General features: G+C 36.8%; 2 long non-coding RNA genes across 3 annotated transcripts; one reads left to right on the forward strand and one right to left on the reverse strand.

Moving 5' to 3' along the window:
- The first annotated feature begins 12,328 nt into the window (after positions 1-12,328).
- Positions 12,329-34,991, forward strand: LOC146439888 (uncharacterized). Its single transcript, XR_014850948.1, has 3 exons — positions 12,329-12,555; positions 34,651-34,709; positions 34,790-34,991. It is a non-coding gene; the product is annotated as an uncharacterized LOC146439888 (long non-coding RNA).
- Positions 25,574-57,216, reverse strand: LOC146439889 (uncharacterized). 2 transcript variants are annotated; one of them, XR_014850947.1, is made up of 4 exons: positions 57,162-57,216; positions 52,238-52,437; positions 47,705-47,826; positions 25,574-27,840 (listed from the first exon to the last, which is right to left on the reverse strand). It is a non-coding gene; the product is annotated as an uncharacterized LOC146439889 (long non-coding RNA). The 2 variants fall into 2 exon arrangements; XR_014850946.1 differs by lacking the exon at positions 25,574-27,840 and adding an exon at positions 46,454-46,468.
- Positions 57,217-72,089: the final 14,873 nt, after the last annotated feature.

The following is a 72,089-nucleotide window of genomic DNA, read 5'->3' on the forward strand; positions in this document are numbered from 1 at the left end:
TGCTGGGAAATGCCAGCCTGCATCACCCATCAAGCCAATTTTCCTTCTGTGTGCTTTCTTCCATGATACAACTGATATACCAGAGCAACTGCTTCTAAGACTCTGCTTTGTCAGTGCATTAATCACTTTCAGATGTCAAGTTAAAAATCTTCTCTCCCATAAATAGGGTAAGTAACTGATAGGTTGTGACTATACTTGTGTGAAAAAAAAAATTGCCTCATATTTCCCTTATTTCCTTTGCTCTTAGGCTTATAGAATCATAGAACCATCAAGGCAGAAGAGACCTTTAAGATCATCAAGTCCAGCTGTCAACCCAGCACAACCCAGCACAGGGTTCCAGCTGTAACCCTGAAACCACTAAACCACATCACCCAGCACCAGATGCCTCTTCAACACCTTCAGGGATGGTGATTCCAGCACCTTCCTGGGGAAACCTATTCTAGTGTCTGACCTCTTGAGCAGTGAAAACATTTTTTCTAATACTTAAGCTGAATTTCCCTTGTCTCAGCTTAAGGCTATTTCATTAATCCTTTCACTACAGGCAAGGTAGAAGAGACTGGTCCCCACCTCACTACAACCTCCTTTGAGGCTTCCTTTGAGTCTCCTCTTCTTGAGACTGAACAAACCCAGATCCCTCAGCTGTTTTGCATAAGACATGTTTTTCTAGATCTCTCATGAGCCTTTTTGTTCTTCACTGAGCACAGTCCAGCACCTTAATGGCCTTTTTTAAGTGAAGGGCCCAAACCAAGTGGAGGTACAGCCTCACCAATACCAGGTAGATGGGGATGATCACCGCCTGGCTCCACTATTCTAGATATAGTCAGGAAGCCATTTGCCTTCTTGGCCACCTGGGCACACTGTTGGCTCATACTCAGTCATCTCTCAACCAGCTTCCCAGGTCCCTTCCCACTGTACAGCTCTCAAGCCGCTCCACCCCAACCTGTGGCACTGCATGGAGCTGTTGTGACCGACGTGCAGGATGCAGCTCTTTTACCTTTTTGAACCTCATGCCATTGTCCGCAGTCCACTGGTCAAGTCTGTCCAGGTCTCTCTGCAGAGCCTGCCTACCCTCCTGTAGATCAATACTCCCACCCAACTTGGTGTCATCTGCAAATTTGCTGAGGGTGCTCTCAATCCCCAGGTCCAAATCATCAATAAAAATGGTAAGCATGACCAGCCCCAGTGCTGAGCCCTGGGAAACACCACTGGTGGCCAGCTGCCACCTGGATTTAGCTCCATTTGCCACAACTCCCTGGGCCTGGCCATCCAACCGGTTTTTTTAGTACAAAACAGAGTCCCCGCATCCAAGCTGTGACATGTTTTCTAGAGGATGCTGTAGGAGACAGTGTCAAGCACTTTACAGTCTGGATAAACTGTAGAAGTCTGGATTGACAACAGCCACAGCCTTTCCCTCATCTGCTAAGCGGGTTTCTTTGTCACAGAAGGTCAGATCAGTCAAGGAGGACCTGCCTTGCTGACTGGACTTTATCCCCTCTTTTCTCTACATATGCCATGTAGTGACAGGATTGATCAGGATGATCTTTTCCATAGCCTTGCCAGGAACTCAGGTTAGGCTGACCGAACTGTAGTCCTCTGGATCATCCTTCCCACTCTTATTCCAGTCTTCCTACCCTCATCTTGCAAACTCTTGATGGCTGGGGACCTTTTAAATTAATGTCAGGAAAATGAATATATGCAAAGAATCAAATGTGTCACAAGATGTCATCACTGTCAAAAATGAACTATTAAAACAGTTCTGAGATCTTGAATATAGAAACGCTCACTTGTTTAGCTCTTTGAAAAAACTCTGCCCTATTAAACCCTATTAAAATTTATATTAAAGAAACAGAAATGCAAAGGAAGTAGTTAGAACATTATTAAAGTTATTAAAGAGTTCTCATTCTCCCATATTGTTTAGCAGTGGGATTTGTAAAGAAAAGTTCACTGTAGTTTTATGGCATATGAAGATGATAGCTGTGGGGTTTAGCAAAAATAAAAAAGAGTTGTTTTTTTTTTAAGAAGATGCTGCCATACAGCTTATGTATCTTACTAAAGGGAAATCAAAATATCCATGCCAAAAATTCTGGGAGATATAATAGACATACTAGATAATAAAATAAACACGTGTCAATAATGAAACCCTGTTACCAAGAAGAGATGGATTTGCAAGTAGAAATACAGCCTGACCTTGCAGTCAAGAGCCAATTACAGTCTGATTGGAAAGGCTTCATCATTGTGGTATAGTTTTGCTCACAAAACTCCAATAGAGCTGGAAAACAAGGTTTGGAACTGAAGAGCGACAAGGAGAAACACTTTCAAGTTGGAAAGTGTGCTAGTGAAGCTCAAAGAAACACTCTTTCTGTAAAGTGGGACAATATAACCTGCATTTTCCATCATTGCACAGACTTACTTAAAGTGATGCAAGAAAGAGTATAACCAGCACATGGATTGTCTAGGCATTGGATAACTTTTGTCATGTTTTACACCATTTAACAACTAGGCTCCATGCAACCATTCATTCATACCTACCACCTCCCACTGCCCTGGTGGAATGAAGATGAGAATCGCTAAAAACCCTAAAACCTATGTGTGGAGATAAGAACAACTCAATAATTTAAATGAAGTATAATAATAATGATAACACCAACAATAACAGCAATAGTAATAATGTAATGGTAAGGGAGACAGTGACAGGGGAGAGAGAAAAAGAAGACTGAAGAAAGACAAGTGATGCTTAGCTCAGTTACCCAGCATACACTGAGCGATGTCCAGGTCATCCCTGAGCAGTAATTGACCCCTCCTAGCCAAATCCCCCTTCTTTATGTACTGATCTCGACTTTCTCCAATATGGAATAGCAGGTCACCTGTCCTGGCTATGCTCCCCTTCAGCTTCTTGGGCACTGGGAAGGAAGCTGGAAAAGGAAACTGAAAAGTCATGGATTTGGGTAAGCACTACTGAGCATCAACTAAAACATTAGTGTTTTACCTCATTATTTTCATCCTAAATCCAAAACACAGAACTGCTCCAGCTACTAGGAAGAAAATTAACTCCATCTCAGCTGAAACTAGGACAATCCTGAAAGGACGAATGAATGACTTTGGAGAAAATAAGGAAAATGGACTTTGTATGCTAATACACACTATAGACAGAGGGGTGTCGTTGATTTTAACTACAATTTGAAATCTCTCAGACTCCCACCAAGCTCTCTGGAGAAAGTGCAGTCAGTGAAAGAGATACATTTCTGTTGGCTTGTTGGTTTTTTTGTTTTGTTTTTTTTTGTTAGCTCTTTTTTTTTATTTGATTTGTTATTTTGTTTTTTTTTTTTTTTGATACCAGACCTTATACTTTGTGAAGTCATTTACGTAATGTAGGATAGTCAGTAACATCTGGAAATATAGTTCAAATAAGAGAAGTCCAGGTTGCTGATTTATGGAGCATGGAGAACATAAATCTCAAGTTAGAGTTCAAAACAAAGCAGATTTTTTCTTCTCTAATTTTAACAGCAGAACCAAAAATTTTAATTATTTTAGTACTATCCTGTGGCTTTGAAAGTCACCACAAAGATGAAGGTCTGTTAAACAGAAGGTAGGGAGGGAATTTAATTTGAATTTGGGAGAAAAATCAGATTACTAATAATCTTGAAAAAATACGAGAGTTGAACACATGGAGAGAAAACCGAGTAAAGCTAGTATGTGGGTTTTTTTCATGTGTCTACTTACAGAACATAAAGTTTTTCTCAATATAAAGCTTTTCACTTATCAGGATTTTTACTTTTTGCATTCAAATTCTTTATTTGAGATGTGCATAGCATAACTTTCAAAAGAACACTTAGCAAAGACCCATTTAAAAGCTGTTGTAGTAGCTTTTGATAAAATAATTTTGCATATTCACCATAGAAACAGATGTAATTTTAATGGGAGAGGGTGGGACTTTCCTGTTCATCAAAGCAATACTGCTCAGTTTTAGGACTGGTTGTTTGTTGAGAACCACATTTATGTAGTAGGAGGAGAAACTGCCTGAATGCTACAAAGATAGTAGTAGTGGTTTCTGCATTTGTTTTTCCTATTTTAAATGCTAGGGTAGTACAAGTACACTGCACAGAATAAACTGTCCAAACCTGTAACTTCTTAACAAAGTTGATCAGAGATACTACATTGTTGATTTGAATAAAAGTAGTGTTTAACTGCATTTATTTTTTCTGGGCCTTATCCTAGTTAAGACAGAAACTTTTCTGTAATTAGTCTGAATATGTGCTTATGAACATTTGTCCATCTTGTCTACCCATCTCATAAATCCAAAAGATAAAGCCTTTAGCTAAGATCAATCACATTTAAAAGAAAGCACACACTTCAAAGACTGTGAAAAAAAAATAGAAATGTAAGTGTAAACAAAGTCAGGATTTTTCATGCTGATAGGGTGTTTTGCAAAGGTGACTTGTACTTGAGAACATTGTTAAACATTCTAGTTCTCACCAGAATGATCAAGAAAAATGTGTGATTTAGCAGTGTGATCTTTGGCAAAACATTAGAGCATTTAATAAGAGCATTCTTCCTTACAGAAATACTATTTTTGTGCTCAAAAAGTCTTGACCTGTTATCCTCCAAGCCCTGGGGAAGAGTTGGATTTGACACTTAACTACCCTTAGGAATTCTTCATGTAATGGAAATTGTGGAAGAAGTTAATAGGAGATGCTGTATTATTCATATAATAATGATTATTACCAATAAGGAATTGTCAGCACTAGTTAAAGGAATGGCAAAACCTGTCAAACATTCAGTTGAAGTCTCTGTTCTGGTTCCTTGTTTAGTGTATGAAATAATAATTTTACCGGTTGGGTCCAAATGTCAAAGATGTAAGGTTAAGTAAAACTAGAAAACGGAATTGTGTATCATGATTTCAATTTAAAAATGAGAAGCTTCTAATTTCCTCTCACATGTTTTTTTCTTTGAGAATTTCCATTTTATAGGAACTGATGTGTTTCTATTTCATGGCAAGTTAACCTTTCTTGTGTATTCTCTGATTTTTATTCAACACACCATAGCACGCTGCAGGGTGTCTGACACTTCTTCCCATATGTACAGATAAGCTGTAGGCAGCAGAACATCAACTTAAGGTAATTGAAATCAAAAAGTCTTATATCTTCATTTTTTTGGTTCAAATTAGTCAATGAAGTGTGCAATGTGCAGGGTGTAAATAATGGCAGAATTAGAAGCCCTTAGTCTCTAATTACATTAGGTGAAGTTGTATATGAATAAAACATAAGAGAATGTTGACATAATTTGTTGTAGACATTAATTGCTCTCTCGACTGGATGTTCGATGCTGCAATTTTTGAGGGGTTAATTAATTAAAGCAAGCTAGATCATACTGCTCAGGCACTGCTGAATTTAGATTACTCAATGTGCAATTTGATCTTATCCAATGATGCTGTTGCAGGTCCTCTGTTGGAACTGGGAAATAATCTTCAGTCAAAGTAATTAATTTCTCACAACTTGCAAAGTATAAAGCATTTGCAAACTGCATGTAATAGTCAAAGTTAAATACAAACTTTTGCCAGGGGTTCCAGGAAGACAGTCAGTCAGAACTGTAAGATTTAAAAATGTTTGATATTTTTTGGCATCTAGTTTCTTTCAAGATCTACCACGAGCATGAAGCGCTGCAAAGGCTTGAAATGGTCCTGTTTAGTTTGGTTGCATTTGGTATCTTTTTTTGTGTTATCTGGGTTTTGGTTTTGTTGGAATGGCTTGGTTTTCTTGTTTTTTTTCTTTATTTTATGACAACTAATTCCTAGTCCTGCCATTGAATTTAAACTTCATTGTAGTCTGTCTTTTTGTAGCTGTGGGGATGTCCAGCAAGAACACCTATTTCTATGTTGCAGTTTGTAGAGCATTATATTTTATACCTTATCCATTATAACTTATACTTTCCTTTGCTGTCCAGCTTCTCATTTTCTGTCACTGAGACTACCTCCTAACAACACATCCCAGCACAATTTGGGAATGCTTTGGTAGCACTTCATTGCTAAAGGCTAAGGATCTGGAATTGCAACTGGAAAATTGAAATAGAGTTAAAACCCACAGCTTTAGATTGAAATATTTTAAATCTGACTTAGCAAAGTTAAATTCTTCAAGCTATATTTAAGCACATACAAAGAAATGTCTTGGGGCTTTTTTTCAGAAATATAAGCAGCTATAAATCCTTTCAAAAATTAAGCTACACAAATCTGGAAAGAATTTTTTTTTCCTATAAGTAAGCTCCTTAGTATGTCTTTAGAGACCATACAGACTTAACATTAAAGGCAATGATTTTCCTTTTGATTAGCATTTCTTTCTAGTTCTGCTTTTTCATGCCATCAATCTATACAATAATACTCCTTCAAGTAGAGGTATTAATTTCAGCTATAGAAAAATGTGTAAAGAAATAAAAGTTGTGACCTATTTTAATGTATTTTGTATGTCTCTGAATTAATAAATAAAATATTATTAATCTGAAACAAGATTTTCAAACAGATGGTTAATTCAAACAAAATACACTCAAAGCTCAGTAATTTTTTCAGTAAATGAAGTTTTTCAAAGATTTTGAATAAAAGTTTGGCATAAATATGCCTAGTTAAAACTTTTGAAAACATCCTCAAACACTGAGTAAAGTAACATTTTTAAGAGGTAAAGTCTGAGGGAAACATAATTTTACAGGAGCTGTCTAGAACTTTATGTTTTCTCTGTCTAGAATACAGATAATTTTGCCTCTTAAAATATAAAAAAATTAAGAAGATCTAGTAACTAAGATTGCAGAAATGGTCCTATATATGGTTTTAAAAATGAAGCAAAAATTTGATGGCTTATTATTATTATTATTAATTATTATTGTATTTCATTTTATTTAGCATACTCACAGTCTGGACACATAAAGAGAAGAAAATACATCTGCTTTAATAGCCAGCAAAGCAGCTAAGCCTGTCTTAATTCTATTTGGAAGTCTCTAAGTCAGATTCATGTTTAGTCTCCTTGAAGTGACATTGATGAGCTTAAACTACTGAAGGTAAATAAAACCCTTTGGAGCTAAAGTTTTCCATAACATAAAAAATCCACTCTGCAGCACATATCCTTCACTTTACCTACCTGAGCAGTACTGAATCAAAATTAATTGTCTTTGAAATGCATATGCTTTACATCTTGAAGGCTAATCATTATCACTAGAAGAAATGTCTGCTATATAATGAATAAATTCAAGATAGAATGAAAGAGACTTTCTTTTTCATATTCTCTGATTGTAATTTGGTACACTACCATTAATCTATGAAGAGACAGAAATCTTAGCCAAATAATGGAGAATTAGCTTTGACTCGATTACTGACTTGCTATGTCACCTTGATAAAGTTGGAGAAACATTGTATACCTATTCTGCTAAAAAACACAACATAAGAAAAGTTACTTACAAACTCTGTGTTTCCTTTCAATCTTCTCTTCTAAAACCACAAAAGTGCCTTTATGATAAAAGACATCTTTAAGACAACTTTGATATCCTGGAGCTATCTTTACTCTCATCTAATGAGCTAGTTTATGTCCTTGCACTTCTTCAGCGGTGGGGATTTGCCTGAGTTTGTGTTCCAACCACCCAGCTCCTGCATAAAAAACAGGCACCTCTGCCCACATGCAGCAAGGTGAGCTGGGACTCAGAACTGAGACAAAGCCCTATTTTAGTCCCCTTGTTTTAGTGGAAGACATTGTCATCTAAGTATAATAAAAAGGCTCTCCTTTTATGAACAACATGGGATCCTACTATTAAATATCAATCTGCAAGTCTTGTAAGGCTCACTGCAAGTGCATGTTTTCGAGAGTTGTTTAAACACATTAATTTTGTTATTGTCTTTCCAAATTTTATCAGTGGCAGAATCAGTGAACAGTTTACAGAGTCATGATCCAAAATTTCCTGATTATGGTAGGAATCTGACAGCAAAACAAAAGATCTGCACTGGAGCAGAAAAAATAGCAGTGAAGCTCTGCTTCAGCGTGTCCTGGGAGCACCAAGACCTTGCTCCAGGAAAAGTCCTGCAACTTGGTCAGCCAAAGGCACATGACAACCTGTCCTTATGAATGACAGTGATAGCCTGCTGCCAGCTTCAAGGATGACATAGCTGTCCAGGAAACAAGCTTTGAGTAGTCCATTACATGTTTGCAGCATGCCTGAAGTTCTGATGTTCTCTGTTCTGCAGGGCTGCCATCCTGGTGGGAATTCTGCAATTCTGGGCTTGTGAGGAAAAGCTGCATGTAAAGCAACTCAGGTGTGAGTACACAATCCACATGGCAGGGCAGTGGCTAAGCAGAACTTGCCTTAGATTGTTATGAAAAGAAGAAGTACTAGAAAATAATACTTCTTACTAATTGAGAGTTTCTGGTGAGTGAGCAAAATAGGGAATGGCTGCAGCTCTGGTGCTTGAAGCATCAGGCTGGGGGATACTGACATGCACACTCACACACACCAGAGCCCACCACTGAAGGCATCACTGACAGCCTGCACATCAGTGTTAGAGGATCTTGGGTACAGCTGCATGGTTAGCTCTAATATCAGCACACTGCTGTTGTGACAGCACAGGGAAAAAATCTCAAGCAGACATTCACTGAGGAGCCAGAGACTGCCTTGTTTTTCATTGCTGAAGTATGATAGTGTTCAACAAAATAATAATATTCTGTATCTTCAGCCTGTGAAGTACTGCAGGAAAATCCTATTGTGAGTGCCATAGAAAAATAAAGACCGAGGTATATGGAAACTCAGGAGGAGACAGATTACGGGAAGATAATACTACACAAGTAACTAATGGGTTTTCTGCTATGATAATGCAGCAACTTCAGGAGAAGAATAATTAGAGATAGATAAGCACAAGGAAGCCTGTGGAGCAAATAAATTGAAGTTTTAAACAAATATTTCACTATGTGTGTCAGATTTTCACTCAGAAGCCAAAAAGGAAAAGAAATAAGCAGTTTCCTGAAGTGTAATATTTTAGGGCTCAGTGGATATTCACACTGTTTTACAAAATCTGTAAATAAAGCCAGCTTTGTTAAAATAGGGATTTCCCCCTCTATATTCCTTTAGGCAGTTATTTGTTTTAAACCAAATGTTTTGTTAACATATTATCTTTTAAAAAGTCCTCCATAGATGAGATATTAACTCATAGTTTTCTGTCTTTTACTGAGTTTTGGTTGGTTTATTTGTTTCAATAGTGTACTTATTTTTCCATAAATTGCTTATATGCTTATGTTATCAAAATGCTAAAAAACCCCCTTGCTTTAGCTGCAGCTTCTCTTTCTACAAGGTTTGGATATTAAATTAAAAATATAATTAAAGAAATTTATATCCCTTTTATACAGACAGTGTATGTGTATGGCAGGCCAGCAGGAATCTGGTGGTATCTTACCCAAAGAGGCTCTCCCTATGTGAGCTCTTGAAATAGAAAACTGTTTTCCAAAGGGGTCACATTCTGCTTTGTTGCTTATACTGAATAAGACTTTATTCAGTGAGTCATTCTAGTTAATTATGCTCACAGAATGATATTAATCAGCATGACTAACTGGATCATAACATGGCCTAAATTTGGCAGTCTTTACAGTGAAACTCAAAGATAACTAAATTGTTTTTTGGTTTTTTTTATAAATGCCTGATTGTTTTTACCAGTCTCACATCATGACAGCTTCAAATTGTGTTACTCTGGCAATTTATTTTGGTTAGCAGCTTGAAGAAGTAGCAATTACTATGTGTATTTGTGTGCTATTCTATCTTTTATACTAAAAGATTTTGGAGTATCTTATGATACTTAGATTTTCTGAAAGAATTATTTTCTGAAAGAATTATTTTCTGAAAGAATTATTTAAACTAAAACTGCTAGTAATCATGGCTTCATTTTTCATTCCACATTATTTCTCAGCTTTAGGAGAGTGGGGCTTTCAGAGGTGCTAGAGATTCTACTTGACCCTCCAGAATCCTTCCTTCCTTTCCAGACATGGCTTCAATTAAAAAGAAATTGTCCATTCAAGTATGTGTGTGTGTACAAGATGCAAAAACACACTTGAAAGGTGTATTAAAGGAAAGGAAATCTGCAGGAGCAGGCTATCTGCTGAAAGGTGAGCCATGGGGGATTAAAACCAACCTGAATGAACTGTGAGTTTTCATTGGAACTCAGGGAGAAAAAACATCTTTGGAAGAAGGGTCAGGCAAGTCAGGAAGAGTACAAGAATGTTATCAGGTCACATGAAGAGAAAATTAGGTGAAAGCTCAGCTAGGACTCAATCTGGCAACCCCTGCAAATGCTACTAAAAATGTTTTTAAAAATATATTAACAACAAAAGAAGGGATAAAGAAAATCTGGGGATGCCTAGTCTGGAGAAAAAGAGGCTCAGGGGTGACCTTATCACTCTCTACAGTTACCTGAAAGGATTTTGTAGAGACATAAGGATCAGTCTCATCTCCCTATATAATTAGTGGCAGGACAAGAAGAAATCACCTCCAGCTGTGCCAGAAGAGGTTTGGGGTTGGACACCAGGAAAAATTTCTTTGCTGAAAGGGTTGTCAAGCATTGGAATGGGCTGTCCAGGGAAATGGTGGAGTCACCATCCCAGGAAGTGTTCAGGAAATGACTGGATGTAGTACTTACCACAATGGTTGACTTGACGTGGTGGTATTTGATCAAAGAATGGACTCAGTGATCTTGGAAGTCTTTTTTAACCATAACAACTCTGTGTTTCTATGATTCTATTCCATATTTATGTATATCAAATGAACAGCACACCCAATTAATCTATCAGAGTTCCTCAATCATGGCCTTTTGGATTATTGCTCTCAGGGAGTGAGGCTCTGGTCAGGCAGAGCGTGCAATTGCAACTCAGGCAGTTTAAGAGGCTAACATTCCATTTCCACCTACAGGGGTTTAACATTGACTCCCTTTCAGAGGTCGCCTTCCCCTCAGCTATTCTGGAATAACTGTCTATGTAATTATGCCATAAATCCAGTCCTATCAAAATAATGCAGCTTAGGAAGCCCTATTAATATGTGGGTAAGGTATTGTGATTACTTGGACAGAACTAGGCTTGGTGCTACTTGTGCAGGGTTTTTTGCAGATCTGGGGCCTACATTGTCTTGGACATGCAGCAAGGAATTGTTTGCTCCAGCTCAAACATGACCAGTAGAATTTCTGATGACGGCTTTACTTTTCCTTTTTTTTTCTTTTTATGTCACATTTTAAAACTGCAAATACAGATATTAATTCAGAAGGTTGTTAAGCTTTAACTAGCATCCAAACAAATGATTTGAAAATTTCAAATTAAGTTATAAAAAGTTGTAGGGAAAAAAATCATGTCAAATACCTGTGAGTCAGACCAGCAAGAGCCTTCTTGTGTAGAAGCACAATAACCAACCCTAGGGCTCCAGGACAAATGTTAATATATAGTTTGAGAGAACAACATCAACGTGTAAGGGCATTTCAAAATCGAGATGGGACATGGTAGGCCAGAAATTAAAGACATTTTAACCTTCATAACTGTTAAAAAACAATCCATAAGCTCAGAAACCTTGCCATTATATGACTTCTAGCCTGGCTCTTCAGGAAAATTGGGCTCACACAATCATACCTGTGATCAATATCTATACTTATATAGATCTTTCTTTCCTCCCTTAATTTTGAGATATCATGACCAATACCAGTGAGGAGTAGAGATGTCTGAGGAAATTAAATATTTCATGAAAAGAGCTAGCCATGTAAAGGAAAAAAGTGTTATACACCTATGACTAAAATACTTCTCAGTTCACCAAACCTGAGAAATTATCACAGCCCTACCAAATTTACAGAACTAATCAGAGGAGCAGCTAATTCTCAAGGGATGAAGTCAAGACAAGATGAAAACCAGAAGTACACATGTTCTTTGGACCAGGTATTTCACACTTCAGCAATGAGTTGCAAATTTTCCAGCTGCACAAAAACATTCAGTAGGATATGCGAGAACACGTACCCCACTTCACTGTTTCTTCTTTTCATTTTGATACCAGAAATACATTGGGTGTGAAATCCAAAAGGGCCTTCCTAGTGGCACTACAGTGTAAGACTCTTTCTATACCATATTTTTGGTGTACTGTCCAGCCATGCAGTATCTCGCTCTTCTGCTCTGCTCTACAAATGTGTGATATGTCACTCTTCTGCTCTGCTTTACAAATTCACTGAAGCTTTTGATGAAGAAGAGGCACTGGGGACCTTATCTCCACTTTTGAGGAGAATGACTGATGCAGACATATTAATATGTCTGTAGCAGCGTTCTCATTCAGGCCTCTTCATTTCACCAGGCTCAAGTGACTTCTGAAGGCTGAAGCAGTAGAAATTAACTCAGAGAAACGCAACCTGTGATTGATCTGCAAGAGCTGAAGCAGTCAGTGGCACTGCTAGAAGTCAAGCCAAGGCATGGGGAGACCTGGCTGGAGAACTGGAATTTTTCCTCCAGAAAGCTGTCCTATGATTCTTTTCCTTTGTGTAAACGAAATCTCCAAAGACACAAGAAATGGCACAGCTGTTTATAGGTGAAACTGCATCTCAAAGTATTACTTTGTAGCAGATGGGAGAGGGAAATTAATATTTCTTTAAATCTTTTGCCTCATTTCACTACTTTGCAGAATTTATTCATGCAAAAATAATAACATTTGTTTTCTTCTCTGGCAAACAATTTTCTTCTCTGTGTCATCAAACTATTCTTTTTTTCAAAGCCAATTGTAATGGCTTTCTAAGCAGTTGAGACATATGCTATTAGGTAGATATCCAAATTAACCTGTAAAATTACTTGCCTCTCTTTTCCTTTCAAGCAAAATGCTGAGTCATTTTTACACACCTTGTTAGCACAAGTATTAACACAAGCTATTTTTATTAACAAGTTGTGGAAAACTGTGTGGGATTTTTTTGGCAAAAACTCTTAGTCCAAATGTGGATGCCCTGTTGGAAAGAGTAGTAACTCTGTGAAAAATTGCAGGAATACTGACAAATGAAACTTGTCACAATGCCCAAGAATTGGCACTTGTTAGCAGTGAAATAACATGATGTCTATCACTGCATTCAACAACAAGGCTTATAAATGAATAGATTAATCATTGCTCATTTTAAAGGATTATTAAGAGTTTAATGAAATTGTCAGAATAGTGGGATACTCAGACTAGCAGAGCCAATGATATTTTATGCCGTGTATTAAAGGAACTATTATAAATGGTATTTAAAAGGTGACTTTGGCTATAGACAATTATTGGCACAGTTGTTTCTGCTTTTCTAATTGATCGTCTCACACAGCTTCTTGCTTTGTATGAATTCATCTCAGGGTTATATCTAGCTAGCAGGATGCCTCATGCTTCTGCATGCTGACTTCTGCATGTTAAACACATGAGATCCTTCTCAGTCAGGAAGAAACAGCAAAAACACCAACTTGGTGTAAAACGATGTTTTTATCTGTTACGCTTGATATCTTCCTCTGTACACCTTATGGAGCAATCTGAAAGGATCACTGTGGGAAGGTCAATACATTTTAAAATGGCAAGACTACCTAAATTCAACTCAGGTCTATGCCTCAAATTGTCAGGTAAATTTTAATTTCCTTTTTTTCCCATTAAGATTCTTGTTTTGTCCAATATGTATACACAGGGAAGTGTAAGTACAACACACGTAAGGTGTACTTAGGAACTAATTGTAGAGGAGTTCCCTACTGAGCTGCATTTATCAACTATTGGGAGAACAGAGTTAAAAGGAGAAGGATGGTAATGAGGATGGTAGATTTACTCAAGCGACTTAGCAGCTGGGAATGACAAAACCTGTAGAAAAACAATGTGGGAAACCCGCTATATTATGCTGATTACTGTTTATCCTCTGTCTGTTTTGAGGAGTAGAATTTCTGTGTAGAGGTAGCCTAGGTGCTTTTAGAGACTTGGAGGCTCTCTCATGGACATGCTTGAGCTCCCTGTTTTGGGACAGAGAAGATCAAAGCTCAGAGATCATAAAAAAACACAGGGAGATCACAGCATGGTGGAAAACTGCAAAACATGCTACTTAGTATTCATATACAAATAACATTAGCACTTTCCCACATGGCATGCTATTATTTAGAGCATGCTGCAGTCAGACATAACAACTGTAGGGAAGAGACAGAGTCACTGACAGGTACATGAAGAAAAATATTTTTGGCAGACTTTATCAAGTCTGCGTTACAGCCTCACAGCAGCAGATGAGATCACAATGTGCTAATGTCTGCACAACCGATGATTTCCCATCTCACTTCCCTCCTCCCAGCACCTGACCTACTTTACATCACTTTACCCTGATGGGCTGTAGAAAGCACTTGAAAGCCTTCAAACCGTGGAGATCTCATAATGCTCCAGATACAAATCCTCAGTTATTACTGTCCATCACTTATGTGCTAGAAACATCCCAGTGGCCATTCACAGGCATAAATTATCAATCTGTGTCAGGCAACAGTTTTAGTACCAGAAGCACTGTACTGCTAAGGGAGCTCCAGCTGTCCTGTGCTATTAGTTGCAGATAAGAGTTTCAACAAACACTTTAAGAAACTCTCTCCTCCTCTCTGGCTAGTATTCTCTGGGCTACTACTGCCCTCTAATAGAACATAAGAGGGATGTTTGTTGTACAGAGAAAAGCTATAGAATTCCTTACGTATCCTATCAGTATAAAAGACTTCTAAAAAAGAAATGCAGAAATAAACCACTCTGTTCTTAAACAACTAATTTTAAAATATCAAAGAGTTAATATGGCCAAAGGAATATGTACATAACCTTTATCTCTTATCGGCATAGAATAAGTGCCTCAAAATAGAAAATGTAAATCAATAGGAAAGAAATGAAGATTGGAAAAAGCTTTGGAAAACTGTGTGTGCCTTTTAGGAAGCTGAGCGTGGCAGATAATATAAATGTGTAATTATAAACAACTATCTTCACCAAAATGTTGTGAAATAGTTAAAATATTGCACACAGGATACATTCAGAAAGAAAAAAAACAAATTAAAAACCCATCAAATGAATAGTTATTAGCTGCATTATGTTCTCTCCACTGCTTTACCCACAGGCATAGTACCATTATTGCAGTTATTGTATATCACAAATTACAGACCATCTCCAATATTTGCTACCATAGAATTACAGCCTCAGGGACTGCCAAGTTTTCTGCCATCAGCATTCAGGACACTACCTTTGTGAAGATAACAAGAGAAATCAAAGCAGGCAATCAAAAATGTGAAGAAACTGCAGAGAATTATAGCATATAATATTCTACTTCCAAGCTATTATAAAATCCAAGCCTATACTTACCTGCTGTGCAGTCCTTGTTCCTGAGAGCACAGAGCCTGCAGCACTGCAGCACACCTGAGGCTGCACACACAGGTACACGTGGTGGGTGTGCCTGCCTTTGCACTCCAAAGCTACATGGCCAAGGAGGACAATCATTGATCTGGAGCTGGAAATCTTTACTTCAGATACCAACCCAGTCACACTCTCTTTGTCAGGGTGGGTGAAATGTGGCCAGTAACTTTTGAGAGTGTTTAAGAGACTGAAGTGAGACAAGGACTTAGTCTTTTGACTAAGGGGCCTTGGAAACTCAGGACAGCAGTTGTCCCTGAGCAAGACTGGCTTTTCAGTGCTGCTCTTATGGAAAATACCTCCTGCATTTCTTTTCATATACTGAATTTTGTGGAAGAGAGTGAAGATTTCCTAAAAATGTGCAGCTTCAGGCCAATGGTTGTGTAGAAGAAAAAGTCCACAATCCTTCGTATGAATTTCTGAACACAAATGAGTCACAGTAGTACATAAGGGAAGGGAAACTTTGGATATTAAACAGAAAACTGTTTTGGCTTGCCAGTAAAAAACACGGGGAAGGCTGGAGAAAAATTGCTATTTTGCCTAATGCCTTTATGCATCAAAATTTATTATTTCATCCCACAGAGGTCATTTGAGAGTGTATATAGAGAGTGAAGCAGATTACTACTCTGATGCAGTGTGTTTCCTTTGAACCAAAGGTCCAGATGTCCAGGAAGTAGGAGAGCATGAAGAGTAAGATTCCATGCAGAGATAGGTACATAGTACTAGAAACCTGTTCCAGAGTTAGAATTAATCTTTGGTTTTGTCCTTTACTACTTTGAGTGTGACAGATTTCATTAGAAAAGTATATAGTATATTTCTATGCTTCAAATCAGTAAACAACTCTATTTTCATGGTGTGTTCAGTCTAAAAATTGTTGCGAGAGACAGAGTGGATTTTTGCTTCCCCCAGAAATGATGAGAATAATTTATTTCTAATTTTTGCTGCTACTATCACAAGCTACACTGTTAAGAAATAGCTATTCTGGATAGTGGAATGAAAACAAGAAATATTCCCTCTCTGAAGGTAATGGTTGCTATTAAACCTAAAACCCCAGAGCAACGTTAAGGTCTAGGATGATAATGTAATATGATCACTCCATCTCTCCGAATGACTAAGGACTGACTTTCATGTTTTCAAACAAGCCCAGGCTTTTTCTTTGAACATTTGTCATATTACTCTAATTTGGACAACTCCATACCCTACTGTCCAAGCCCCTACCTTGTAATTTTTGTCTTCTTACTGCCCGTGAGTGGGATTCAAGTGCCTTAAGTTAGGTACAGCTGTCTATTCATGACTGACTAAGTGTTACACAGATTTATCTTGCCAGTCCACTCCTCCCTTTATTCCCAAAGCTCACTTAATGTTTAAAAGTGTCTGTAAAGTCACAGTGCAAGGTTTTATATACTGCTTATGGTGAGAACTTGGCTTCTGAAGTGTAGCATGTTGGATATATGGGAGTACTGATCACCTAGCTATCAATTAAGACTCTTCAAAAGGAATGTAGTGATTTGAATTTCTGACGCTGAGGCTCACACTCAGCAAAGAGGGTTTTAACACTAACAGACAACTGCATCTTTATGAAATTTCTGATGTACAACAATTATTTGATTAATTTGTCAGGCTTCATAAGGGTTGATTCTTTTGCTGGAGTTTTGCCTCTCTTTCCTAAAATTTCATAAAAAGGATCAATTCCTGTCTGATGAAAGTCAGAAGTTAACCAGCCATTTTATTTCCTACATTGCTACTAATTTGGAATCAGTGGGCTCAGATACATATTTCAGATGACACACAATTAACATTCATTAACAAAACCCTAGAAACACAGGATGCAGTTTGGCTTCTGAAGCCAGTGGCAATTTTTCCATAAATTTCTAGGAAGCCCAGTTTTTACTGCTATCCTAGTGATTACGGAATGCCTCCCTCTCTGCATTGACACAATTTCACACCAGGTTATAATGTGGGTTTTTGGGCAAAAGTCCTCCTGTATGGCCCACTTGTTCTGAATCACTTGACAGGAGGAAAGACTGAACTCTTTCGATTTTCAAATTAATATGCTGGCCTCCAGGATATGGCACCCCTGATTCAGATTACCTGGAATGGTGACAATTCTAATTCATGTTATGAGTTGAACTTTTCTGATTTCAGTCTGTGATTAGCAATCTCTGTGCTGTCTTCTGGAGGTAATTTTGGTGAATTCTGACATCTTCTTGTTGTAAATCAAATTTGGTGAGAATTTTATTACTGGGAAGGAAAAGCTGAAGTTGCCAGGTGCCAAAATTGCCTCCCATCAAAGGGGTAAGGCAGTAAGCACAGACATAAGCAAGGAGGAAAACTCTTCTAAAGCAGAGAAACAGAGGGTTTTCTAAAATTCTTGATTTAAGTTCATGTTTATGGAATTTCATAACCTTATGGACAGTAAAAATCCAAACATCATCAGCTATTTACTCTCATACTGAATTTTCTATGGGGATGTAGGCCTGGCCTCAAGGAAGCATTAAACACTGCATTTTCAATGTTTGCATAGGAATGCTTTGAACTTTTGTTCTGCAATCCCAACAGTTAGATAGCAGGTTATTGTACTTGATCAGTGGAGTCGTGCAACAGGCAGCCATCATGACTTTCTACTCTGGAATTGGTAATAAGAGTAAGAATCAAGAAAGAAGGTCTTCTGCCTCTGCTGCCCATGCAGATAATAATGCTGATTGCAATCCAAAACAGACAACTTATTGTATAGTACTTCTAACAGCCTAATGTTAAAAAACATATTGGTCCACAAGAGTTTCTTCTCTTTTTACTGAAAAGAAAGGGAAAAGAAAAAAAAACAACAACAAAACCAAAAAAACCAAAATCACCTTAGTCTCTGAGGTTTTTTTTTTTTTTTTTTTTTTTTTTGTAAAGCTTTTGTGTTTGGCTTTTATCCTAATCTTTCACTATTTGAAACTTGGCAGGGAGCCAAACAGAGCTACTATAAATGCAAAATGAATTTCTTATGTATACGTTAAAAAATTGTGGTGTGTCTGAAATGGGCTGGTATGCAAGTGGAAATTATTTTGATATTCTGTTGCAGCTGGGCAACAATTTAGCAATAAAAAACCACAGTAACCAAAGTTACTTAAGTCATTCATTTTATTGACCATCTTTTAGAAAAAAAAAAAAAGAAACTGACAAACCAAAACCTTTAATAAGAGCAATAGTTTATTAGAACCAGAAAACATTTATTGTCACAAATAGGGTATCTAAAAGAAAATTAGGTACTGCCTTCTATAACATTGCGGCACTCAGGTATAATAAAATTGATGAGCCCATATAATAAAATTTATGGAACTAAGGTGAATTCAATTTATTTGAATATGCTCAGTTATGTTTTTGTTTATTCCCATAGCAGATGTTTAATTTACAAGACAGGCAATTACTACAGCTCTTCCAAACAAATAAGAACAGATTAGTCAAACGTTCACATCAGTTTTTATGTTTATCATTAGTTTTATGCTGCATCATGAATATTCAATGTTAAGAAAAAACTCTTATTATGATACCTAGAATACCTTAAAATTACGTTTTCCATCTCCAAATGGTGTCTCACCCTATTTGAAAACACTGCTAATGTGTGTTACTATAAGCTGAGCTTAAATGCTAATAGGGATTGCTCAAATATCTTCCTGATGCTTGCAAATAGATTAGCTTTATATTCACAATTCTTTAGTATGGATGTGACCAACTTTGGTATACATTTTTTTACATAAATAAAGGAATTTTTGTTTGTATTTCAGAGAGAATTCTGAAGGCTGAAGTGTTTTTCTGTTCTGTTGGGGCTTTTTTTTAAGACAAAGCAAACTTACCAAAAAACTCAAATACCTTTTTCTTCTCTCATAAAAACAAAACAAAACAAAAAAACCCATACCTAGATATTGCTGTTATCCAGTTGGTCTTTGGCTTACATCATATTTCCTGGAAAATATCTCATAGTAGAAGAAAAATCACTCTATTAGCAGAGACATCATGTTGCATTCTCAATTCACATTATAAATTCATACTGGCTATTACTCAGCAGTTTGGTTTATGGGGTTTTTTTGCTGTTTTTGTTTTGTGTTTGTTATCTTTTTTTTTGTTGTTTTATTTGGTTTGTTGTTTGTTTTTTGTTTGGTTTTTTTGGTTTTTTTTTTTGTTTTTTGGGGGTTATTTGTTTTTGTTTTTTGGTTGGCTTTGGGGTTTTTTTGTTTTGTTTTTTGGTTTTGTTTTCATTTCAGCTAAATTGACTGGGATGTCATAGATCAAAGCCAAGTGTCTGTGTATAATGGAAGGTATGTGTAATACATGCACGTGCTTGTGAGACATGTCTGAGAAGTATCCCCTGACCCATTTTCTTTAAAAGAATTGCAGCCTGCTGAGTTTTATATTAGAAAAACAGAAAATAAGCTTTAATGTCTTCTCTAAATTGCTATGATATGTTACTTGAATTTGTCAAAATTTTAGTTCTTTTTACTAAATGACAAGCTAAGAGAAGGTTTAAAGGTTAGATAAATTTATTTAGATAAGTTCTTATGAATAGTCAGTAAGAACATATTTTGCTGTGCAAGATGTGTGAAGTTTTGGAAAATATTTCATTGGGAAACAAGTATTTATTGTTAAAGGTGATTGCTATTGCAAAAAATTTGTCTTTATCCTCTTAACAACACTCTTTGTTGACAACAACACACATTGTTGACAAAAACACTCTGGACGAAAACAAATATACACCCACCTCTTGTTCCTCAGTTACGGTACAAATTCAATTAGAAACCTTAGCTGTAAAATTTGTTTCAGATAAACATGTGTAGCATTGTTATATAGCTTTCAATCTATAATATTGCAGGACTCTTTGAATGTGAAAATTATAATTTTTGGTATTTTCTTATCTCCCAAGTTCTAAGAAGAAATTCTAATACCTTTGCCACTTAAAAAATATAAACAAAATGGTGCTTTCTGTATCAGAAACACTGAAAGAGGCTGCCCAAGAAGGTGGTGATACCTCCCTGGAGCTATTTGAAAGACACGTAGATGTGACATTAGGGACACGGTTTTGTGGTGGTCTTGGCAGTGCTGGGTTAATGGTTGGACTTGAAGATCTTTAAGGTCTTTTCCAACCTCTGTGATTCTATGAGCTTATGATTTACCCAATGCACCTCTAGCCTAACTGCTCCAACCAGCATTCATACATTGTTCCTGGAGCAAATGTAGTTGGTAGAAGTGATTTTCTTGTTTGAACTAAAACCTGAGCATTTCCAGGACTGCAAAGTCCAGCCAATTCACACTGAAACTCACCTCAATCCTTCTCCAAAAGTTCCAACAAATATTGATTCTCAATTTCACTGAGAATTTCATAGCAAGGAAGGTATTTATTAATAATAGATCACGATGTTGAGCTGCAGATTTGTAACTTTAGATCATGTTATGCAAATAGCCATAACACCAAAAAGGAGGATCTGTGTTGATAAACTAGTGCATGTAACTACTGGATTTCCTCTGGAACAAGGCAAACCCATCCAAAGAGAAACAGTTCGTTGGCAATGTGATTTCAGTAAGTACTATAATATATTTTCATCACAGAGCACACTTTTTGAGAGTAAGTACATATTATACTGCATGGGAAAATGTATGCGTGCATGCTGGCAGATGTGAGCATGCAGAGATTTACATAAGAACACAGACAAAAATTGCAGCACAATTAGTGCCAAGTCACTGTGTGAGGCTGAACTGGGAAGGATAAGCATTGATCAGCAACTTTGTTCCACAACTCTCTACCAATTATTCTAATACTATAACCACCCCCCTAGTTTCATCCTGTTTCCATGGTATCTGAGCCTCTGAACACTATAAAAATGATCAATTACTTAGAATGTTTTAATGAAGAAAATGCAAAGGTTGCAAAGGTAAGCATTACAGTCAAGAAATTAACAGCCAAGGTTGCTTGCACAATTTTAACTCTTGCCCTGTATAGATATATATTATAGCCCTTTACCTGCAGATGGCTTCATAGATTATTTCACATGTTCCTCCAAATTATATATTTTAGTCTTCTGATAATGGGCTATCCATTGAACAAGCCATTTTTGTTTAGTTATTTATGCAACATAGCTCTGACAGGAATGCATTATTGTAGCATTTCAGCAGTTGCTTCTGGAACAAATACCATTAGTAATGTAATTGTTAGCACTTTTCTTTCAGTGTAGCTAGTTTGGTTCCTTTTTTCTGTGATTTGCTTTAGTTTTCTTCCTCTTAAGACTTGATACATTTCCATTAAAGCACTGGACTTGCTAATAGTCACAAATCTTTTTTTTTAACTATTTATTCACAAGACCTCTATTTAAAATGCAAACAACAGATTTAGCTGTGCAATTTTATCAATGTTATGGTCAGAGGTAATGCCACCTCTTTTTTCCTACATAATATCCATCTGGTTATATACTCAGGGAACCTGCTATACCCTGCAGCATGTCATTGCCAGGGAGCAAAGAGGTTACCCTCCTGCTGCAAATACACTCTATAGAGAATGATGCATCAGCAAAGAAAAGAAAAGGAAAGAAAAACACACAAAACCACATTCTGATCAGTATAGAGGTTTTGTCCCTTCTCCAAAGGAAGGATTCTGATTTAATTTCACGTATATCAAGTTTTATCCCAGATGACTCAAACTGGTGAAAGATTTTTTAATTGAATAGGTCAGCTGTATGGTTAAGTCTTTGGGGAAAGACTGAAGTCTGTAAAATGCATAGGAAAATTATAATTTTCATTAAAAGAGCTTAATGAGCTGTACAACCTCAAATTTTAAAAGCTCTTTGATTTGTACCCTGGTTCCAGTTAGTCCCTTTCACAACCAGGGGGTTGACATTGCAGGAATAGCACTTGTTATTCTCAGGCTGCCATGCTCTGCAGGGCTCATCAGGGACAGCATGGACATACAAAGCCAATTTCTAGGTAGTGACAGTCAGTTTCTAGGTAGTGAAAGACAGCCTTATATTATGCAGAGCTCTAATGAATGCCATCAGCTCTTCCATAATCTCTATTTTTTCCCCTGGAGATGAAAAAAATTATCTAATTGCTGTAGTTTTTCCTGGAAGATGTTCGCAATGTTACTGCTGCTGTGGCTAGTTTTACACTGGTTAATGCATTACATTTTCTTGCTTGGAGATCTAAATATGGATCATGGTACTTAAAAGCAGAACTGTTTAATGACTGGCCAATGTAAGGGAATTTCATTCCAGTATTGCTCAAGAGATGCTGAAACTGAGACAGCTCTTTGAAAATGACTGCTGAAAAATTATTAAACTATGACACGGGCTTTGCCTTCCCCACAAAAGGCACTTTGGAGAAGCTGTATTTCATCTTTCTGATTTAAATATGTGAACAATTATAAGGCAAAAGAGAAAAAGCGAACAGCCCTTTTTATGGCTCTGTGTGGCAAGCTCTCTGACAAGCTGACCCTGAGCAGCTGCCAGGTATCCAGCTTGGCTGCCACCCCATCCACCTGCTCCCTGCTCTGTACCAGGCTCCTGCTGGCTGGTGCACAAAGAAGCTTCCAGGTGTTTGCTGCCTGCTGGCCTGGCCACATGTTGGCTGCCAGTTACCAGGCTCCTGCTGCCCTGTTCACCTGCTGGCATCATGCTGCTTTCCTGATGCCCTGAATCCCCTGCTGTGGCAGTTGGTATTCTTTCACTGTCTTCACCTTTCTATACACTTCGTTTCTAAATGCATAGCTGCATTTTCATAAATCTGTAATACACACACACACACACACACACACACACACAAATACACTCAAATAAACTGGCATCTTCTCTGCCCCTCTGCCTGCTTTTTCCCTCTCCATGAATCTGCTTGAATAAGCTGGTGTGGAGCAGCAGGTTCCATTTAAGATCCCAGCTGCAAACTGACATTATCATTGGTGTCAGTTTGTAAGCACATCTACAGTAATTGTTGCTGAGACAGCAGGTTTTGCTGCGAGATTCAGCAAGCCCCTTGATTTCTCTCCACACGAGAGCTTCAGAAGCAATGCTTACATTTCTTGCAGTTTTTTATTCCGTGTAGAATCCAAAATGTACCACTGGGATTTTTCCATTCTGTGAACTCTGGGGTGGAGATTTTTTCTATGAACATAACTATTTAAAAAGGAAATTAAAGCAAACTGGAACAGATTTCACTAACAAAGTCATTACCTCTTTTTTTTTTATTGCTGAAAAAATGAAGAGCAGAATGAAACACATAAAACATAACTCACTATTTTCCACAACCAATTACAGTTTATCAAGTCCAATAGCCTTTATCCTTCTCTGCAAAAGCTAAACCCTACTGTGAAAATAGGAGTAGCATTACACTACTAGAGCTATGGACAGTTGCTTACAAAACCACAAAGTGAAAAGGAGTAAGATAATTATAATGTAAGGCATATAATTTGAACACAAATATTAACATTAGATTGACTGTCCTCCCTTTGCATGAAATCTATGTTCAGGTCATCTTTGATGAAGCAATAACATGTTGCACAGTCTTTAAGGATGCAATGAACAGGCCCTTTGATTAAAACTAAAAATACTGTAATACCTGTGTTGTGAGTGCTATATAATCACTGTAGTGTCCAAAGGCAGAGTTGTTTCAGGAGATACATGCATAAATACAGCATATATTCTGTGGAAATCTATGGGGCTCTTTGCAGGGTGAACTTCTACTGAACATGACAGAGTGAGTCCTGGGATTCCAATTCAAAAGCTAGATATGCAAGGGTATTTAACACCAGGCTGCAGTATGTATAACATTGCAGGCTGCTTGCAAATATGATTGATTTCAGATACAAAGCTTAAGCTGCAGGTTGGGAGATTAGTATTTTGGCTAGCTGGCCATTACTGTAATTTCTGATAAGAACTAACTTAATTAACTTATGAGATTTTTAGTGTATCTGCAGCCACAGGAATGGTTAGAAAAGCTTTAAAGGACACAGAAGAATAAAATGTATATATAAATAGCAGACCAGATTTAAAGTATTCTTTATTATATTTTTTTATTGGATTGAGTTTTTTGGGGGATTATTAGTGGGTTTTGGGTTTGTTTTTGACCAGCTGAGTGATGAAGTTTCATAGGTATTAAATTTATTTGTCATCAAACAGAGTTGTTTATATGCTAGAAGTTCCTGCCAAGCCTGGAGAAAGATACATCCACCCAGCATTGTGGAATTTTGTCATATGGACACAGATATGATTTGGCAGGTAAATTGTAAGGGTGAAATTTATCATGAGCCAATATATCAAGTACTTTTGCACAGACAGAAATCACTGTGTGCAAGCAGTCCTTGGAAGACAGTCTTCCACGTTGATCAGAAAAAGGAAAAGCAAGTTTGCAAGGAGCATCACGTCTGCGTGCTGAGCCACACAGTCAAATCTTATCTATATCTTGGCTGCCCTTCATCTCTGCAAGTGCAGGGACTTTATAGCTGTGGACTTGAGAAGCCCAGTTGTGGATGTAGATAGGACCACTTAAACCCCTGTTAGCTTAAAAATGGGAAACTCTGTAACCTCTCTGAGTTGGTGTCTGTGCCTTACAGGTTTGTTTACAGGTGTTTTACAAGCCAAATGTCACCTAGAGTGCAGAAGCAGCTGCTTTAATCAGGTAGAGCAGATGACTTCTTTAATACTTAGGACAACAGAAACTCTGAGAGGCTCATAGAACCTTTTATTTTATTTGTCATTGTTTTAGTCCACATCCAGAGGAGTTTTTAAATAGTATTGGTAAGAGAATGAAGCTAGTTTACACTGGATGTTGTGATGGAAATTAATGTTTTCTTAAACATGACCTCTGAAAATTACTTTCTAAAAGATATCTCTGACTAAGCATTTTGTGAAAGTTCATTTAACCTTTACAAATAAATATTAGATAGAATTTTGGCAAACTGTAATAGCACCTCTAACTTAAACTGATATTTGTCTCATTAAAAAAACCCAAACCAAACAATAAAACAAAACCCAGGGATAAGAATCCTTCCTGAATAATTTACAAATCTTTAAGCAACTATGATAATGTAAACTGCAAACAGTGGTAATGTCTATGACGAAACCAAAAAATCCACACAAAACTGTGGGGTTTTTTCCAAAATGATGCATCTTATGCATTTATAAATAAATAAAGCTGGAACAAGGACTAATCATAGAATCATAGTTGGTTTGGGTTAGAAGGGATCATTAAAAATAATTTAGCCCAATGCCCATGCAATGAACAGGAACATCTTCAAATTGAATGAGTTGCTCGGAGCCCTGCTCCACCTGACCTTAAATGTTTCCAGGGTTGGGGCATCCACCATCTCTTTGGGCAGCCTGTGACTGTGTTTCACCAATCTCATGGCAAAAAATGTCCTCCTTATATCTAGTCTAAACCTGCCCTCTTTTGATATAAAATCATTACCCCTCGCCCTGCAAAAATAACTCCCAAACTTCTGTTACTAACATTATACATAAAAAGTTCCCTTTTTCATCATTTTTGTGTTCAGAATTCAGCCCTTTGTAATTTGAATCTAAAATTTGCACAAGCAATGGCTACATGTATTTATTTGTCACCTCATCTTCATACTGACTGATAGTAAGGAAAGATTAATGGTTGTTTAGAATGGATATAATTAATGACCACATCCTAATTTATGACTGCAAAACTGAAGGCAAAAATCTGAAACAAACCCTATGCAAATGGACTTTAAATGTACATATGGCATGCACATATATGCATATGGTAAAGACTAGGTAGCCTAATTTCACTTCTGTTAAAGCCCCCTATTTCACATATGTTCGTGGCTCAGTACACAACAGAAATGATATAGTAGATCCTTAAATATTAATGAAAAATAGCTGTTATCGTATCTTGTTGCAGTATGTCCCACTGGCTCCACAGGCACAGAGGTATTGGATCTAAAATGAGCTGATGAAAACCAAAAGAATGTCTCCAGCTGCCCCCACCTCTAATTACCAAAACACCTACTTGTAATATGTCTTTCTATACTTCAAATTTCCCTAAGCTAAGCAGGCAATTTCACTTCTTATTAGTTGGCAATATAATTTGAAATTTTTCTTCTGAACTGTGAAATAAAAAATAGTATTTTAAAAGACAAATGGAGTGTCCTAATGGTTCAGAATTCACATATTTTTTAATGCTCATATTTCCTGCTCATCTCTGTGAACCTTACAATAGTCTTAACCACCTTACTCAGACCTCTGCTTGTTTTCCATCTGTAAAGGCTTTAAATGTTGACTGACTGAATGACTCCTAATCCCTTAGATTACCTCTATGCCATTCCTCTCTTGGTGGATTTTTCCTGCTAATGTATTACAGCAAGTTGGTTCGGCAGAGTTCATTATGACAGATTTAAGTTTTTTACATGAAAAAGTATTTAGCTTTCAGTACAGGATACCTGAGAGACAGAACTGTCTTTGGAAAAACAGACAAAGGAAAATACAGCATTCAATATCTTAGCAGCAGACTGCAGGAGGAAACTTATGTGCATAAGTTTATACATAATATTCAGTGGATCCTTATCAAATGTTGTAGATATGTTGTGCTTGGCTTCTGGGCTTGTAATGAAAAGATCTTTGTGCAGACAGAATTTAGATTAAAATTGCCTTCTTTTTTCCCTGTTAATATTTGGAGTTGTCATTTCTGCAGAAAGGAAGCCTAAACTCAAGTTTGTAATAGAAACACAAAAATATTGTATTTGATAAACAAAGACTGTGATCTATTGAAATGTAACTTCAGTAAAAGGGAGCATTTTCTTTGCCTGTCATACACAATGAAAGATGTGCTTTCCCTTGAATGCCCCTATTCTCTCACCCTCCTAGCCCTGGAGGCTCTGTTCTCCACTATCTGCAAATATGGAATGATGAGTGGAAGGTCAAAACTTGCATCACTGGGAATTTAAAGAAAGCATCTTTTATCTGCAGGTTAACATTCAAACTGCCTGCATTTTTTTTTTGGCATTTTAAAATGGGAACCTCATGGTACCCTGAGAGTTTCTTTAATGAATATTTCTGGCATCGAGACCCTTCTGTGCTTGAAGGCTTTTTCTTTTTGTGACTCCCAGGGTGCAAAGACACTCACAAGGTTACACCAGGCTGTAATAACATGATGTCACCAGCTCTTATTAAAGAACAAGTTTCATGCTGGCAGAGGAACAGATCAGGCAATTCCTGAGGAAAGAAGTATCAGCTCTTCCCAGGCTTCCTCTCCATAGCAGCTCCATTATTTATCCTGGTCTACACCATTCCTCTCCCCAGATCTCTCTTTGAAGTTCTAGCCTCTGGGATGTTTGCAGGTAGACCATTCATTTCTCCATCCAGAAAACAAATGGTCGTGTACCAGTGCTGCAAGTATGGAAATGCATCCCTTTACTGTGTGACAAGCCATCCGGGAATCAAGTTTTGCCTCATGATCTTCAGGGAGTAAAAATAACAAGTGCTATGGGAAAAAACAAAATAAAACAAAAACCCAATCAAAACCAAACAAACAAACAATAAACAAAATCAAAGTCAACAACAAAGCAACCCCAAAAAATTACAACCTGCCCAAACAAACAAACAAACAAAAACCCCCAAAATCCCAAACCAACCAAACACAAAAGCCCCCCAAACATGTTGCTTTGTGGAATTTTTTTTTCAGAAATTGTAAAATGGAAGAAGAAGGCAAATCAAAACTTATGTTGGAATTTTAATGGTTTGGTTTTCTTATTTACTTACATATTTACAGTGATCAAGCTATAACACTTGTATTTGCCTGATCTCTAAAAATAGCTGTACTCACTATACCCTTAATTTTCCTTTACTGCTGTTACTATTCACCTGTAAATATACCTCCTCTTCTGGTTGCTGTTGGAACATAAAGATCATCATTCATTCCACAGCTAAAAACCCTCTTAAGGCTTTCAGCTTAAATGTATCCAGTGTTGTCTATGTTTATTTGCTTTTGCACCACAGTTATCTGTTTGCTTAAATATAACTCCCCCAGTATTTACACTCTGTTTAAAAACAGCAGTTATAGCTCATTTAGGCCCCTTTCTAGGCTAGAAAAACTAATACATTTTAATCTCCTCAAAAGATACAATCTCCTTCTCCACAGGACTTTGTAACTGTTTACCTACTAGTTTTCATATAAAAGTTAATTTTTCTTGTTTCAAAATGCTTTCTGAATGTGTCTGTTCACAGAATCACAGAGCAGCCCAGCTGAGAAGGGACCTCAAAAGTTCATTTTGTCCCATCTTTCATAGGAACAGGGGCCAGATGAGGTCATCTGACACAGTGTCCAGTTGCGTCTTGAAGCTTCTAGTAATGGTGACACTACCATATCCCTGAGGAGGTTGTTTAAGTGAATGATTATTCTTGCAGTAAAAATTTCCTTTTTTATATATAAATGAAACCTCTCCCAATGGAACTGGTACCCATTGCTTCTTGTCTTCTCCACATGGCTCTGCATGAAAAGAGAGCCTCCATTCTCTTTGCAGTCATCTTTAAGTACTGGAAAACTGTGATGTGATCCTGTAATGATCCTTTTCTTCTCCAGGGAGAAAAGATCAGACTCCTTTAGCTGATATATTTAATTTAAAAGAGGACAATTAGAATGTGTTTGACTGCTTATATTTCTGCCTTTATGGCTAGCAAAACCCATCTATTGCTTTGCTACTTCTTTTAATTCCTTAGAGAAGGTTTTGCATCACAGTTCCTGACTGCAAAGAGAGACAATGACAAATGCAAAAAGAAAAGAAAAGTTTAAAGAAAATCTATACTTATTCTCAACACTGAAAAGTTATGAAAGACTCCTGAAATAGACCCTGAACCTAGACTATAAAGGCTTACAAAGCTGCAAAGAATGTTCTAAGTTTTCCACAAGAGGTTGCAAGAAATCTGTTTTTGAATACAAGAAACATTAGCCTTGCATGCATGTGTAGGAAGAAATGAGAAATGTTCAGACAGAGCTACTTCTTAATGCTAATTTTCCTTGATCATGTTAAATACAAATTTTTTTTTCCTATCTAAGGTTTCTACATCAAGCTTTCCACCCAAAGACGTTATTTGAGCACACAGAATTGTATCCACTGCTCTGATAGTTACTCTCAGCATCTGGACTTTAACCAGTACATAATTTCAATGAATTTATTTATATTTTCACTAACCTGCTGTTCAGTATTTTCCAGCTTTACTTTGGCTATAAAGACACCATTACAGGATTTAGAGAACATACTCTCTAATATTAAATAGAAATAAAGAAACATTAATGTAACATTGAGTATGAGTAATCAAGCATACACAAGTGAGGAGATTCAAAATATGATGGCATGCAGTGCTAACTCAATTGAAATTGCCCATCCTGTAATTTTATGTCATGCATTATTCAAATTCATACTTAAAGGTGAAAACAACAATGTAAACCACAATTGTTCAAATAGGCTATGCAGAGAGAATAATTTCTTCACAATCTAGAGGAGATCTAAAAAGGCAATGCTCAAATCCAAAAGGTTAAATTCAGACTAGGGAATTGATTTTAGAATCACTGCAGCTATTAGAGTTTATGACACTAAGATGTCTGGATCATTCCTAGGAGATTTCTGTCCAAGCTGTCAGGGAGCTTGTATTTATAAAGCTACGATGCAAAATTTGAAAACAAAAAAAGTGTGGTATTTTAGATAACCTGAGTTTTCTCAAATATCTTTGAACCTAATATGTGAAGTGAAACATTCTAATAGCACCTTCTTTTAGGCCTTAGAAGTCATTATGCAAGAATATTATCTTGTCATAGAAATAAGTCATTTCAGTAAAGCCAAAACTTTGAACATTACCTTGTCAAAAATCAAACCAAAATTGTCTTTGCTTAGAAATATCAAATGTCTAAAACTCGCTTAACAGAGGTAGGGTTTGCGTTGCCTATATATAGGCAATTAAGAGTAGTTTAGATACTCTGGGATATTTTCCTTCTGTCTTAGCTGATACTTTACAGCAGCATTAGTCTTTCATATGTCCCATGTCTCATCTGTCAGCCCTTTGACGTGCCTCTGATACCCTGGAACATCTGAAGAGATTTCTTGACACTTGCACTGGATGAATCCTTCTCTGGTTGTTAAACTCAGGAAAATTCCTACAGTCAGACTTAGTTCTTTCAAACACTCATATTTTAGCTTAAATCTTAGGATGGGATCCAGATTCATTTTAGAAGTTGTCTGATGTGTATCTTAAACCCTCGATTTCTCAGCCTGTAAAGAAGACAAGATGATTGAAAGAAGCTTGAACATTTCCATACCACAATATTTCTCACATAGCAGCGCGCTTACAAAAAGCACTGATAGCTTCCTAAAAACTTTTGGGTCTGTGAAGATGATAAATGTAACATAACCTTAGGCACTCTACAGGACTTATTTAAAGTTTAATTCTACGTTCATATTTTCCTTTTATGTCCTCTTTCTATGCACAAAACCAGTAACAAGACTCTGGAGCTGAAAGGATGTGGATAAAGACCATGATAAAGCTAAATTCTCTGCCCTCACAAATGGATTCAGCCTGATTAATTCCAGGGAAATTGCTTCACTGATTTGAACTGTTATTCTGGAACGACACTTGTGTATATGAGACTGGCATGTAATCCAGTATTTGCTGTTTGTGCACATACTGCAGCAAATAGGATGGTGATGTTACTTCTCTGTACAAAGGTACTGCTGAATATTAAACTGAGTATTAAGAATAGTCCTCTAGCTTTATGATCTGCAGAATATTCAGATAACAGCAAATAATTTATTTTTTTTAATCAAACTGCTAGTGCCTGCCTTTACAGTTATCATATACCCTTCTCATTCAAGGAAACATAATTTTCTCCTGTAAGGCAGCAGAATTTCTACCTCAGGCTGAGCATGAATCAACAACAAATGTTATAGCCTGTACTAAATTTTATAAACTATCATGTTTTGGAAAACTGAGTTTAAGCTATAATCTATGATGAAGTTCCTATTCCTCCAAGGAAAGACACATTAATGGGCAACATCAGGAACCTTTGGGGGATTTCAGTGCTCCTGGACTTCTAAAGTAATAGAGGTGTCCAAGAAACATCCACTACAGAAATGAACCAAAAAAATATAATTTTTCTCCCACAAAAGCAGTTTAATTAAATGGGCTTAGGAAAGTCTGGAATGATACTCACCACTCTAATTCATATAACCAAGTTTTAAATGTTTCCCTAAAACAATTTATTATAATAGATTGCTCAGCTATGCTAGAAATATATTACTGTACTTTACAGAACTCTTTTTACATTCATTGTCATTTATAACAATAATTTATCACAAGGGGAATCCTTAGACACTTGTGTGTCATTAGCACTGTGGTAAGAGAAAAAGTAAAGTTATTTCAGCCTAGCCTAAAGAGTGAACATCATAACTTCATTAAGACAGGAAGATGTATTTATCAAAGGCTGCATTTTTATTATAGGGATCTACTCATTACCTGTTTCTAACTGTCAGACCTGGTATACGCTGACATTACCATCTGTTATCAAGTATTATTTTTCATGAAAATCAAATGCAAATGTTACATATTAATTATATTTGGCTCACACCCTTGGAAATATCTCAGAAGTATTTCAGTTTTGATTGAAATAAGTCAGTGGTGTAACATGTTGCAGTTGAAAAAAACATTTCACTAAAACACTGTTATTAGTTAGTTAATGCTGAAACACTTCACTTTGGCTCTTCAGGTTTTAATAAGACTTCACTCAGAAGGATTTGATGCCAGACTCTCTTTTGTCACATGATATGAATACTTACCTAAGGTACATCTATGTTTAAAGATTTTAACTGCTGAATTGAGGCCACCTAACTTCAAATATACCTTGAAACATAATAACAATTTCCACAGAGGTGTACCGAGGCCCAAGCTGGTACCTCCACCGAAAAAAATCCAAAACTCTTGCAATTAGAGAACCAGTGATCTGGAAGCTTTCTCCTGTGGAGAGATATAAATTTACTTTTGAAGTTACTCATTAAGCATGATCCTTTTTTAAAGAGGGGGAAAAAAGGAAAAGCTCAAAACAAGGGCCCAGCAACAATAAAAAAAAATTATTTTCATTCCAATACAAGATCATATTCTTATACCTTGATGACTGACATGGAATTCAGTACTTGTCCTCTGGCCTTCTGTAATAACAATCACAAGTTAATGAAACAAATTAGAAGCATCAAAATTGCTTTGGCTGCAAGTCATATTAGTTATCCTTGTCTCTCAAAGACAAGAGGTTACTATGTTCAGTGAATTTTAGAGAACTGTGTGATTTTTAGATCAATGGACATTTCGTGCTCTCTGAAGCTGCTCTGCAGGATATTTCTTTAACTGTGTGGTGGATCTGCAACTTGAAGCCAGAGTCTGACATTGTTATCATTGTTCACTGTATTTTGGTGATTTGTGTTACCTGATTTCTCTGAGGTAGCAATGGGAAAAACATGCTAGGCATTCTCAGAGAAATTGTCAACTTCAAATCTCTTTAGAGACTACCTTTGCCTCTCTGATTCGTGGCCCCATGCTCGCAGCTATGAGTATGTAGATAAATTATGTGTCCTGCAGTTGTTACCATAGTAAAGTAGTCATTCCATCTGCTCCAAGATCTCAGAACAAGCCAAATAATATCAACCAAAAAACTGGATCATCAGTTAATTGTCTTTGGGTATTAAGTGTTGATTTTGAGGCTTGCATAATGTTTCACTACTTGTAATAGTGGCTAATAATGGATAACTTTTCATTTTTGCTGACCACCTTACAATGTATTTCCCATCATCAAAGTACCTTGCAGTTCAAGTCCCTCTTCAATGGATGAAGCTGAATAGAAACAAATGGACCTTCTGATTTCAAGAAAATGAATAATTAATACCCAACAAGGATTAAAAAAAGCTGCATAAAAAAGGACATGTTATTTTATGTGAATTGTTTAATTAATTTGTCTAGCTTTCATGACAATACCATTGATCATAAAGGATTAATTTGACGTTAATGAAGGCATCATATATACTTCTGTTGGAACTCCTCTGTAATTCAGTATTAGCTAAATGTACCATTAAAAGAAAATGTTACTCATAAAAAGGGTTGGGTTAGTGAATTTGCATTTACTTTATATCCTTTTCACATTACAGAATCTTTTTATCTGAAATAGAAAATGAAAGTTTTAAAGCTGTTAAAGAAGCATAAAATGCATCCATCTACAAATTTAACATTCCTTAAATTGGTCAGATTTTGTGCTTTCATAATCTAAATCATGGAGAATTAGCTAAAAGAGGTTGTATTTGGAATAATCAAATCAGTAAAAGAAGTGCATTAAGTTGCTGAAATACATGATCATCACTGAGTTTTGTACGCTAACTGTGCTCTCTAGCCATCTTCTTTCCTGATATAATAGGATTTATTTTTGTCTCCTTTCTCTAAAAGCATTAAGAAAAATCATACATTTACTGAGGCTAGGTGTTTGGAATTGTCAACACCATACTTAACAGCTAAGTCAAATTCCCATTATGTAGGAATTACAATAACAATAATCTTTTCAAGCAGTCAAGGCCAAAACTTTGTGTGACATATCTCAGCATCTTTCCATTGTCTTCAGTGGTACTTTACTAATTTATGTCACTTCTCTAGTGGTTTTAGTATTTCAAGTGTTAAAACCTACTAAGTTGAACACTGATTTATACCTGCATAGGCTCATATCCTATTAGCATTTATAAGGGGAATATATTCAATCCTACAAGAATTTAGGACATAATCTGCTTCAAGGACTTGACCATGCAAACAAGAGAGAGTATTTGAACAATATGATATTGAGTGTATGATATTAAATTCACCTAAATCACCCTTTAGTACACCTCTTGGCTGAGTGTGCAATTCAGGTTCAACTAACAATTGCATGAGAAAAAGATTTTTATCAGTCCAACAAGGCTGGCCAAAATTTAGATAACCATTGGATTGTGGACCACTTGTTCATCTAGGTTTCAGTTCTTCTTTCTCCCTCCCCATGTCATTGTAATTATTATTGTTGTTGTTATTATTATTGTTATTATTATGAAATTTATTTCAATCTGAAACTGCTCTTATCTCAGCACATGGGTTTTACCTTTTCCCAATTCTACTTCTCATCCCATCAGAGGGAGGTGGGGAGTGATGGGGCAAGAAAGGAGAAAAAATCAGGTAAAGGAAGAAATTTAGGATTTGTTTATGTTTGTATTTTGTGTATTTCTCTCTGCTAATTCTTTTGCAGAATGAATGTTTCACCACATGCTTTCCATATTTGTAAAAATATCACCCAGGCAACAACATGTAAGTATGTATGTCATTCACTATACGTGTATTTAGATGGTACTTAGCACAATGCATTCACTCAGCTATTTTCCTGTGAGTTTCCAGAGACTGAGACATGATATTTCTGAAGCAAAATCTGTGTGAAAAAGGGCACCCTGCAAAACAAGTACCCAAAAGAGCAGTTCCCAGAAAAAGAAGCTGACATGAAAACATCACAGTACCAAACACAAGGAAAAGTACCTGCAGGAAGATGGGTGTCTCCCCAGAAGTACCTGTGTAACTCTGTCTTCCAAAAATCTTTACTCTGGGTTTCACATTTGACAAATAGGCCATTAAAAGTGTAAACTACATCAGCATTTTAAGTATTTGGTTTAAAATTATTATTTGAAGAACCTTATTTATTTTAGCTTCCTATTATAATCTGCAAATAAGAGAGAGAGGCTTGCTGACCTCATTTACTGTGATGGAGGGCAGGACTCAGAACACTCAGTTGCAAATAATTTAAATGTCAGGTGTGTGGAATACCTTCACTGAGCTTGCACTGGGATGAACTGTCTCTGTGAGGTGCCTTTCTCTTCCATTTGGCTACTGATGGAGCCTAAGCCTCTCAGTGAAATGCTGATTTCAGATCAGATAAATTATTACTTCATATGTAAATATTTCACACATTGATATAAACTTAAATATTCTGAAAGCCATATCTATTTTTTAAAATTTTAAGGTGAATAATTCAGGGCTAATGAAGAGTACTTTCTATGTAGTAAATGCATACTGTTAAAAGAAATAACATTCTCCAGGTATCCAATGACAGAGAAAATAAAAAAATTCTGAGGACTTATGTAAAATTTGCTTAAATTTTTCATTTAGCATTGACATTCTGAAAGTTAGCTGTCTGGCTCATGCTGTCACCTCTCCTCTAGCCCTCATTTAATGAGAAGAGATGAGCATCTCCAGGGGGTGATTCATGCCACCTATGCAGTTTCCTGCACTGGTGAGGATGATTTATTGCTACAGTTCCTTCAGCTTGTTATGGCAAAACCACTACAGAAACCCAAAGACAGACGTTGACCCAAAGAACTTGCCATGTTCACACACTGCCTAGGCTATTCTGCATCCAAAAGGTAGAGACCTCCAATACTTAAAACTGTTCACACAAGGAAAAAGATAACTTTCTAAAATACTGAATAAATGTGAATAAGAAGTCTGTCAAAGGAACACTATTAACACAGGAATACATTTCTAGAAAGCAAATAATCAGAACAATTAGCAGAAATTATAGAAGACACTACTTTACAAATCCTTCCCATAGAATTCTTTGAGGGCTTCTAAGATTCTCTGCTAATTTCTCTCAAAGGAAGTTTTAATAGTGTTCCATTCTAAACAGATGAAGAAAAATGTTTAAACATATTATTGCTATTACTATTCCTAAATTACGATTCATCTTACCATTCTAAATATTTGTGCAGAAATTACACAAATGCATCAAAAGATTTACAAAAACAAAAATTTCATTTCTATATAGGGTTTTGCAGGACTACAATGCTATATGAATGTATTAAATATTCTTTTGCACCATCATGGATTGAAAACAATACAAACACTAAACTCTTAGAAATGTAGATGTTTGCATTCATGACTTGAAATTTCTCAAGAGAAGATCATCATAAAACACTGTAGATAAATTCCTATTTGACTAACTAGTTTCTTAAATTTCTTAGCCTGTACTAAAATCTGCACAATGAAGCTGAATACACGGACTGGATTTTATGGACTGTAGACCTATGGTTGTCTTTATTATCTCGGAACCACACAGCTTACTGTATTTCTCTTTGGGTGAACATCTGTTCAGTACTACCAGGGTTATGAAATTGTAAATATCATTTAACATGATTGTTTTAGATACTACTGCAAATTATATCCCTTGTGATATCATGGGAAACTATGAAAATATTTGGAAATGATAAGCAAAATATGATGAAATCCAAATACTCCCAACAGCGGCACATTGCACACAGCTGAATGCTTGTTGCAAAACTACCTTAAAAGAACCTGAAATATTCACATTTGGCAAGAAATTACATAGAGTTCCAGTGGTCAAAAGTCCTCCAGGGAAGGAAATGTTTCCCTATATTTGATGTCACTTTTTTTCATCTGCCTTATCAATTTTCTTTAGATCTTAAATATTAATCAGATGATATAGTATTCAAAAGCCTGCCTGCATGTCTTCAGGCATCTTTATCATATAAGTAGACCAACTCTGAATACATATTCTAGAATATATTGAAGGAACCTTAAAAATGCCTTTTCTGGCAATATACCTGTAAGTATGATTAATATTAATACATTTTAAGGGTGCATATTGAATATGTTGTATATTCCTTGAAGCAAAACTGTGCATTCAGTGCTGTTGGAAAAGCCATGTGTCTCACAAACAAGCGCTCAGGCTATAGCAAGGGACACCATCTGTGAGTCTTTGTAACTGATGTTGAGCAACTAATTCAGTGAGCAAATAATATACTCAGGTCATTTGGGTTATTTTCCAAAATCACAGACTCTCTGTGATTAACTTAAATATTTATTCAGGTTTATTATTTATAAAACTTTATATTCAGACTTCACTCTTTGTCTGATATTTGAATCATGTTTGTTGTCTACTTTTGGGTACCAACAGCTGTAGGGCAGTGTTTCAGCATTCTACTTGGTTCGTCTAAACAAACAAAAAAGAGGAAACTTGAGAAGGTAGCTGAATCTTTAAGTATTTTGGAGAGGGACGGCAAAAACAAGTAAACAAACTGGAGAAGACGAAACAGTAAGAGGAAGGAACTGAAAGTGCAATAAATTATTTCTTTTTTCTGTACAGAGCACTTGCACAAATATATTTCTTGAAATAAAAAACCCCTCAAACTTAATTCATTTTATATACACTTTAATATTTTATATACACCCTAATATTTTTTCCCACTATCATAGAAAGAAAAATTTACCAATTTCCAGAATGCTTGAAAACAGAGACTGCAATCAGATTTCTGACTGCTTTAATAGCTTTTCTGGTAGGATGGAAACACAGGGAAGGGGGAAAATCTATTGCTTGGGTCTTTCAGGCAGTAGACTATCTAAAATAAATACTTTTAAAAGTCCATTGCTGAAATTGTTGAAAGAAAATACAGGAAGCACATAATAAAGGAAAAAAGGACTTGCTGAATACTTTCAAAAGACTAGAATATTGTCTTTTAGCTCAGAAAATCAAATAGTGAATGTCAATCATGTGCAAATAGAAAACAGTACAGCATAGCATCATAGAATCATTAAGGTTGGAAAAGACCTCCAAGGTCATCGAGTTCAACCCTTGCATGTATATAAACCCAGAATGTCAGTTTGTATAAACAGCAAAACACCATCTATGTCAAGCGAGTTTATTAAATTTATACTGAATGGTAATCTTCCCTGAAACACATTATAAATAAATTTCATTAGCAAAACCAGAAAAAAGAATCAGAACATCTTCTTACAGAGGTTTATGTAGGGAAATGCAGCGTGGCTGGAGAATACTCATCCCAGATTGGGCAAATAGGCACTTGTAGGCTGTAGATTACCAGCAGTTTGCACCAGCCAAAGGTGTATATTAGTGGGTTTAATTCCTGGTGCACTTCAATGTCTCTACATGTACTAGAAAAAAGATTGCTTTTTCTAAACGCTTTGCTTTGAAGTTATTTAATGTGAAGGCAATGAAACCTTACTAGTTAACAAGTACATTAAAGGCATTTGGGTAGATTTAGGTATTTTCATGAGTTCATTTTGCAGTCAAATACTGTTCCATGAATAGCAGTTTATTTATAAGGGTCTGTTTTGTGTGATATCAGCTTCAACTGAGGCATTAAATACATAGTTGCCCTTCAGCTTATGGATCCATCTCCTTAAGACCCATATGAAATGCAACAGTAGAATTTGATTTTGTCAGGAAAACTATTTCTCAGGAAGAATCTGCTTACTAAAATCACATGAAAATATTAGGCTTGCCATTTTCTTGTGCAATTACCAACTGATGGTGTTTTTTTTTTTTAAATATCACCACTTCAGATCTTTCTTTTTGTATGAGTACAGGAAGGCTGGCTATAATATAATGGAGTAGCTGTAAAACAAACGGCCTGTATTTCATTTTCAAATAGCACTGCTTCTTCCAAAAAGGGAGGAATCAAATTTCATTTCAAACTACATTACCAACTTTATTAGGGCAGAGATGATCACTCACCTGTGCAAACCTGCAGGTTTACAACAGATGAAACAGCCCTAGATACAGGATTGTGAAGATTTATAGATGTAGTCCTGTGGCCTGAGAGCTGTTTTCCTTTGAGAATGTGAAGAGTCTTGAGGGATGAAAAAATCGGATCAGAGGATTTGACCGATGAAACTCAAAATGAGAAATGTTTCAAATTAAATCTGAAAGCCTTCTGTTGATTTCTTTGACTTTTGTGAAGTCAAGAGAGGAAGCTTTACAGTGAAGGAGAAAAAAAGATCAAAGAGGCCAGATACACAGCAACAACAAAGCTGAAAGTAATACAGCATTTTCAAAGGGGTACAGCAGTTCTCTGTGCATGAGTTAGTGGGAATTTCAGCTTCATTTATTTGCAGAAAACACACGAGAGCTATCCTGATTTTGGAGACACCAAGCCAGAAGCAGCCTTTATCTTCCCTTTCCTGTAGCACAAGATCATGTTTTTGTTGCAGCTTCCTCATCAGGCAGGGAGAGCAACATCCCTTTCCTACCAGTTCCTTTTCTACTGCTCCCTTTTCCTTCTTCTGGAAGGAAAGAAAAGCATGGAGAGTAAAGTGGATTAGTATCCTGTAGTGCCTGAATTGAAATCAGAATCAGGAATAGTTAAACACATCTAAGTGAGTACAAGTTAGAGCTATCAAAGAACAACATACATACCTAAATAGTTCACCAAAATCCTCCTAACAAATTTTTTTCAATTAATATCTTTTGTTTACATTCTCTGAAGAGTCAGATGATGAATTTATCTCTTAAATGTTTCATAATATGTAATATTTATACAAATCTCTGAAAATATGAATTCTTATTGAAAAAATTAGAGCTTAGCCCCAGTTGATTTTTCTGCCTTTTAAAAAAACCAAGCACACAGTGAAGAACCAGATATATGCTGACATGGAGGACAATTCACATATATGAAATACTAGAAAAAATGCAAAATTCTTCATGTTGAAGCAAGAAATGTACCTTTAAAATAAGAAATTTGGACTTGGATTTATTTAGAGGGTGGATTATGAATATGAAAAAAATTAAGGCAACAGTTTACACTGCATTTTCATCACTCCATTTTTCCAAAATAAATACAGTTAAAATATTACTGATTTCTTAAGGAACAGCTTTTAAATTATATGATATATTACAGAATAGTTGTCTCAAAATCAAGAACTGTGAGTCTTTATGTGAGGTGTTCACCAAAGATTTTGAGCGGCAGAAGAGAAATTTGTAGCGAGGACTATGATTGTGCAAGATAAATTATCACCAAAGGGAAAAAACCCACACTAGGGGATAAAATTATGTGGAATAATAATGCATTAGCAGGAGCAAAACAACAGGCATACATCCATTAAAGCCATGTAGCTTAAAAATTTGATTTAATTCTCTACAGTTTGCAATACATAATATAGAATTGAGCAGCAGCTGAATTACTGTTCATCTTTATGTCTGCATTATGCATATTGTCTAATTTGTCAGTTATTCCTGTGCCTAGGGCTGGAAGAGGTATCTGCAGCAAACGATTGAATTACTGGCTTAAATTTTTTTCATTATTAATGATTTGTCTGTAGGTTGATCAAGAATTTGCACATACTTCAAAAGCATCTAAAAAATATCAAATGCAAATGTTTCTCAGGCTGGAAATGCTTCAGAATTTTTTTTTGGTTGGTTGGTTGGTTTTGGTTTTGTACACATATATTCTTTGAATGCGTAAGTCTTACTCATGTAAGTAAAAATATACTTACATTGCTCGATAAAATTCAACTATCTATTAAGAATGCCCAGCAAGGAAAAAGGAAAGAAAGGCCCCAAGTGTAGAAAAAAAGTGAGGAACAAGATCATGATTATTACCTGATATAAAATTTTAGTGCTGTCTTTAAAGTGTTTTCCAAAATCATGAAACGAAACCTGTTTAAAACTGCAAGTTTCTCTGGAAGTCTAGGTCAAGCATTTCTTTTTCAATGAGTTCTAATGTTCCATGTATTTATGTTTCTTATGATTCATATGATTTATGATGAACAAATTCCTCCACTAAATAACATATCACCCATTACAAAAATGTCCATTATTTCAGCAATATTTATCTCTTCTGACATCAGAAGAGGAAATTTGTTCAGTTGTTTCTGCAGCACAAAAATGGCTCTATCACAGCTACAGAGAAGGAGGTTTTCCAGATGTAAAATTAAAATATTAATGAAATCAAAGCCAAATTGGAATAAGAAGAAGCCAGTAGGAAACAGAAATATCTCTGTCAAACTGACTGACTGTTGGTGGGTCTTTCCCACCATCAATAAAGGCAGCAAGCAAGAGTGACCGTGGCCATATTGGGTGACAATTCACTCTTTGACTCCTTCCTTTTTAAACTTAACTGTGTAGTGTACCTACTCATGTCTTCTTTTTCTATCTTTCACTTACCTAATTTTAAATTATACTGGCATTTACCTTTCACCCCAGGTCTGTTAAGCCTTCAGTCTCCTATGAGACCTCATGAAAGCTGTTGAAATAAATGAAATACGTTATGGAAATGCACAATTTAAAGAGCACCTAGCTATAGCTTCCACATTTTAATCTGATACTCAAAAAATGTCTAAAAATGCTTTAAGCAAGTTATTCTGCTTCTTTTCAAATTATGCATATTTGGCATTGAGATGAGAAGGATTAGCTCATTTATCCCGAGGCTCTGGAAAACGATTTACAACATTGTACTAATTTACTTCTTGTTCATCTTCTCTTTCATGCAAGATTTCTTCGGGTACTTTGAATTTTTTTCCTTTTTCTGTTGACTGCTTGATAGGAATCACATTTCTTCATGTAGCCATCTGCCTGCCTACAGTTAGAGTCTTCTGTTTCCTTAATTTTTGACTTTGTCTTTTCTCTGAAAGCCACCTGCCCAGAAGTGTCCATACACAGCAATATAGCGCTGGCGGAATAGCAACTCCAGGCAATATGAAATTGCCGCACAAAGAGGTTGAATTTTGGTTTTTTTGCACTTACCACAATCTGTCATGTTGTATTCAGTGAAATCTATTTTCTTAGGGTTTTTTCCTCCACCCAGAGTGCCAGGGCAGCTAATAGATCAATATGAAAATGCATGGAATCTGGCATGGTAAATGTCTGTGCTGTACGCATCAAGACATTTACATGAGAAGGTTTTGACATACTTTTATTCTGTGATATGAGGTTAATCACAAGTTATGTTGATTGATGCCTTATGGCAACAAATCTCCTCTAGGAAGCTTTTTAGAGTATAATGCACAGTTTCGGAGATGCATGAAATAGTAGGATAATGAGGCAGAAGGAACAAATTTTTAGCTGGAATTGCTTCCGGCTAATCATGCATTCTTTATACATATAAGCTTTGGAACAGTAATTTAGAACAAAAGAAAACAAAAATGAGAAACAGAAAAACAAACCAAAACCAAAAACAAATTAAAAAAGAGAAAAATGTGGTGTTAAAAATGAAAATATCAAGGCATTCAAAAACCCCATTACTGTCCTAGCGTCTTGTCCACAGGCAATATAACAAGAGGAAAAAGTCTGAGGAAATTGAATAGGCTGAACCATCTCCCTGGACCACAGTCCTGAAAAAGGCAGACTACATAATCACACAAAAGCAGTATTGTTTTCTGACACTCTCTCCGAAATCCAGCGATATTGTTTTCAGCTTTTTCTTTCCAGTCTCCTGCATGTGGGGATGCTTATTAAGGCCTTCTTTTCTGAATCTGATGCTGAGTTACTCCATGTGATATTCCCCAGCACATTCAGGCAGCCTTTGAAATTTACACATTCTCTCTGTAATGGTGAAGAGAAGCTTCCTATTGAATGCCTTTGTTAATGGGAGGAGTTAGTAACATTGGCAAGTAATAGTTTTCCTAAGATTAGTTTATAAGCACATATAAATTACCAAGACATGTTCTTTTTCATAGCATTGGAGAACTACAGCACAGACAGGAAAAGAAAAGCCAGAGGAAGATTGCTAATTTTAGCTATTGACATGTACTAGTTTTAAAACACAAACCAAGAATGAAAATGAGGGTAAGAAAATAAATCAGGTCAGTAGTTCAAAAATTAATTGCAGCTAAAAGAATATTGAGACCTATGAATGCTAAGTCTTAGATGAGCTACACTCATTGCCATGAAGAGGCAAAGTAGTAAATTTTAACACTGAAAGTGCACACTTGCCATTTCCCCTCCTGGCAGTTTTTCTATCTATTGATCTAGTGTTAGCTGCTGGAAATATTTTTCTAGTCTGGTTTTGCTTTATTATCCTGTACTTAGTTCTACATACAGGATTCTGCTGTCTTAGAAACAGAGATCATACAATGCACACAAAGCTTTCTAAATATAACTGTCAGGTTCTTTTGGGAGTATACAGATTTTAACATCTCTTAAAACTTTGAATTCCATATCTGAGGGAAACTCAAAGGTTTCCTTATGTTTCCTGCCTAACAATGACACTATATGTGTAACCTTAAACTCAAGCAGCCTGAGTATAGCTTGTGCTTTATCAATTTGCACACATATTGTACAGTGATTTGGCACATGGTACTTCAGAAGCTATTCCTTTACTGTTTCCTGATTCAATACTGTTGAATTTTATCTTGACAAGATCAGATTTCTGAATCTTACCATTAAACTGTGTCAGGGCAAATATACAGAAAATTAATTATTATAACTCTTCAAGCTTCTTTCTAGGAATGAAACTACAGTGACTCCTGTCCTTGATGGGATCTCTCACTGGATGACAAGCAGCACAGTCCTGATTCCTGGTATTTACTATTTCAATGGTCTATTAGTTTGCATTCCTTTGGTACAATGAAACAGCCCTAAGATGAAGGACAGAGGGTGACCCATTTTGACCTTCATCCTGTCCCTTTTGTGTACTGTCTTCCAACTGTGCTTTTAAAGGAAACTCTTGCCAGTTCGGAATTCCAGAACCACAGGTTCAGAAGTAATTGAGGTGGGGAGGTCCTTATGGGTATCAGTTAGTCTGAGTGCCTTGCTCAAACAAGATCAGCTGTAGCAGGTTTCTCAGGGAGAATCTGGGTTTCAAAATCTCCAACTGGATTTTGAATATATCTAAGGATAAAAACTCCACAATTGCTCTGGGTAGCCTGTTCCCAGGGAAGCATCACCTTCCTTGACCTGCTGGTAATGCTTCTAATGCAGTTCAGGAGGCTGTTGCCTTCCTTTCCTAGAGAGGCACACTTGATAGGTTATACTTAATTTGGTGTCCAGCAGGATCCTCAGGACTTTTTTTGCAAGGCTGATTTCCAGTCTACCTCCAGCCCAACTGATTTATGGAGTTATTCCTTCCTGGGAGCGGAACTTGGTACTTCCCCTCGCTGAGCTTCATGAGAGTCCTGCCAGTCCATTTCTTCAATCTATGAGGACCTTGTGAATAGCTGCACAACGAAAGCAGTACTGCTGCAGTATCAACCCCTGAGGTACAGCAATTACCCTTTTTTTCTGTGAAGGCAACAAAATTCTAAAACACATTGCTCAGAGAGATTGTGGAGGTAAACCCTCCCGTGAAGATATTTAAAAGCCACTTGGATATTTGGTGTACCAACCACTCTTTCCAGTTTTATATAATCTAAAACATTCTGACAATGTCCTCTGTCCCATTATCTGTGTCATTAATAGATATAGTAAACATTATTGGCCCCAGTAGAGATACCAGCTCATTCACCAAGCTAGTAAGCTCATTATAGGACTCTATCAACTAGATTGGTAAAACATGATTTCCCCTTTGCTGACTACTCTCAATCACCTTGTCCTTGCTGTGTTTGAAAACAGTTTCCAGGAGTATTTCCCCCACCTCTTGTAACCAAGGTGATGCTGAAAGGCTTTTAGTTTCTTGAATCTTCCTCTTGCTGTTCCTGATGATAGGAGTGATATTTGCTTCTCTCAAGTCCTCAGGAACCTCTCCCATTCACAATGACCTTTCAAAGATAATTGAGATTTTCTTTGCAAATCATGTCTCTCAGCTTGCTCTGTATTCCTGGGTGTATCCCATCAGGAAAGTAATCTAAAGTTGGAACCCACTGAAGATACATTTGGACTATTCACTTAAGTGAATCAAACAATCACGAGACTAAATAGGTGTAATTTCTTTTAGCTACCCTTCAAAAGCCTGGTTCAGTTCTTCAGTTCTTACTGGCGCAAGGCATAGCAATACCTAAATTTTGTATCCAAACCTGTAGCAATAATACTATAGAAATACACCTAGCTCGAATTGTTGTGCTGTTGTTTCAGGAAACCTGGCCTGACTGCATGGAGTGGGGTATGGAAGGAGTCCCAAGGGATGCCCTGGAGCCAAGCTCTGCCAAGGGGCTTTGGTCCCTGCAGTGACAATCCTGGGTGGTGGGAGTGTCACCACTGCCAAAGTGGTTTTGGAACAGACAGGAAAGTTTGCTTAATAAAGACTTGTTAGTTTCCTCAAGTCCTACATGAGTTCATCTAAAGCACTTTTGGATGTGAAGTGCTAGGTTTGTGTGATACCACACCATGCCTATTTGCCATTTCCAGCTGTGTAGAGGCTCCGTGTAGCTCAGAGAGCAGTCTTTGTATAGAGATCCTACTGCTTGGTGAGCAACTAATTTTAAACAAAATCTAAAATATTGGAAAATACAGAAAAATAAATTCAGAATCCTGATGTTTTTAAGTTCATAACTCTAGTGTTAAAAAAATTTTATGCATGTGGCTGAAATGGCAAGGTCTGTACAGGTAAGAGTTATAGGACACAAAGCTGTGGTGAATGTTACATTAACTTTCAAGTCTACACAAAGAAAAATAGGACAGAGTCAAGTCAACTTTTAGCTTCAGTAGATTAACAACTGTTACTGTATAACCTAAATACATGTACCTTAAATCACACACATCTATAATCTGCATAGCTGTCTAACTACTTAAAATTTTGCACTTTCCATTCCTACATAATTTTTCTTTTTTACTCATGTACACCAAGAAATTTAAATTCACAATTTTTAGTCACAAAAGATCTTCACTAGATTTAGTTTGGAGTTACTTGAAAGCATCTATTAGAATTTTTCATGCTTTTTAGTTTATGTTATTTTCTGTTTTCTATTTTCCATTTTCTTCTTCAGGGAAAGCATCACAAATTCTTTCTGTTCTTGCTTCACATTTCCATTTACTATATTAATAGGCTTATCCCAGACACCAAAATACTTTCATTCTCTTGCATGTTATTTTTAAATAGAATTAAGCAACTGAGACTACAGTCTTACAGCTTTTAAACAGACTAGATACTTACCAAGTGCAGTCAGAAAATATTCATAAGTTACACAATTCTTCAGTGTGCAATTGGCTACTTTTATTGTAAAAATATCTAGTTATTGGTAAATCAATACAACTAAGGAGTTTTTCATAATCTTTTTCTTGCATAAAAATTGTTTTATCCAATTCAGCTTTAACCTTGTTTTTTATTTCATGCTACTTACCTTACTTTCTCAAGCTGAGGAGAACATTTGTTCCCATCCCTGTTTTTGACATACTAAAGTGCAAAGAACAAATTTGTCTTCTAAAAAGATTTGGAAAAATTTTTTTCAATAAAAAAATTTTTAAAGATTTGACCAGTATTCAAGAAATTTTCTTAAAAAAAAAGGAAATATTACCTTAAAAACTAGAATTAATCTAAACGAAACTTTTATGTGACATTATTGTATGGATTTATGAAAAGCAATATGAGATGGACAATGCATTCTTAGGTACACTTTAAAAGACACTTCAGAGCAAACAGTTTTAACAATATGTTTTCTCCAAATATAACAATTTCAAAACAAAAATTATGGTCTTACAATAAAATATTATCAAGGAAATAATATCTGTAAAAATCTTAACAATTAATATATGGTTTGCTGACATATTTTACAGTTTTACAAAGAAAGAAGATTTAGGGGTTTTAGGTTGAAAGTAAAAATATTGGCTCTTTTAATCAGGCATTTGCTGAAGAAATAAAGATTCATTTGAGAGTTTCAGAGATGATTTCTCATTCTTTCAGCTTAAGTAGAACATTTTTTCTTGTCATATTAGAGTTATTTGGCTCCTTGTCTTATTTTATGATCCATAAAGAATAAAGGGAAATAAAAAATGAAAAGACATAAAATAGGCTATCTGTTATTTTCTGAAAAACAGAGGATTCTGGGTGCACATTCAGTGAAGGATCAGATTGTTTCTCCTCTCCAACAAAATCGCTCTTCGTATTTATACATTTGTAAGGGGGTAACACATTTACTAATAAAAGAGATTTTCACGTTTCATTCCAAATGGGTGAGTTTTTCTTCTTAGTCTTATTTTATAACCAAATTTACACTTCTTAAGGAAAGAAGACACCTTAAAAAAAGGTAAATGGGTTCCCAGTTGTTCTAGGCACAGTTACAACTCTTTGATTGTGGGTAATAGAACTCTCTAATTATTTAACAAATGATAGAAATTATAGTGAAATTAACTCATTTAAAGTAAATGCAGCAATTACTGATAAAAGTGCATTTTTCTGTAAATTCCCAATAAATTGTTTTAAGATATTTATGAAGTTCTCTATACAGCAAACACAGATGAATCAGCCTAAAGCACTGATACTGATGGGCAGTCAAACACTTCTCTGGAAGAAATAAGGAGTTAACTAAAGAGGTCAAATTTCCTTTGTGTTAGAATTCTCGCTCCTGAGTGAGCTTATATAAACTACACAATAAGATGTCATGCTGGAGAGTAATCTGGAATTGAATCTTACCCTCCTGGTGTTGCACTTGTGTCTTCTCTGGCAGTTCCATCTGACAGGGGAGTACTAGGCCAGGAAGAGGCACTACTTATCCATGTTGCATCTTGATTTGAAGATTGTTCTTCTCTCCCGTCCTGCAAAGACACTTCAAAGAGGCCAGGCCTACCCAGGGACACTGAATAGTACATGCAGCACAGCCTTTTATGAGCTTCATTGACATGCTGTACTAACGCTGCTTTTTCTGAAAAAGTCAGTGTTGGAAAATCAACCAAGTAAGAAAAGCCATGGAAAACAGCTGTGGTTTGAAGTACTTGATCCCTGTCCAGATTGACCTCAGTCCCTTCTGGAGGCTTTAGCCCAGATAAGGATTCAAACTGAAACTTGTGGCTTGACTACTGACTGGCTGGTTCTGGAAATTAGTTGCACAATCTGTATTAGAAACAATGAGGAGAATAATTTAACTCTCTCTGACTGACTGTCCCCAGTATAAGGAAACCATTTAGAGAGAACTGTGCAATCAAATGTATGAACAAATTAGCAGAATAATAAAATTTAATGATCATTCTTAAAATTATAATTCCATAATGCATAGATATGCAAACATGCAGACATCCTTATGCTTCAATATTTCTCAGATTTTTTTTTTAATTTGAAGACAGGATGAGCACTCGATATTAACTGTTTATGGAAAATGTGCAAGAGTGCAGAATTAAGTCAGTGTGGGTAAAATGAATGATTCTGTCATAAAACACATTTTTTTTTCTCCACTGTAAGGAGTAATATTCACTACTAAACAGAAAGGATTTAAACATATGAGGTGTTGATATTTCCTCTATGAATTGAAGATTCATGTCACCTTATCTGTCAGATTGCTTACAAATTCTATACATTTTTATCTTGGAAAAATAGTTTTTATCAGGTTATTTATGGTAGCTTATACCTGTCTCATTTGTGTCATAGGGCAGAAATTATGTCCTCTTTATAGCGTCCTTCTTCAGACATATCAAAACTGAAGAAAAGACGGAAATAATTTCCTATTCTTAGGAGATACTTAAAATGTTCTTTGTCCTTTTGATATGAATTCTAAAGTGAAAGTCTAATTCTTATGTAGACAACAAGAAGTCTTCCCAGCTTAAGTTACATATTCCACTTGATATGTATTATTATATTATTTATTTATTATTGTATTATTTATTATATTATATAAATATTATTACTTTACTATTGAATGTAGGCACCATAATTTTCCGGGTATTGTAAGAGAAGTCTTTTATCCCTCAGGGAGTACACAGCAGCATCATTTATTTTTCCATGATATATTAGCTTACTAAAGGATTTTTTTGCACATATTGGGTATCCATTTACAGGACTGAAACAATAGGCTATCCCTAGTAGCAGAAGAAAAGGAAAAGGTGAAATGACAGAGGAAAATGTAGGAAAAACAATTAACTTTTTTACTGTTGGGATTCGGGGAAAATATCACATGTACAAAAAAATTAATGAATATGGACTTAAATCATTAGAAATTATAGAAAAGTCAAGGGTAAATTTTATATTCTCTTGTTAATGGGATACTGCAGTTTGGTGGTGGGGGAGGGAGAAGTGAGATGTAAAGAGAGGATAATGAGCTTATTCTGAATGTTTTTCTTCTCCTTTTTCAGACCTCTTCATTTCTCCTGAGATAGAGTAATCAGAGAGTTAAAAAAATAAAATGATGGCTCATGCATGTTTTCCATTTCCACTCTTCTCTGACCTTAAAACCATATATTCTGCTCCTTGAAGATTGCAATATTCATTGATAAAAATTATATTTTTCCATCTCTTTTGTATAAACTGTATCTTATGCTTTGAGTTTTCTGAACATTAATAAGCATTGCTTTCCCCTCCTGAAAATAATAAATTAAAGAGACGAATATTAGTAAACATCTACTTGTGATTTAAAGAGTCAAATTGGTATTTATATGTTGAAATATCAAGATGTGTATACATGGGTAGGAACTTTATGTCCAAAGTAATCTTCTGGAAAAGCATGAGAGAAATGGTAAAGATCGAAAATAAGTTTAATACTTAAGGCCCATTGGCAGGTAAGACTTAAGGCACTTGACATTTATCTCCCATTGACTTCTTTTTAAAACTCCTGCTAATTATCTAGGACATTTCTGAAAATGACACTTGGCTTTAAAGTCACTTTCAATTTCATTGAAATAATTTTTAAAAATTTTAGCTTACACCTCAAGCCTCATGCCCTCATGATCACCTCAAATCATTACAATGTAGGTTAATGAGCTAGCTTTTCATATTATTTTCCTTTATCTAAACCCTTGGTTGTCATGATAAAATTGGAAAGAAAGGGTTCTTTTACCAGTAAGGTACAGAGAATATGTTAAATAACAAGCACTAAAGTAGTATTGTGTACTTCTCTTGGGTATTGCCAACACTAAAATCGTATTCCAAGTGAGATAAATCTGCTGAAATCTTTTGGAATCTGGTGTCAATTTTTTTTTTTTTCCATTTGACCATAAATGTTTGTGCTCATCACTTTAGTGCCTGATCCACAAATTCACTGTAGTTACTGTCAGATATCTGCTATTTTGGTTTTAAACATGAATAATATTTTTTTATAACTCCTAACGTGTAAATGTGTTAAAAACAGACAAAGAGGAAAGGCATGTTTTTCTCCTTATTTAGTATATTATGTGCATTTTTATGGCCTTTCATTTCATCTGGTCCTTCTTTACAATTCTTAGATTTCCCCTTGAGTTTCATCCTTCCTGTACAGCTTTGTAGACGTGATGCCAACATAACATTAGTGGGGTCAAACATTATTGTAATTACTGGTATGTGCACTACACATAAAGATCCCTCTATCCAGAGTGCAAGATTGAGTTGATCAGTCACCAGTGCAGGAGCTTGGATAAATTCAGAAAACCTTATGTTGCATATAGTCTGCCTTTACTTCATACATTAACCTATAGTTACTGCTTAGAAGTCATTGACTACTACTAAATATCCAAGCTGGTAGAAGCCTACCTTTTCTTTCACTTTAACAGGTAAAAGAGATTAAACTTCCTCCCTGAGAAAGAATATTCATGCTACTCTGAGCTACAACCAGTGCCAAGTAGATGTTTCATAGGCTCATGCCACCTAGTTTACATTATTCATTGAAATTATTTGTTATTTTTTCACCCAGGCTCCCCAGGCCATGTAAATTGATCAGTGATATTATTTATAAGCCCATACAGAAGTGACAGCTTTTTTGTTGGTGCTGTTTATTGAATGTCTAGTTTGGGACAGATAATTGTAACTCAGGTAGTCTGAGTTTATATTAATTAGAGCTAGCAAGCACCTCATTAAGCATGAAAAGTTTTTTTCTGTTCCCTACGGCAGACAGTGGCCTCTAGGTATTGCTACTGTAAGTGTCAAAGAAGACATGTACAAGTGCATCTACACTTTAGAAAATTAATGCAATTTTGTCTCTTGCTGACTCCTGAGGATGATTTCCTGAGCAGGCGAGATTGTCTGCCAGAGCTGGTCTAGGTGGAGCTTTCACTGTGTGGAGGAGAGCAGCTGTCAGCCCCTGGCCATTTATTGGTGACACTTCCCAGCACAACCCATCTCATGTGCTGTAAAATATTCTGTGTGAGGTAACTTCATGTACTGCACCAGGGCATGAGCTACTCAGTAATCTCTCTGTCTAGCAGATTGCATGTGAGATCAATAAAGTGCAAGTAAAAAAAATGTGTATCAAGGATCTTAAATGAGCTTGGTTCCTGAAGGCTGTTTTGTTGTGATATAAGGAAGCTGTATCAGTTCAGAATGGACTGAACAAATTTCAGCCCACACAAAATGAGGTCAAGTATTTGTCTACTTTTCTCATCTGAGAGGAAGAGACTGATCAGCCTGAAAAATCAAACACATTCTTCCCTCACAGAGTGAAACCTTTCATTGAAGCACAGGGGACAACAGAACTCATGGAAAGAGAGCAATTCTGAGCTCAAATGTGTGACAAAGTAAAGACCATCCAGGATTTCAGAAAATAATAAATTGATAAAAAGAAAAATTTAACTGTCTACAAAGGAAAAACAATACATGCTTTAGTAGAAAATAAAATTAATAGGAAGGGTTTAAAGTATAAACAAGCTATTACTTAGCTGATAAAACCCTCTAACTTATAATGCATATAATGACTAACTTGCCAGCTGTGGTGTTTATGTGTTCCTTAAAGGAAGAAAGAATATGAATTCTTTCACCATCTAGCCTTACTAAAATTTCTGGAGTGTAATTTAAATGGAGTTTGATAATAGTGCTTCTTCCTGGGTGTCAAGTGATCTTTGAAATATATAAAAACTTGCAGACTCAATGGACAATGTATTTGACTAAATTTCTCCCAGAGGCAAATGGAGCTTATAACATAGCAAGAAAAGAATCAGTAGCTTCCTATTGTAAACTCCATTTTTTTTGTGTGTGTTGTAGAATACTGTAGTTATTAGAAACTCAATGTTAGAAAATATTGTCTCCATCCAAGTGGCACTTAATCTCTATTACCTGGAGGTTAAAAGTCAAAGAACAATCATCCATGTCACTGATTCCTGCAGCACATTGTTACTGAACCATGTAAGGTCGTTTAGTGGGGAGAATTAGCTCCCAGCAGCTTCACATGTCAGAGATATTGTAGTAGTACTCTGCCCCAGCTCTTCTCCCTGGAAAATTATGGTGATTCTATAGGCTTTTTTAGGAAAGGTGTCCTGTAAAAAGAAAAGAAAAGCTTAGCTTTAAAAATACATTTTTGCAAAAAGTGAGAATGGAAACAAAAAAAATGCTGATTTTACTAGTCCGCTGTAGATGAAAAGTACACAAATACAGCCAATTGCCCTAAACTTTGCAAATAGATCAGTTATGCATACCTTGTGTTTCTGTAGCTAATATACCTTCTAAGTCAATGCCATTCTATGCATAAAGAATGAAACCTTTCCCACGTGACCATCTGAAAGACCAGGAAAACCTGGGAAACCTTCAGAAACGGGCCATAGACAAAAGACAGTTTGGAAGCTTGTGTGCTAATTTAATTGGAAAGTTGTCAGTAGTGATGTGGGCATATGGAATCAGTCTCTCTCTGGAAATGCTCTAATCCATCAATGCAGTGAGTGTTCTGGCTGTGTTGTTTAGAACAAGCTATCAGAATAAAGCCAGGATGAAAAAGAACAGGATGCCCAAGCCCATGGAGTTTCCCTGGCCATGACACAGAAAGCTGGCACAGAAGTTTTGTGGGGAAATTGACTGGAAGGAGGCAAAAAGGTCAAAGCATGTCATGTTTGAAATGTGAGGAAAGAGAGAAAGATCCAGTGTGTATGCAAAACCTTTTACTGAATAAAAAACCCCCTTTTTTCCTAAGTGCTTGTTATAACTACCATAAAACGGGTTGACAGTGCCCCTTTCTCTATATCAGACCTCTATAATATCAAATGAAATAGCATGAGAACATAGCTTTCCCTGCAGTTTTATTTTTGATTTAAGTTTCATTTAATTTACTTATTTCTTGTAATGTTTTAAAAAGGAAATGTCACTTTCCCCTCTTCAACCCTAGTGGGTAATGAGTGCTAATTCCAGATGCTTGCCTATGCTTAAAAAACAATACTGAAGAAATCAAAGTGGGATTTTAAAACCATCAAGTTGTTTGGTTTGCTTTTTGTAATTTCCAGATCCACATCCATAGTAACAGAAACTGATGCAGTAGCAGAGAGCTCACAGTCTCACTGTTTTGGTTGCTTACTTCAAAGTGGAAGCATAAAGGACAGTGTGGCCAACAAAGCCACAGGACTGCGAAAGACTGGAACTATTTGCTGTAGGGGCCAAATTCTTTCAATTTTTTTATTCTGCGTATAGCTCTAGTGCGGAGCAAAGGGTGAAAAAGTGGTTTTTTTCTAACTCACGGTTTTCTAAATCAAAGTTAGAAAAGAGATTTAATAGTAAGTTTTGAAGTATAGTATTTATCATAAATGAAGGAACTATGCTTAGTATCATATCTCTCCCTACTATTTAAAATACACAAATATCCCATTTTAAAATGGTACCATTTTTTGCAGTTGGAAGCTTCATTGTCTTTACATATGACCCACCCCCAAATGTGAATATTTTGAAAAAACAGTTGCTAGAAAGGGCAAATTTAAAACAAGTTTCATCAGTATTAACAGACACTTCATGGACTGCAGTCTTCATGATGTGCAATTCTTCAAGTCATACAGAATAGACATGTAATAATTTGTCAGAAAAAAAAAAAATCATAGAATACCTACTATTTCTTTACCATTATTGTAGCAAAAATTAGGGTAGGCAGACAATACAAACTAGTATCCTCTGCCAGAAATTTTTCAAGTCCTAGTATGTGTTGAAGAGTCAACTTTTAAAGGCTAGAGAAGAACATGAGGACTTGTTTTAAGATCTAACTCTGAATTTCAAGCAGATAAATTGAATAGAATATACTATTCTATGTATTCTATGTGAAGTACACAACTTTCAGAAAGTTTATGCTTAAAGTCTCTAAATTATTTTAAAACACAACAGATTCCTCTTTCATTAGACAGGTTGCTTCAATAGTTAATTACCTTCATAGTTAGAAAACTGTGCTGAGTAGGAGTTTCAAGCCCAGATTCAAAATACTAGATTGTGTACTCCTGTGAAATAGACCTGAAAACTTCTTATTTTTTTCATGCTTTAGATTACTTTAAATCCATATTTCTTCATGTGACAGATAACTTTCAGTGCTTCACACGAGGTGCTGCCTTAACTGACCTTACCAGAATGTCAACCCCTATATCATTATATGCGCTGTCACTTAGCCCCTAACCATGACATGTTCAAAGCAGTAAAACAATACACAATGTTTTATGACATGTGACACTCCATCCTGCAAATTAAGCACTACCAACAAGAAGAAATGCAGAAGGTAAAGGCATGAAAAAGAAGGATCAGAGGTTCAAAAATAGATAAAGATGGAGATGACATTATTTCAAACTTGTTGATATCCTTTATTAATCTGATTGTCTGAGAAATGTGAGAAACCTGCTCACAATATTGTAGGCATTTATTATATGTATGAGTTGTACAATATATCAGTTCCAATAAATTTTCATATTTCAATGGACCACTATTTCACAGCAAGATTAATCATCTTAATCATCTTTGATTTTTGTATCTTAAATCTGTAGATTATATTATCTATAGATTTACTCACAGAATTAAAGTTCTTAGAGAAGAAATGTGTTTGGACTGGGTTAGCCTTTTTTTCACGCTCTCCCTTTTTTTTTTTTTAAAGAACTTCCAACAAAGAAAAAAAAAATAAAAAGCAAAATGCCTGATGTAGCCTTTACTAAAAAGAAAGGAATCATCTTCCACATTCTCAACAGTTCTTCAAGCTGCAGCTAGTACACACCATTCCTACTATCAGAGGATCAGAGTAGCTTCCCACCACTGACTGTTACCTCACCTCGAAGATGTACTGTATGACAAACTGTATAAACATCACTTGCATTTTGTCTTGCCTTCCCATTCCCCTTCCCCCACACTTGTCAAGATACTTTTATTTCAATCACTCTTTCTCAGCTACTTTTTGAAGAAGGTGTCAGAATGCCTCATTCCCATCCACCCGTTTCCTGATAAACATTTTATCTTCTCTTCCCCCACCCTTCCACCTTGTGCCTCCGGTTGTAATTCAAAAAGCAGGGCAGAACAGGCCTAACCTCAATTTCCTGTGTTGAATGTGCAGCTGCTTGACTGATAGCCTCATGAATTAGTAATGCAAAGTCCTCATGTGCATATGCATGAAACGTCTCTTTATTAATTCATAATGCAGCTGCTGCAAAGGCAGAGAGTGGAGGGCTCAGTCTCCTCCCATGTAAAGGCATAAGCAATGTCCCTTCCTCAGCTGCACTCCGATTCCTTTACTAGCTCATCCTCAGTTATATGTCAACACCAGCAGTTCCCATTTTAGTTGTGTTCTGTTCTGATGTCTTGTGCGCCAGTCTTGTGCCAGCCCACAGCAAGAGGAATCAAAAGGGTTGGCATCAAATTCCCTGGTAATGTTTCTTAGGAGAAATAAACCTTAACAGGAGGAATGAGAGTTTACAGCTCATTTCAATTATTTTCAGTTGCTCTCAGGTGCTCCAACAGATGCTTCATTTAATTTTACAGTGAATACTACATGCAGTGTGGTGGTGTTTGTCACTGGAGACTAAAAAGATGCAGAAATATCTCTCCGGAGATGATGAAAAATAATAAAGGTCTTAGTTACTTATGCAGCTATGTTTTCCAGGAATGAGGACATAAAACACTAGAGACTTCAAGTAGATGAGTTCTTAGTGAGACAGTTTTGTCTGAAAAATAATGAAAAGAGTAAAATCTCTGTAAAATTCTTGAGCACCACTGGCATTGGCAAATATACGGGTTTTGATTCTGTGTGTTTCCAGACTCCCCTCCAAAATGGTGGATTTTTCATGGTGCTGGATTTTTCATGGTATGAACTGGCCTCAATAGAGTTTGCCTAGAGGTAATTGACAATTGGAATGATTACAAAAAAAAAAAAAAAATCAGGAAACATTTTACATTGCTTAATTCCAAGCCTCTGAATCTAGCATTCTGACTAGGCGTAGATGATGAAGAAATAGTTTACAACTATCTGAAAAAAGAAGGAAATTCTTCAAAGTTTCATGTGTGTCCTGTCATCATAGAAGCAGAAAACCCCTGACCACAGTGGCTGTCTGGTAAACGACTCAGACTGACAACATCTGCTGTTTCACAGCTGAGGGCAGAGAATAACTGAATGAAGGAAAGGCATTGCATGGGAAGGGTAGGGAGAAAGGAAGTTTTAAAAACCTGTTGAGGCTACAACTTGGGAATCACTTCTCAGGGATGCTGCTAGTGCAAAGAATGAAATGAGAGTTTCTGAATGCTTATGGGCCTGGAATCTGATAACATTCTGTGTATTTAGATTATATAAAGAGAAAGAGCTCTAGTTTAGATTCTGATTCCAGCATTTTAAAGCCTGAAGGGACAATTAGATCTTGTCTTGTGACCTTCTGTGTAACACAGGTCATAAAATATTGTGCAGACACTTTTGTACAGAGCCAAATATCCAGTGTGGAGTCATAAGTCACAGGTGCTTCATTGTCAAGCTTTTTCTTCAATATTTGATCTTAAAAGTGAGGTTATTTGGCTTTAGATAAATAGAAGACCTTACCTCATTCTCTGTATCATTATCCCTACTTGTTCTAGCAAAGGTTAAGGAATGTGATCATTTGAAGGAATACAATTCAGTAGAGGGCTCTGTGTTAAATTATCTAGTGGAGCTCCTGTTTGCTGGGTCTAACACAACTATTATCACATGGTAGTATATTAAACAAGAAAAGATAGAGCTTGAAGAAATAACAGAGTCCCAACCAAATATTTAAGTCGAGCTAAGAGCTGTCACACTTACTGTGCATCATCTGCAACACTTGCTGCATTACCAGCTCTTTCCCCGCCCTCTGTGCCATCATTTACCCCACGTATTCTAAGCCTTCTCCTGCTCTTGGATAGAAGCTGGTGGATGCTATTGCCCTCTCCTGGCTAGAAACTGTGCAGTGCAGCTGTGCAATTAATAACATGCTGTCAGCTGGTAAAGGAAAAACAGCCAGGGAGATCTTGGTCCAGGGCAAATAAGAATCTGCTGTGGTTGAACTCTGGGGTTGCAGGAAGCCTTGTCATTGTCCAGAATACCAGCGAAAAGCTGAACAAGTTCTGTTTCAGAGAGAAAACTGATAAAATTGGATAATCCTGAAAGGGAAGTTAGAAACATCGTTTACCTAGGGAAGAATGATTGCACTAATTCATTTAAGGAAATCTCTTGGTGCTCCTGACACTGGACATATCTGTGTGGGAGAGTGCTTTGGCCAGATGCAGTTCACCTGCACAGGCACTCCTGAATGTCCCCCTTTAGTCACCTCCACCAAGATACAGCCAATGGCAGAATTGCATTAGCAGCAAGTCCAAGTTTCTTCTTTACTCTGCTTCCTGTGGTGGGCCCCTCCTGATCTCTCCACTGTGACAGCAGCTTTAAGGGTTTAACAACACAGTCGCTTTTGATCTCATTTCGGCAGCTGTGATTAAACAGACACACATCACTTGCTGTGCCACTATGTGAGCAACTCATGGTTCACCTTCACTGAATTAGTACCCGCTGAGCACTGCAAATATTTGAAATGTCAATCCATTTGATAATGTCAAAGAGGGCTGCAAATACCACAGAATGGCACCAAGGAAACATTCAACACACGCAGTGGCATATATAATATCTCTTTTCTTCAGGACAAAAATCATAGTTAAATAGAATCAGGAAACCATCTAAGAAGATGCTAAGGTCAATAGATCTGATAACCTGGAGTGGGACATGCTCCTGCAATACATCAGTTGAAAAGTTTAAGCAAACCTTTTGCCTCTCAAAGAAGTTAAGTCTTTCACATTCACTCATTCTAGCAAATTATTTTCTGCAAGTAAAAATTGGGATGTTAACAGTTTAACAAGCCATGAGTTCTACATTTAGATTCTGTGGCTTCAAATCAGGGAAAAATCAGAGCCTTGTTATGACATCTTTATTATGTTTTTCCCACTCAAGGGTCCTAAACCATAAGGAAATATTATATCTGAATAGAAGACAATATCGAGGCCATATTTTCAGTCACTGAAGCTTGAATCAGCAGAGAAACAGGTGAAAGCAGAAGAGATTAAGCTGATTAGTAGGCTTTAGTTTGCCCTGGAGAAAGATTGCCTTTACAGAAGACAACAGGAAATAAGACATAAAACCTGTTCCTGGGGTTTGAATGAGAAAGTCAGCAACCTAAAGTATGTGCAACAAAGAACTGACATTTGGCAATTACACAGAGAGGACAGTCTTCCATTGACTTGCAGCTTTTTAAAAAAAAAAAAAAATTATTTTATTTTTTTATTTTTGGTGTAGACTTTCCTTTCTAAACTAAAGATTTTTAAAGATTTCCTAAAATTGTACCAGCTAGTATATAAGAAATTAGTATTAGTGATGTAGAGCAAGCTTCCTTTTTTATTTTACTGAAGAGTCAGCCACTCACCTATAGTTTGTTTTTTTTTTAAAGAAAAGTAGAAGGTATCGTTCATATAGTGAAATACTGACTCAGGAAGCAAATACCATGTGCCTTATTTGTGGCATCTGAGAATCCAGTGATGATTTTCCCCTTGTATGTTGATGAAGACTAATGATTTGCTGATCACAAATACATCTGCATGTAATTAGACGAGTAGTACCTTAACAATAGGAAGTTATAGGAAGAATTCTTTTTTCTTGTCTGGTTGGAATTCTTGTCTCTCCAATTATCTTGACATTTTAAAAGACATTTACTCTTCAGTAGCTCAAAGTCCAGTTAATCTAAACAGCAATATTTAATAAGAAAATGAACAAACAACTAAAACCAAAACAAAACCCCAAACTGCAGTATACTTAACAAGAACTATGTTCATTAACATAGGGCTCCCCACTTCAGCCCCATCTAAGGCCTTGGATACAAGTTTCTTTTGGGTTTATGAATCACTTCAACAGCTTCATTTTCTGGGTTTTTTGATTTTGTCACTGTCAAATTTGGTTGACACTCCACCCACAATAAATCACTTTCAAACTCTGTATCAGTACATGAGAAATTGCTTTGAGTTACCAACATACCTGTATTCTTTCCTACTAAGATATTCATAAAAATATTTAAAGAAAAAAGGAAAAGTAACAGCAGGTCTTAGTCTTTTTAGCTAACATAATTATACTACAGGTAATAAGTTTTATTAACAGCAGATATGATTGATCAGTCTAAAAATCAATCTGAATGCAGACAGGTGAACTCCAGTAAATCTCTCAAAGATATTAACTTCTAAAACAATCTTGGGAATTTTTCTTGATGCTGTGCCCATTTTCTCTGTTAATAACAAACAGCATGTAACTGTGCACAACCCAAGGAGCAAAAGTTATTACTCCTTCTCTACCTCCTGTTCTGAAGAATTTAATGAAAAACATCCTCCTATTTTCTTAAAAGTTAAATGACTTCTATTGTAGGTTTACCTCCATTACTTTGTTGAATTTTATATTTAATGTCAAAATATGTAACAAACCCTAATCACCCTGACTTCAGTGGATTTTGGAAGGAAGTACAACCTAAAAATTCAAGTGTCTTTCACTGCTTCCTCTACTTTACATTCCCTCTACATTACAAGTTTAATTAAACCTGAACCATTGATCACTAATAAGTGCTTTAAAAACAAGCTTATCAATTATTGTTCTTTCACTTGCTTTTAATTTGAAAGCAGGGGGACAGGAGACTACCATTAAATGCAAGCAGGCTCCACAAGCCTGCCTTTGAGTTTTGCTCACCTCTGCTAATTTTTCCTGTGATCACATTATTAGACAACATCAGATATTTCTCTTCATACGTGCAGTTTATCTCAAATCTTTTCTTATCCCCTGATAAGGAAAGGACTAAAATTCTGATTAATGTCTCTGTTACACAGACATTCATTAGTGAAATCCTTTCTTTGCCCATATCCCTCAATCACTTTTGAAGTGACTCAGTTGCACAACTAAAGCATATATAACAAGAGGGTCGCTTCAGTAGAAGATCTCTCTCGTCTGACTTCAGGATGTGCTTTATCATGAGGCAGACATTGAGTATCCTTAGATACTCTTCCCATGTGACATGAAGAAAAGGGCCCTTCAGACGTTTCATATATGAGGGTGGGGCAAGGTTCTTTCTTGGTGCCTGATTAGCTCATTCCCTGTTCTTCCTCTTTTATTTCTTTTTTTCCTTTTTCTTTTCACCCACAAACATACATCAGCCTTTCTCTACCATCAACAAAGTTGGTACATAAACTGAATATGGAGGAAAACCTAATTAGAGGAATAAGCTCCTTCTCTATAGGCTGATAATTAAAATCTTCACCCTGATCTACTACAGTGTGTCCTGGCTTTGAACAGTATCAATGTATTCATACTCATGGAATAAATAAAGCAAGAGGTTCCTTTTTATGGTGAGATCTACCAATGATTTTGTGTTCGTTTACTGGGTTGTTTTGTTTGTTATTTTCTTTTCCACATCAATGTTTTTTTCGGAGATATTTGAGTCAAATGAGTTACATATAAAAATACCTACCCATGTATTACTTAGAACCCTCAACTCTTGCACATGCAGGTTATACTCCTTTGTTTTTCCTTGAGGTTTTACTCAGGATGTAAGGGGAAAAGAAGGCAGGCTTAGGTGGATATTCTTAGATGAGTAAGAACTGCAATGCAAGTGTGTGCAACCCAAACTAGTTTAAATTTTAAATGTTTAAAAATTTGGCCATTGGAGCAATGGAAAAGATAGTCAATCCTTATACAGAGTCAGCAAAATTGCAAAAAATAACAGGATTATGCCTTTCCAAATGCCAGAAATATGAAGCAAGACCTAAACTATCACCAATGACCACTCCTTCACTGCTCTCTGCCCCTGACAGAAAAGCTTCCACTTCATTTGGGAGGCCTCACAGGCCAGCAGACAGACAGGATGCCTAATACAGAGGATTCCTTTTTCTCGCTCTGTCTGGTTGAATGCAGTGGCTTAAGGGACAGGGGGCAGTGGTGAAAAGTTCCTCCCTGGTGCAGCAGATGCACCTCCTTTGTGACTGCCCCACTTCCCCAGGTGGTATTGCATTGTAAGGATGAGGTTCTGCATGCATAACCAAGGAGTAACGAGGGCGATGGTTCATTGAACATGGAGGCGTTGCTAAAGTAGAGTCAGCCTGCGTCCTGTGTCAGAGCTGGAGCCGTAAAGGAAAAAAGGCATGTTGTTGTCTCAAGACACTCCCTTCTGAAGGGAACAGAAGCTCCAATATGTAGAGTGGACCCACTTCTTTGGTAAGCCTGCTGCATCCCCAGGGCCTGGGTTAATGATGTGAAGAGAAAGCTTCCTGCCCTGGTGTGACCCTCAGGTTATCATCTATTATTGATTTTTCAGGCAGGCAGTGATGAAGTTGCCACAAGAAGGCCGAGGTCAATCAAGAGAGACTGCTGGGCCTTGGCGTGACCAGTTAAGGGATCAGGAGCACAATTAGTGCTCTTCTCTATCCATCCAGTTGCAGGGAATGATGAGGAAAGAAACAGGAAGGTCCAGCAGATTGATACGGGTGTCACCAGCAGAATTTCAGGGTTTTTGATCATGAATTACTCTACATGACTGCAGGCCTACTGATGACAGATGGAGTACACCTGTCTCAAAGGTGGAAAATTATCTTCATGCAAAAGTCAGCAGGGCACTTTTAAAGAAATTTAAACTTGATTTGAAGGGGGAAAGGGACAAAACCAAGCTTGCTAGGGATCCTGAGAACATCATGCCAGTATTCGAGGGACTATGTGCAATCAAGGTCCTTTGGTCTGCTGCCTCAGTCGAGGTAGGGGATGGAGATGCCTGCAACAGTAAAGACACGAGAGCTATTGATGTCTCAGTTACCGTGGAGGCTCCTGAGAATGTAGGAATTAGGACTCCTCCCCGCAAAGGGTAGTGAGATGAATAGCCCAAGTGGACTGCGTCTAAACTAATGGACTCAGGCAACAAATGGGCAACAAACAGGAGGAGCTGGAGGGCATTGTGGAGCAGGAAAACTTATAGCTGCCACAAAGGAGACATGGTGGATGAGGCTCTTGTTCACAGATCCCTCGAGCTGGACTAGAGTGAAACAACACAGAATGACTGGCATTTATACATGTATGTGTATGTGTGTGTGTGTGTGTGTGTGTGTGTGTGTGTGTGTGTGTAGAGTTTATTATGGAACAATTTTGTTGCCATTTTGATCATTATTATCTATAGTAATGTAACAACAAAAAATATAAAAATATCGCTTAAGAAATATAAGGAAAAGAAAGAAAAAGAAAGCAAGGATAAGAGTAGATAGTGGAAAGATATCATCACCTGTGAATGTAGAGATAAGACTTGATTGTTGCAATTTCAGAGCTTAATCTGGCTACTTGCGTAAAAGACAATCAAAAATTTTGTGTATATCCAGAAAAGAAAAGAAAAGCTAAGGAGAATTTCTGTCCTTTTTTGTATGTGGGAGGAAACATGGTGATAAAGAGGAAAAGGCTGAGGTACTTAAATCCTTTTTTGCCTTGGTCTTTAATAGTAAGACCAGTTGTTCTCCAGGTATCCAGGCCTGTGTGATGGGAGGCAGAGATAGAGAGCCAAATGAAGTTCCCAATAGTCCAAGTAGACTTGCTACACCACCTAGTCACATAAATGTCTATGACGCCAGATGGGATCCACCCAAGGGTACAGAGGGACCTGTCAGAAGAGCTCACTGAACCACTTTCAATGATTTACCTGATTAGTTCTGGCTTACTGGGAAGGTTCCGTTTGAAGTTAGGAAATTAGGAAGTAGAAACTACAGGAAAGGCTAGAAGGAGGAACAAGGGAGCCACAGGCACCTCAGTCTCACCTAGGTGACAGGGAAAAGGAGGCTTAGGGGAGAACTTATCACTGTCTACAACTCCCTTTAAGAAGCTTGTAGTGGGTGAGTGTCAGTCTCTGCTCCGAAGTAGCAGGTGATATGACAAGAGGAAATGTCCTCAAGCTGTGCCAGGGAAGATTTAGATTGACTATTATGAAAAATTTCATCACAGAAGCTTTTCTTCACAGAAAGTGTTATCAATCATTGTAACAGGCTGCTCAGGGAAGCAGTGGAGCCACAATCCCTGGAAGTGCTCAAAAATGTGTGGATATGGCACCTAGGGGCATGGTTGAGTGGTTGGCTTGGCAGTGTTAAGTTAATGGTTGGATACAATGATCTTAGAGGATTTTTCCAACCTAAACGATTCTATGATTCTGTTCCCATGATTGAAAAGGAAGGCTTGAACAAGAACTCAGATGACCTTTATTTTTAATCAAGGGAAGGAGATAAATAAACAATTCAGAGAGCAGCTGCAGCACATAAAGGCAGCACATGGTTCCCAGCCATGAAAAATCTGTCTGGGCAAATCAAGGTACGAATACCCAGCAGAGCCCTCTAATAGCTAATGTGAGTAAAAGTATCTAATAGATCCCAGTGAGTGTTGACTAGCTCTGGCTCAAAGGCTATCAGTGAAATGTAGCTGAATCCTCAGGACACAGCTGGAGAGATGTGAAAAGTTACAACCGTCCATTCAGTGTAAATAGCATGAAATAATACAAGGTTATACAGTTTAACTGTCACTACATAGATTATTATTCTGATAAAAAAAAGATGATATAGTGAAGAAAAACACTTCAGTGAAAGGACAAGAAAATTTAGATTTATCAGTGAAGTCAATTATCAGTGCTCCAGGAGACAGCAGATGAGAGGCACAAAAAGAATTTCTTATAAAATCTCTCTGCTGAACCTGACCTTGAAAATATTTCTCATCCATTTGGGGACAAAATCTAGCAGGTGAGCATAAATACCATTAGATTTATTTGCTACACTGTGTCCTGAATTGGCCAGTCACACTGACATACTGAATCTTATCCAAGGGACAGCAAGTATGCAGTGAGCACCAGGTTGTACAGCTGCAGTTTCAAATGTGTTCAATTTTCTGGCAAGAAATTTTTATGGGGGGCAATTTTGTGCCAGATGCACCTCACGACACTGTTGGCTGTCTTGCTGACTGTCTGCTGCAAGGTGCTCCAGTGTCAGGTGTCTCTGCCTATGGCATGGAGTCATTTTATGACTGCCTCAAACCCCTCTCAGATGCCAAGGCCAGTACCAACACCATCAGGGAGGTTTAGCTCCTGCCCATTTCCACTCCAGAAGCTGGCAACATTCTTTACTTGGGTGCAAGAGTTCTTGCAGGTCCCACAGGGAAAAAACAACAGGTAGTGTGGAAGATAAACAGGATATATAAGGAGCCATAATGTGAAAGAAACTTCTTTGCTCTTTGTTTCCCACAGCAGAGACTCAGATGTCTCATTCCTGGTTTTGGGAATCACCTGGTGTCAAATGGCTGCAGAGAGCAGGGCAGCAGTGAGCTAACTTTCCAAAGAGGCAGTGATGTCATGCAGGATGTTTCCCTGAGAGCTGCTAGCTCAGTGCTAGGAGCCAGGCACTGCAGGCTGCCCTGGAGCTGGCACACTCTCATCCTGCAAGCAAAGGGGCCTTCAAGAAAGCTGGAGAGGGACTTCTTGGCAGGGCAAGTAGTAATAGAACAAGGGGAAATGGCTTTGTACTGTAGAGTATAAGCTGAGAACAGATATTTGGAAGAAATTCTTTACTGTGGGTGTGGTAAGGCACTGCCATAGGTTACCCAGAGCAGTAGTGGATGCCCCATCCCTGGCAGGGTTCAATGCCAAGCTGGACGAGGCTTTGAGCATGCTGGCCTAGTGCAAGGTGTCCCTGCCCAGGGCAGCAAGCTTGGAACTAGAGGACATTTGAGTGCCTTCCAGCCCAAACCATTCTATGGTGCTATGATTCTGTGTTGCTTCATCCCCTGTCCTCCCCTGCCCCCATGCTTCCTCACCCTGAGATGTTGGGTGAAGAGAAGGCTTCCAGAGAAGGCTGCAGTGACCATCCACTGACTGATAACCAGCAGTCAGTTCCCTTCTGGGTAGCTCCCACAGTTTATATACTGAGCATGACATTCTGTGTATGATATATCCCTTTGGCCAGCCCAGGTCAGCCATCCCAGCTATGTTCCCTCCTGCCTTTTTGTATATCTCCTGATTTGCAGCAGATAAGACACTGAAAAGTCATTGATTTAGGGTACACACTGCTCAACAACAGCCAAAACCTCAGTGTGGTGCCAACATTAGTCTCATACAAAATCCTAGAAACATGGAGCTGCACCAGATACTTAAGAAAAATATGAGCTCTGGCCCAGCTGAAAGTAGGTGAAGCTGGGACACTGCCCTCCTCACCGGTCCCATGTGTATTTTTTCCATCTAATAGAGCAAATGCAGAGAAAACAAAAAGGAAAAATCTGTGTACCTTTCTAATGGGTTATACAAGGAAAAATTTCCTCTGCTCTTCAGTTCAGACCACTTTTTGAACTTCATACCACCTCAAAATGTTATACCTATGTTACAATGAAAGAAAAGAAGTGGAGAAGAAGACCTGAACTGCATACTAGAGCTCGATCTTATAAAGGAGTAGGGGCAATGCCCTCAATGTAAATTAATTACACCTGTGCCCAAGAGTGAGTGGCAGGAGAGAACAGAGATGGTTAAAGCTATGTAAACCTGTGGGCTTGGCAGCTTTAGTGCTTAGCTAAATGCCTTTAGCTGGAAAGTAATGAGCCAAAAGCAAAGAAAAATTCGGCTGCTTATTTTACTTGTAAAAAGAGAGGTACATATGGCATCCAGATAAACAGTTAAATAATAAACATGTAATATTTCCATGAGTTACTATCATCTAATTCCATCAACTTTAAGAAAAATTTCTGTACAGAAACATATGTAGGTCCTTGTTGCATACTTTGCAAACATTCATTACATAGTTGTAGTAAAATTAATTTTGTACAAAACACAAGGAGGCACAGAAAGATGACTTCGTTCTGCTAAGGTGGTGTGTCAAAATACTAAGCCCAGAAATTTTTCTTGGCCTGGGTCACACCTATGCCTCATGGCTCCATTAGCTCTCTACAAGACCTTTAAAACAGAATAGACAAAAGAGATGGAATGAGTATAAAATCCAAAGAGAAAAAAATGACATATTGATAGTGGATGAACAATGTCTATTGAGATATCTTGCAGCATTCTCTGTAGCATTTGTCCTGAATTTCCAGTGTAAAGTCTTTAATTGGTGCCAGCCAAGATTCTACTCAAGAAATTTGACCACCCTTTCTGTTTAACCCTTCTGTACACAATTCTGTACAACTGTATCTATTGCATAACTGAAACTAATTTTTGTTCCACTATGTTTAGTAGGGCAGTCATTATTAGAATGGGTTAGTTTAAGTCAATAGCTTTAATAAAATGCAAATTTTTCCCTAGGGTAGAAAAGTAGTCTGTTCAATACCTTACGCAGCTCTTTTTTTGAGAATGATAATAAGAAATGTGACCCATATCAGGGGTTAAACAATTATTCTCTGTCTACTCCAACAAATTAGTAAAATGGATGTTTGACAATATGAGTTTTACAGCATGAGGAAGTAGGAAATCTACAGAGCAGACCAGGAATTATGTTCAGAGTAGACCAGTTCAAAATGTTAGAAGCAGCTAATTGATAAGGACTCCACAAGGTACTTCCAGCCAGGATGAAGTATCATAAAAACAGTTTGACAAACTTCCACTGATTGAATAAATTCTGGTCTGCAAAGACTGGAAAATATCCAGGATAAAGCTATTATCTAATAAAGGGACCAGCACTTTTTCTTCTTCCTTTTTTTTTTTTTTTAAGTTGCAATTTACTGAAGGTTGTACAAAGATTTCTAAAGGTTTTAAAAGGATTAATTCATGAATATATACATCTGGTCTGTGTCCTTAATGAAGAAAATTAAATACTTTACTGGATCTATGAACTCAGCTTGAAAGTGATTGTAAAACTTTGAATTTCCAGACATCGAAATGAGACTACTCATCTTACACCCGAGCATAAAAAAGGTTTGGAGCCAAACAGAAGAAACATTACTGTATTATCAACATACTGCATAGAAATATCTTTCCAATAAAATTTAAAAAAATAAGCTGGTAAAGGTCATGAAGTCTGGCACTGGAATAGTCAGATCAGTAATACAGTGAAGTATTTCATAATGTGAGGCTGTAACCTCAAACAAGTTTCCAAGGGAGGTGGTTAACTCGGTCCTGTGGGAGAAATCTGTCCCACCTGTCTTAGACACTTATTTCAGAATGGGATGAATCACCTTCTGGAGGAGTCTGTAATACCAGTGAATACAGAGTCCACAGAAGCCAGTGGGGAACCTCCATGACTAATTTAGATTACATACCAAAATTTTAAGTAGCCATAGTTATATGATGTAGACCAAACTCATCACAAGACAGGCACCTAAAAATATAGTATAACTCAAACAAAAACATCTTGATTTGCAGAAATGAGGATAAAATGCACAGTGCCATCAGGAAGTCAGCTTAGATAATGACAACAACCCCTTTTTTATTTCAAGAAATGTTCAGGGATGGTTAACCAGCCATCTATTTCATGCACAATAGTGCTCAGTATACTTCTACCAACAAAAAGGGAATGAGATACTAACACAGATCAGATGAAAAATGGGTAGCAGTATACTCAGACTCCTAAAATATGACAGTTATAAGAGATTCTGTCTTGAGTTTTGATAAGGATCATTTAAAATTGAAAAGCTTTGGAGAGGAAACAAGTTGTTCTCACCAGGCAAAATTTTTAAATGGTTGGTAGAGTATATGAAGCAAACCATTTGGGCATGTAGATCTTTTCAGTACTGAAGTCTAAAAAGCAAACTTTAATGATAAATACAATTTGAGAACCGTTTTAGATTTAGAACCAGGTTTAGATTTAATTAAATATCATATCAGCAAAATAATTTGAGAAAAAAGGGGATCTTAACATGGAAGGGGTGATAAGTTATCTGCCAAAGAGGGGAAGAACAAATCAGCTGAAGTATAGCTGCAGTGTATATTGTGCATTAACATATTTATGTGTCTGTTTGTGGGTGTAGTGGTTACTTATGCCCTAGAACCAGTATTCCTATAGAAGTGATGATTTTTGCTATTTCATAAAATCATGAACATACTTCCAAAGTTCATCATCGAAAGCTATTTTTCAAGATGTGGACTAAATGATCAAGAAATTATTTTCTTAGAAATATTTTTCCCCTATTGGTAGCTGGGTTATTCTACCCTTTATTGCTTGTCTGTGTGAGTTTATTTTGGTGGACAATGATTTCCACACACATAATTTCAGTAACAGTACTGAGAACACTGGATGAAATATAGCAATATTCTTCAAGAAATTGAAGTAAAGAATCTGAGGATTTTGATGGCTCTGCTGCAGGGAGTATTTTTGTGGTGGTTGTGGAGGTCTTTGGCAAGCTTAAATTATGACTTGAGGCACAACCTGGATTCATTCAGTGCACATCAGACTCTGGAGAGGTTGTTTGAAAAGATGAATTTAGTGACAAGGCTGTTGGAAGTATTAATTTTCCATTGCAGGTTCTGGTGTGTGTCCCGGGTAGAGGCAGCAGTGTAAGAACTATTTAAAATCTCTCCAAGGTGGCATATTAAAAAAATTGGCATGGTTTTGTGCCTGTTATCTAGAGGTCATTTTCATTATTGAAAGTAAAGTTGTTGGTAGAAGAGAATGAATGATATCCCTGAGCGTATGCCATAAATTTTGGTCTTGCTATCTGAAGCAGCTAGGGCAGGATATGTTGTAGAAAGCTATGAGATATTAGTGGAGAGGACAGCGTGAAGGTGTTTTGCAGCTGATGGAAGAAACCAGCTGCATCTGAGAGATGCATTTAACCTTGGTGTCTGGGAGATTAGAAGACTGAGAGTGGTTTTCATGAATGGTGTTTTGGAGAAGTTCAGCTAAATATTATCAGCTTGCCAGAGATCTTTTTTCAGTGATCATATTAATAACTTCTGCAAAGGATTTGGCTTTATGATTTTTCTTGGAACTGAGCCATGTGTCCAAACTGAGATTACAATGATAAGTTTGAGTTCTAAAATGAAAAAAGCAGTATCTACCTTGACACATTGCTAGATTGCCTCTCACACTGCTGGTGTGTGAGTGCAAGTTTGTTTTTTACAGTATTTTCCTCACTTGATTTATGAAACCATTTTCTCTATAGTAACAATTTCGTATTATTAAACTCATATGTTTAGCAAATTCCTGGCACATTTTGCTAATGGTAGAGTAGCAAAGTTATCATCTCTGTAAAATTTTCTTTGTTTCTTTCTTTGCTTAATCTATTTTTAAAAAGCAATCAAGCAAGAACTTGGTGTTATTAATCCTTTAGAAATATAATCCCAATGTATATTAGTTAAACATTGAACACACAGATGAATAGAAATACTCTAACATGAAATTTATTCAATACTTCCTAATATTTGAGAGTATTGAAGGTTGCATACATTTCATTTATGAGCTTTGGACCAAGCAAAAGGACGAGATGAAACTGTACGAAACTTGGGGAGAACATTTATGTTTTGAAAAGCAACAGCATCACTCTGTTATATGCCATTGTTCATTAATTTCTATGTCTTGTTCATAAAGAAAAGAAAAAACCAACCCAAACCTACTACTCAGTATTGCATGCTAAAATTTACTTCTTCAGCCTTGATATAATTAATTGTGGCCCTGAATCATGGTGTCTGCTTGCCTGTAGTTTATGTGTTTATCTACATATCAGTCTACTTGTGTTCAGCTTGAAAATCTAGCCATGACTAAGTCTTATAATATCCAATTTTTCTAATTTCTGCGCCTACAATTAAATAGGCATTTACTTAACAAACACAGTTTATTGTAAAAAATGGTCTTATTTATTCATAAAATGAATCATTGAAGAAAATAAAAATCCTGTATATCTTTTTCTTTGGTATACAGTCAAGTTCAAGTTGGCATTGACTTCAAAGGGCCTTGGACTAGCAAACCTCTGTGTTGAACATCTTTCTTTCATGTGAACATTTGAAAACTACTTACGACTAAGCGTTTTCATTTTTTATTACCTTGTATGAACACCTTGATGAGAATTATCTCAGTGCAGTATTGAGATAATTGGTGCCTCAGGAATGGGCAAGGTTATAGTACCTGTTTGTTTTTATTTGTGGGTCTGAAAGCTGCTGGGGTCTTAGGTGTGATTGGGTGATCAGAGCTGTCTCTGCTGCCATAAATTTGCACACTGTCAGAATGCCGCTGGCAGTGTTGCTGGGGTTAGCTGTAGGATTTGAAACATAAAACCTCAGCTGAGTTTTTTGAGCTCTTGTTAAAGCTAAAGCAAGTATTGAGGAATGCATTTAGTGCCTGTAGCTGGGTGTGCAGCTGCAGTGCGAGCTGCAGGCTGAGGGGATGGAGGGAGTGTGACTGCCAGAGTGGCTCTGGAATGGTCAGACAGGGAAATTTTCTTAACACAAATTTCTGGAACACTTCTTTTTTTCTGACTTACTTTTATTTACTTTTTCATTTCAAGTTTTCCTCTGCCACAGCTGATGTTACTTAATCTCTGTAGCATTTTCCAATGGATGATTATCAGCCAGCCTTTCTATGGACCTTTGAAATTGTAGATGGGTTTTTATGGTAATGGCAGTCACATTATACTTTACAATTTTTGTCAATATTTTTTCAGCTTTGTTCAGATATACTTTCATTTTTCTCTCAGTCCTTACCACTAATTTTTTCATCCAGTCTACCTTATAACTGCATCTCTGTTCTGTCAAATCCTTACCCTGCCAGTCCAATTCAGCATAGGCCCCCTGTTGGATTTGAAAACCTCTCATTCAGAGGTTTGCTGTTCTCTCCTGACAAGCTGGCAGTCAAAGCTTCCTCTTTGTGAGTAACCCTATGCATTATTTTAAATCTGATAGATCATTTCTGCCAGAGCCTTCATCAGCATAATGTGTCTCTTTTCTCTCATCTCAGTCATCCGCTTCCTCTGCATGTCCTATTGCATTCACAGGCCTCAGCATGCTGCTCTGAAGTGTCTTGGCAATGGACTTCATCTCCTGCAGGGAGAGGAATCACTGTGTCCTAGCTTGCTGCATCTCTTGATGTGGGATTGAGTTTCAGTAATCAGGACACAGCTTGTGCAAGAAGACTGGTATTTCATTTTCTTCTAGGTGAGTAATGTTCAGAATAAAAGTAGAGTACAAACTTTAAACCTTCTTAGCAGTATGGAATGAAGTAATGCAATTGGTTGTTCCATGTAAGTTTCAAGTTTCCAAATATTTTCCTTGATGTCTTTAAAAGTCTTCTCCCACAAGTTGCTCTTGTACTCCTTGTCTTTTTGGACCAGGAGGATTCATGATCCATTCTTTTTAAAAAGTACAAACTAAGTAAAACAACAAACAAATATTTTGTTTATAATTTGAAGATTCAAAATAGCACAATTCACCCTTGTGGTGAACTATATCCCTTCTGGTACTAGCACTCAATACGAACAGATCCTCTAGTCTCTACTTAAAGAATTATCAAGGAAGCCATAGCTAAGAGTACTCTACATAATCTAGTCTAGTGCGCCAGGATAATAAAGGTAAAAGGGTATATGTTTAGTGTGGAAAACTGTTCTTTGAGTTCTGCCTTCCCAAGTTTCAGCACTGGTTAATTTAGAATATATTTACCTGCAAAACTCACTGTTGTATGTTATACTCTACAATCATTATGTGTTTCATTGGCTCCCATGTTTTTGGTTTACACCGTATCGGCTCAGGTTTACTGTAACTTAAAT

The sequence above is a fragment of the Lichenostomus cassidix genome, chromosome 3, assembly GCF_008360975.1.
Source record: "Lichenostomus cassidix isolate B80296 chromosome 3, HeHo_3.0, whole genome shotgun sequence".
In the NCBI taxonomy this organism is placed as follows: Eukaryota; Metazoa; Chordata; class Aves; order Passeriformes; family Meliphagidae; genus Lichenostomus; species Lichenostomus cassidix.